This window comes from Osmerus eperlanus, chromosome 13 (assembly GCF_963692335.1).
Source record: "Osmerus eperlanus chromosome 13, fOsmEpe2.1, whole genome shotgun sequence".
Lineage (NCBI taxonomy): Eukaryota > Metazoa > Chordata > Actinopteri > Osmeriformes > Osmeridae > Osmerus > Osmerus eperlanus.
The window spans coordinates 13191182-13263270 of NC_085030.1; the positions used below are offsets into that span (position 1 = coordinate 13191182).

The 72089-nt window shown below is 39.5% G+C and overlaps 3 protein-coding genes across 7 annotated transcripts in view; 2 read left to right on the forward strand and 1 right to left on the reverse strand.

Annotated features, from left to right (window-relative positions):
* Positions 1-386: 386 nt before the first annotated feature.
* g3bp1 (GTPase activating protein (SH3 domain) binding protein 1) lies at positions 387-7010 on the forward strand. Of its 2 annotated transcripts, XM_062475846.1 has the most exons (13): positions 387-674; positions 2096-2212; positions 2473-2554; positions 2646-2819; positions 3612-3702; positions 3875-3968; positions 4096-4318; positions 4453-4554; positions 4723-4840; positions 5557-5682; positions 5978-6087; positions 6217-6346; positions 6566-7010. In XM_062475846.1, exons 2-13 carry the CDS (start codon positions 2118-2120, stop codon positions 6595-6597), a joined length of 1377 nt encoding a protein of 458 aa, XP_062331830.1. In that variant the 5' UTR covers positions 387-674; positions 2096-2117; the 3' UTR covers positions 6598-7010. The 2 variants fall into 2 exon arrangements, with proteins under 2 accessions (XP_062331830.1, XP_062331829.1); XM_062475845.1 differs by having other exon boundaries at positions 6217-7010.
* A 5688-nt stretch (positions 7011-12698) lies between these two features.
* On the reverse strand, positions 12699-46397 carry glra1 (glycine receptor, alpha 1). Of its 4 annotated transcripts, none has more exons than XM_062476272.1 (11): positions 46053-46397; positions 40390-40514; positions 39534-39554; positions 34934-34972; positions 28813-28880; positions 25794-26017; positions 25297-25379; positions 25022-25159; positions 22815-23029; positions 20521-20667; positions 12699-13703 (listed from the first exon to the last, which is right to left on the reverse strand). In XM_062476272.1, the coding sequence occupies exons 1-11, from the start codon at positions 46088-46090 to the stop codon at positions 13416-13418; spliced, it is 1386 nt and encodes a 461-aa protein (XP_062332256.1). In that variant the 5' UTR covers positions 46091-46397; the 3' UTR covers positions 12699-13415. The 4 variants fall into 4 exon arrangements, with proteins under 4 accessions (XP_062332256.1, XP_062332254.1, XP_062332255.1 ...); XM_062476270.1 differs by having other exon boundaries at positions 45500-46397; XM_062476271.1 differs by lacking the exon at positions 39534-39554 and having other exon boundaries at positions 45500-46397.
* Positions 46398-68982: 22585 nt separating this feature from the next.
* The window catches only part of slc25a48 (solute carrier family 25 member 48), a 5486-nt gene continuing 2379 nt past the window's right edge, over positions 68983-72089 (forward strand). Inside the window, exons 1-5 of the mRNA XM_062476547.1 lie at positions 68983-69294; positions 69958-70001; positions 70096-70167; positions 70508-70760; positions 70957-71238. Coding sequence (XP_062332531.1) covers positions 69177-69294; positions 69958-70001; positions 70096-70167; positions 70508-70760; positions 70957-71238 — 769 coding nt within the window. The 5' untranslated portion in view covers positions 68983-69176. The remainder of the gene's footprint in view (positions 69295-69957; positions 70002-70095; positions 70168-70507; positions 70761-70956; positions 71239-72089) is intronic.

The window sequence follows — 72089 nt, forward strand, 5'->3', positions numbered from 1 at the left end:
ATAAACTAATATATAAACAACCTTCCGATCAAGACTTATTAGCACTAGCTAGCTGTTACAGACTCTGAAAACAGGGACTGACTAGCGATTGAGCAAAACAACTTACTATACTATATTTTATTCTGATTCTGATTTAAAGCGTGTAAGTGCAAATTAACTAACCAACATCATATATAAATCAGATTCTTTTTTTATTTTATTTTTTATATAAATCACATTCAGCTCAACCAAGAAACAAGAGAAAACGTAATGATTTCGTGCACGCGCAAGGAAGGGTGAACAGGGGAACTGTATTCTCCGTAACACTGGAACCGCATTCGGTGCGTTATCTAGCTTGCTATGCACAAGGGCCTACCAGAGCATCTCTGGGCCTACTCTGCAACTGGTTGTATAGACGCTCCAGGTACATGCATAGTCTACAACTATTGGCTGTTGCCTGACATTTTCAAATTGGACACATTTCATTGGTGAAATCTACAATCGCTTCTGTAAAAGCATTGGCGTTCTCCTATTCATGTTCGGTTGTAGTTTTGTATCTAAAACCGGTAAGAAACCAAGGTAACACGTTTTAAGCCACTAGCAAACCTTCTTTCTAGCTAGACAGCTAGTCTAGCAACCTCCTGGTCGCCGCGGGAGGATATTCTGTAAATTACCACTTCAACTATTGACTCTTGGTAAGATCACTTATTTATCGCTCATCTTGTCTTGCATTGTAAAATACTAAAAGTGCTACTGACTGCCTACGGTATCTAGCAGGATAGGCCGTAATGTAGCGTAGCTTTCCATCTAGCCAAGATTTCGCACAGTTGGCTAATTCGGCTTGTCTAATCTTTTTAATTGATGTATTTGTCATCCCTTTATTCTATCCTTGTTTCCTAAATATCTTGTGTTACCGACTGACACGGCTAACGATGCTACCTATGTACTACTTGACCCATATGTGTGTGTATATATAATATATATATTATATATATAAGATTTTTTTATTAGTTAACAATCAGAAAAGGCTACATCAAGTTAACCAAGTCGCGCTGTTGACTAGATTATTCTAGTTGTATCAATAGCAAATATTAGAGCCGGGCAATTGGCTAATCCTCGAGACGGGCTAACAATTCAGTGCAGTGGAGTTGTCGTGCGACACGTGCTTTGTAATGTGCCTGACCATGTTAGCCTAGCTAGCCTATATTGTTCAGCTTTCGTGCTAGGGCCAACGTTAGTCTCACGTTAATTGCATCTAAAATACTTTCATAACCAGTGGAAAGTTAAATTGATAACTTGAGCTGGTTCTTCAACACAGCCGTCGTGTCAGTCAACACGTTAGATAACAGATTAGTGTTAGCTAGCAAGCTACCTGGATTGGGTATGTCGTGCGGGTGTGTACTTCGCTAACTAGCAAGGCAGCTAGAAGAACATCCTAGCACGGCCATTGATTGACCTCTGCAAGTCTTCCTAACTTCACTGCTGTACGCGTGATTTATTTTGCCCCTGCAAGCAAACGTCCATAACTTGCTAGGTTGCAAGGGCTTGACATGGAAGGCGTTCTCTCCCCTTATGACAAAATAGTATACACGTTCTCTTGTCCCATTCCGGCGTAAATTGAACGTTCTAAATCAAATTCACTGTCACATAACCACTCCATGTTTACAATAAGGTAATGTACTGTTACGTGATGTACATCACACCTGAGAGGGTACCCTGATGTACTGTAAAGAACGATTTAACTTAAATGGGCCTAATGAATTGGTAACAATCAATAGTAATATCAGCTTCGATGTACATGTTAGGGCCCAAAAGTTACGTTTTTCGATATTCTTGTGAAGAAAAGACTTCAAACAACAATGCTATGGCACACTCAGAATGTGTATTCAATGTGTGAAATATTGTATATTGACTGTTTTGGTTTTGGAGAAGCTATTGCATTATATAATGTTTGTGTATTAGAGAGTTAAGCAGCAAGCTAAGCTATCTGTAGTCCCCTGACCCGCTCCCCAAGAGGACCATGGCTGTCTTCCATACATGGGTGCAGCTCGCAGTCCTAATTTGTTGGGTCAGTATCTGTTACACTTGTATGACCAAACCCATTTCATCTCTTCAGATTCATCCAGCTGACCAAAGAAATGGTGATGGAGAAGCCAAGTGCCCAGCTCGTCGGGCGGGAGTTTGTCCGACAGTATTACACACTTCTTAACCAGGCTCCTGACTATCTGCACAGGTAATCGTCACATGAACCACTGTCATTTCTTGATGCAATGCAGATCTAGGTACTGGTTCCACAACACTATACAGAAATTATTTAATAGTACCCGAGTTCCAATACTTTTTTGGTTCTTTTTTTGTTTGGTGCAAGCAAAACATCAATTTATGAATAAAACATCCAAACTAGTAAAGCTGACCAAGATGACTTGGTCTTGTCTCGATGTCTGTTGGCAAAGTTGATACTCACCATTGTATTGTGATGCTAATACTTGTCAGGTTCTATGGCAAGAACTCGTCCTATGTGCATGGAGGCGTAGACGGAAATGGAAAACCATTCGAGGCTGTGTACGGTCAGTCTGTAAGTATCAGAAACTCCAGTGTTCCTTATACATTGTCAGTTACCTATATCTCTGCTTAACATTGACGTGTGTTTTATTTGTAATCACCAGGAGATTCATAAGAAGGTATTGGCCCTAAGCTTCCGTGACTGCCACACCAAGATCCGGCACGTGGATGCCCACTCCACCCTGAACGAGGGTGTGGTGGTCCAGGTCATGGGGGAGCTGTCCAACAACAGGCAGCCTATGCGCAAGTTCATGCAGACTTTTGTGCTTGCCCCTGAGGTAAGCTGCTTGGGCAGAATTACCTCTTTAAACAATAAAATCGTCTTAGATATTCATCCCTATCTTCTACCTTTTTTAGTGGAAGGCTCTTGCATTAGGTACTTGTGATCAAGTACCTAACCTCCCCCTTTTTGAAGTTACCTAATGTTACTTACTTTGAGCTTGAAACGCTCTGAGGGTTTCAGGTCTTCAGGGGGTTTGCGTTACAAAATATGCTCGTTCGTACGGGGGGGTGGTGGTATATTGGTTATATGCATCCATACGAACCCAGAAGGTCAGCTGGATGGTGTTGCCGTTGTCTATGAGCCAGAAAAGAACACTCATTAGCAGCTTTGTTCTTCGTCTTACCTCATTTCCCCTGGTATTGCCTCTGGGCTTCCTTCTTTGGGCCGTAATCACCAATTGTCTGCTGCTGGGGAGCTTGTTGGAGGCTAATTGGTGATTGTGCCCCTGCTTGGGAGGGTATGAAGGGGGTTCTCTCCATGGTGCTTCTGAGTGTGTGCAGGTCTCCTTCTGTAATGGATGCCGGAGGCGTTGTCTCTGTTACTGATCTGGTGTGCCCCGTGGCTATATCGTTTATTTTTGAAAATGATAAGTATGTATGCTGGTAATACTGCTATGCAGTAAAGCTGCACTTGGAATATATTTCCTTGTTTTTTTTCTGTCGCTAGAGAGTAATGTTCAACCAATTTCGGTTGTCTATCTGCAGGCTGATATCAGTTGGCCTCTACTGTGGTGACACTTGTCGTGAGCATAAGTCTGCTTTACCTTGCAATGTATCATGTTTTCTAGGGAACTGTTGCAAACAAGTTCTACGTTCACAATGATGTGTTCCGCTATCAAGATGAGGTTTTTGGAGACTCGGACTCGGACGCTCCTGAAGGTGAGTTGTTAAATGCTCTGAATTTGGTGTATTGCTTATCTACTGTTTTATGAACAAATGGAGTGAAACCATTTTGGTTTATCCACATTGTAGAGATGCAGAAATATTGGGAGTTTTCAGAGGTGCTATAACATGGTACTAAATCTTTTGTGTTTGTGCTCATTTTAATCAGAGTCCGAGGATGAGGTTGAGGACATAGATGAAAGAGTACCATCACCTGATGTGGTTGAAGACCAGACCGATGGTTTCTATGAACAGACACCCTGGTACACAAACGTCATATTGGATGCCTGAATTGTTTCATCTGTGTTATGATTGACTAATACAAATAAAGCGTTGCTTCTGGAAATGGCATGCATTTCCAGTGAGTTGATGAGGTGTGTGCCGTTGCAGCTCAGAGCCAGCTGTGCCAGTGGAGCAGGAAGAGGAGGAGGAAGCTGCTGTGACCCCAGAGCCTGAGTGTGAGAAGGAGCTGGAGGTGAAGGTGGCTGTGGAGGCAGAACAGGAGCTAAGCCTGGAGCCAGAGCCCCTCACAGAACCTGAGCTGGCTGAGAAATGTCTTGCTGCCTCCGACTCAGCAGCTGACCTCGCGCCCTCTGTGGTAGAGGAGAACAGGGTAAGCTTCTGGAGTGTTTTATTTCTTTATTTTTTCCAAGATGTTTTATTTGCAGTAGGAATGTTTTATTTTTATGAAATCAATTTTTATTGATGTGTTCCGAGTACCTTAATCGACAAATGTTCCTCTTGCAGCCATTCTCATGGGCGTCGGTCACCAGTAAAAACCTTCCTCCCAGTGGGGCAGTCCACGTGTCAGGAATCCCCCCTCACGTTGTCAAAGTTGCATCAGCACCAGTATGTCCCTTTTTTGTTGTTGTTCAGTGATAAAAAAAAAATACATGTTGCTTATATTTGAGAAGAATTCAATCACTATACATTTTTCATGTGCCCTACATGGCCTAACTTTGTTAACTAACCTCAAGCATTCAGCGCTAGTGACACTCATTAATTCTGCTGTTGTAGCCGAGGGTAGAGGTGAAGGCGGAAGCCCAAGCATCGACGCAGAGAACACAGAGAGACCAACGACCCCGAGATCCACGTCCCAGCGGACCCACTCCCTTAAACAGGGGACCCAGACCAGGTACAGCACCACACACACACACCCCAGTATGGTTTCACTCAACTGTTAGACCTGGAGCTGGATAGGTGAGATTCGCCAAGAGCTCGACAGAGCGCGTCACACACACACAACTGCGACCTGACTCTCGCAAGCCCACAGTACACAGAGGTGTTAAGACACAGATATGGATCCCACGCGCCTCACACTGGGATTAAACATGTGTAATTATATGTGCTTATCAGAGACTGTTCCATGTTCCTGCCATCTTTGTAAATACCGTATCTCTATCCAGAGCTTAAGTCTCTTGTCTGTTTCACACTGGTGCGCACACATTTTTATGTGGCCTACCAGACTCTCATTACCTTCAGTTTGATATGAACAACTCGTTTGCTGATCAAAACCATCTGCCTCTACAAAGATTAGAATTAATAAAACGTTGCACTTCATTTGCCTTTGTGTTATCTTGCGTTTATGCAAATAGAAAATCACTGCAGCATCTCATAATAATGGTTTTATTTATCTCATCATGGAACAGAACCACAAACTATACCAATCAGCTTTCAATGACACATCCTGTCCTGTCCTGTTTATCTTCTAACGAGCGCTGACCTTAACAAGGTCTTTAGTTGGGTACTCCAGAATTTTCCGTTTGACGCAGTACTATGTCAAAAGGTGTCTGATGCTCCACTGTAGATCCGAATGTAATTAAAAGTAAATAAACGATCTCTACCCTCAAGTGCGGGAAGGCGAGCATTCACCTACTGAGGTCCGTCGTGCGATCAGATATCCAGACAGCCACCAGCTCTTCGTTGGAAACGTCCCTCACGATGTGGACAAGATGGAGCTTAAGGAGTTCTTTGAGCGTAAGTCTCAATTTGAATATCTGCTACTGTGTATTAGTCAATGTATCCATGCAAAGTAGGCCTCTTGGGGATCTTTGCATTAGGCTTACCTTAAATGTTAAGCTTAGTGTTACCAAAAATACACTTGTGATTCAGATATGCCATTAACAAGTCACCTAGCCAATATGTACTGTTGTACTGCCCTCTGTTGGTTGGCCATGTCATGGTTGCAGCATAATTGGACGTACAAACGGCAACATGGACATTCCCCAACTGTTAAAAGATTTCTCATCAGACCTTTTGTTTTCTCTTCCAGAGTACGGTACTGTGCTTGAGTTGAGGATAAACAGTGGAGGAAAGCTTCCCAACTTTGGATTTGTGGTCTTCGACGATTCTGAGCCAGTTCAGAAGATCTTAAGCAATAGGGTAACGTTGACTTGATTTCATGTTAAATACGTTTTTCCTTCTACTGTGATGCTGTTTTACATTTGAGCTCTGTTTTCTGTCAAAAGAATATCCCGTTTCTGATGTTGTTTTACCCGCATGTCTCCTTAGCCTATAAAGTTCAGAGGGGACGTGCGTCTGAATGTGGAGGAGAAGAAAACTCGCTCGGCACGAGAAGGGGATCGGCGTGACATCCGACCCAGGGGTCCGAGTGGCCCGGGGGGGCCACGCGAGAGAATAGGTGGGCCCAGGGGACCTGCTAACAGAGGGGGAATGGCACAGAAACCCAGCTTTGGCTCTGGACGTGGGAGTGGGCCCAGCGAAGGGCGTTATCCGGGGTCACGCCAGTGAAGCCTACCGCGTCACCCCTGCCACTCCTGCTGAAGCCATGGCGGTTCCTGATTTGACCTGTTACTCAAGATGACTTCTCTTCTTGTTGTCTTTCCATGTCCTGCTTTAGTTTCCTGTCCCATCCAGAATTCTAGAATGTGACTCCCCTCTCTCGGCCTGTCCCCCTCCTACCAAAAAACAACATGATCTGGACTTTATCTTCTCTCCTGTCTACGTTATTTATCCTGAACTTGAAGATGGACAAGCAGCAAAAGGTAAAAAAACGACTTGAATTGGGGGGAAAACCCCAAGGTTTGGTTCTCACGTTCTCTCCCTGTTTCGTATTGGAACGTGTTATTACTGCTTGGGCAATCCTGTGTATTGCAGCCTCCATCTATAAGGTCAAATGCAAGTAAGGTTTTATTTGAAAAAGGCTACTAGCTATGTTAAATCATGATTGTGAATGAATGGTTTTATTGAGCATGTATGAAATCCTGTATGCCTTCTAATGCACTTGAACAGTGTAAGAAGCCAATCAACTGATACAAAACAAAAAATAAACATGATATACTGTTTCGAAATTCCCGTCCTATCTTTTTTGATCAAGCTAATGTTCATGGACCGTGCACACCAAGTGAAAGAATTGCATTAATGTCTTGAAACCACTTTAATTTTGGCTAGTCTTCCTGAAATATTGCACTTTTCAAGCGGAGTGTATATATTGTGTACAATTGTTAAAATTTCAAACCTATTTTGTTTTGCCAACTTGTAGGTGGGCAGGGCTTTAGAGTTGTAAAAAAACAAACATCCATATCTGTACAATTTATCTATTGAGGATATTTATTTACTGCTAACACACATTTGATGTCTTGTCATCAATCAATGCAAACGGAAAAACATATTTTATTTTATACCGTTTAGTGATGGAACTGAACACGGGCCACATTTTTGCCATAAGTGTTGCAGTTCAGAATTGATGGGTATGTGGTTGAAACACTTTATTGAACATATTTTAATGTATTTTATCTGACAACGATCTAATGGTTCACAAGTGCTTTTGGTGTAAACATGACCAAGTCTACTGCTGATTACATCTGTAATATCTTAGAGGGTACACTTAGCTATCCATTACGAGGCCTGGGAAAAAGGAAAACCAGGTTACAATATGCAAAGTACCCGGAGAGTTCTAAATCTGTTATGGACACGATCTATAACCCAGTAATGGAGAGGGAAGTGTGGAGTACCATGTTTGTCTCTCGTTTCCATGATGTTGTCTGTTGTGCTTGCACCATGTTTTGTTGCTACAGTATTATGGCCATGTGACTACAGTGACGTGTGGTCCATGCCATGCGTGCTCCATGCTGTGCTCTGGGGCCACATTGGATGTGTCATCTATGCCATGGGAGGGTGTTGCTTTGATTATTGCTGTCGTGTGCAACATGTGCTGAAGTGATGCATTCTTGTGCATCTGCTTTTTGTTGGAGTAGTAAAGTAAAAACCTAGACCAAGCCATGAATTCAATAATTAAATCCATGCCTAAATCTATGAATAATACTTAACCCTCAGGATAGTTTTGAAATTAGTGAGGTAAAAATGCATTTTTTCAAAATAAAGGACCAGGCTTAATGGAGTTAAATATATTGACAATAGAGACAAAATTATGCATCTTTAGTTTCCCAATAGTATTTCAAAAATATATCTTTACCACCATTCACCATGATTAAGTCTGCCAGTAGATGGCCTGACACATTCACCACCGGGACTTGAGCAGGGACTTGATGTGGGCCAACACATTATTTTACACACCCACACACCACGACTCGTATGGATGCTTTCATAAAGCTGTCAAACCCCCTCGGAGCTGTCGTAGCCTGCAACCCCGCTGCTGCTCACCTTGAACACATGACGCACTGCAAAGCAATCAGCCTGCCACATACTAAGACGTGCGTCGAAAGGACACGTTTGCACCTGTGTGCTTCGGTTCATTTGTGCATGCCTGCCTGTGCGTATGCAAGAATTAGAAAGTCAATGCATGTCTACGTGTACTTGAACGAATGCACGTTTCACAATTGCCTATATTTTCCCTCGAAACTCATCATTATTACACTATAAAATGTGGCTGCGTAGCACTGATTTTCTTTAGCAACCATGAGAGGGAAAAGCTCATATTTCTACTTTCTCTACATGGAGAAACACATTTCTGTCAGACCCTTCATGTTTCAGTGGGTTCAAGCCTCCAGGGTGATTTTCAGTGTCAGCTGTAATGTAGTTCCAGTCCCAGTGTGGAGCGACTGAAGGGAGATCCAGAGGACCGGGTGGTCTGGAGATGGGGGAAGGGCAGCTTGTTATGCATTACTTTATCCAAGGCAGAGAATGATTGCGCTGCAGTCCTTTGTGGGTCATGGTAATTTCTCCACATCTGAAAGCGTCATATGTAGGAAAAAAAACATTGATTGTGACTTACGAGTACTTTCTGATGATTCCATGAAGTTTAGCAGTGCATTTACTACACACATTGGCCAGGTTTCCCAGATTCGTTAAGAGCTTCTTAACGAATCTGGGAAACCCGGCCATTATCAGTGAGAGTACTTTCTTTCAATTCCAAGGAAGACAATTAGTTTAATTTATTCAATGATATTACACTGTTGATTGTGTTATTTACTATGTACAAACTCGTGAGAGTTGACCAATAGGAATCTTGGTTCCATAATATGTCTTTACTACAATGTACAAAAAGGCAGCATGTTGTTGGGTTGTGGGTGTGAGTTAGGGTGTAAGTACATGTGTGCTTGTGCATGAATGTTAGTTATCTTAAGTACAACAATTGGTAATATGCTGTATAGTTGCAAAGTGTTAACATGTTACTGTCTATGGATTACAGCCAGCTCGATCTATTGATAGGCTGGAGAGTAGTTTGACCCATAAACTCTGCTAGTTGGAAAGAGAATGAATACAACCTAGTGAAGTGATTTGTTTGCATTTTTAATAATTTTTGAAAGATTACACAAATCCTTGGGTTGAGTAACATAAATCAATAGTCCAACTCCAACAACCTTGACAATGTTCAAAAACAGGTAAGAGATTTTGTTCAGAAAACCTTTAATTGTAATTTGAATTAGTATTATGACATATTTCAATAAATATTTAGTTATATACATACACAGCAGAAATTGTACATTCTTTTTTCTTCAAATTGCCAAAGATTTTGTACAAGCCAAAAATATCTGCCTTAGTATTAATACTCATGCAAAACATTTTGTTTTCTCTTTAATTAAAAATGAAAAAGATTTAACTGAACGTTTCTGCTTTGAAGTGCACTCTTGGATATCATGATATTGTAATAAGCAAATTAACATGTGCACTTTGTGCCAATACACAATTTAAGCAAGTAAGCTAAAATTAAGGCCATTCCAACTAGTGCAAAAATAAAATAAACAAGCATCCCCTTTTGAGTACATCTGTTCAAGAATGTTTTCTTTTCAAATTCTTTTTAATATTTGCTCAATTCAATTGTTGTCAATACTAACCCTTGTGATATGATAATACAATGAACTTAAAACAGTGATATCAATCCTTAAATCAGAACATGCTACTTGATACCTGAACATTGCACTCCCACACTGTAAACCCATACTGCAATATGGACCTTTCTGTAATGTTTGATACAGTGAGCAGACCTACATAAGCCTACACTCCATGACTACAGTATACATGTGTTAATAGCATGACGGTTGTATTATTACATGATATGCTTAGTATCGTTGGCTTCATATTCAACACAACGTATATGGCACAAGACAATATGATTTTATTGAATGGTCATTATGGCTGAATTGTCCAGACTTGCATTCAATATAATATAGTTTCATGGCAAAATATATGTATTAACAAATGTACAAATATATGTTTTAACAATTGAATATTGCACATATGTCAAAACATTGGCCAATCAATTGCTTTGCCAATATCTTAAAATAGCCAGTAGGTTACAGACTAATAATTTAACCACATTCTTGCAAACAACTTTAATAATGCATTGTTATGGGGGGCAAATCATTATAATTGAATTTTTTTTGAGAAGCCTAATGCAAAAGCATAGCCCTTCAAGTCGTTCATGCAGCCAGTATAGGCTGTAAACACATTAAGATACCTGAATCTGGTCAGTGCCTGACTCAACTGCAAGAAAGCCAAATCTGAATAACAGATATTGATACCCAACTGTACAAGTTACTGTCACATTTTTCTTACCTTCATGTGAAAATTGTTATTCTTGTGCAAGTTACCAAGCCCCTAATATTGTAGGGAACTATTGATAAACATACATTTCTACAAGAAAATGACTCATACTTAACTCAGAATGCAGTATAACACTTTGTATAATTGTTAAGATAAAAATAGATAAAGAAACAGGATGTGACTCATATAAAATTATAGCATTTAGTTAGCTACCACACACAGAAGTAAATGTATACAATTCATCCCAATAGGAAGTAACGGAGTGAACTTAGACATGGGTCCCTATAAATAAACAATATTTTTTATAATTTGCATACATGTATTTGATACAAAAATGCTTACTTTCTCCTGTCATATGCAATGACAAGCCAGGAAGGCAATGATAATTGTTTAACGAAATGCTACTTTGGTTTTAGTATAAAACCAAAATTTGGCAAATGACTGAACTCAGCAACATCCGTTCGTTGTCATCGTCCGTTCAGTTTAGTCAGCTCAGTGCCGACATGTCGTAGTACAGATTCTCAGATGAAAATGCTCAGAACACATACGTGTAAGCTACAGTACTTCAGCCTTGTACCATTTGGTAAAGAATGTTTAAAGACTCCGTAAAGTCATTTGAGAGATTCAATAATGATTCTGTTATTTTGAAGTTGCTACGGTAATCACAAAAGTAAAAGATAATAATTCCATTGTTATTTCAATAACTATCACTTTTTATGCACTTCCCCAGACTTTTATTATTAAGGCTGGATCAGCAGACATTGTGGTGACCTCATCTCAACTATCAGTGTAAGTTCCACCAATTAAACAAGTAAACTCTGTTCTTTTCTTTCTCCGAAACCTTATGCAAATGACCACACCTAAGCAATCAGTATGTGTCCCCCTGCTCCAGAAGCAAGGAGGTTTGAACCTGTCAATCAAATCCATACATTTGCATATAGATTAACCTCCTCTCCCATATAATTGTCAGAAGTTTAGGCAAACTCACAAAAAGACGAAATGTTTATATCTTTGTGGATTTTGACATTGTTAAAAACATTGTTGTGCATGAAAATGTCCAATAGTTAGCAACATCTTTACAGGGAGGAATGACGCAAGTTCAGAGCAATGCATTACTGTATCTTAGGCCTACATGGGTCCGCCACTGAAAATCTTCTCTGCGATTTCTGAAATGAAACCTCTGATAATGACACGACTTGAAAATGAATGAACTTTTGACATTGTAAAGCTAAAAAAATAATTGCATATATTACTCATTGCATAGAGAAGCCTGACGAAAAGCAATGCATTTCACTTCCATACAGTAAGTCAAACTACAAAATACTCCTTTTTGTTCTATGTATGCTTATTAAATTGTACATTACACAATAAGACCATTACTTGCTCCGGTTGCTTAAAGTCTTTAACAGAATACCTAGCCAATAGAAATAATACTTTATATGTTGAACTACATTAATGCATGTTAAATGTAATCATGGGATCAAAAAGATACACAAGGTTTTGACTTCAATTACATTTAAGTATTTGACATTAGCGCAGCCTCCATCTTGTCATGCTATGAGGTGGGATCTTGTGTGCTTTACTGGGATGTCTGCAGGCCACCCAAGCTCAGGTCTTAGCTCATAATCAATATAACTTTTGGCAAGTTTGTTAAAGGAAGCAACGTAAAAAAAAACAATGGTTACAGGCATTTGATATGTAAATCAGTGATCACATTTACGGGAGATTGGGAGACCTTCTTTGACTCCATAGCAGACAGAAAAAGGAAAAACCGAAATGTTTGCTACTTAGCTCTCTCTGGTCTTCTCAGTGGTTCATGAAGAAAGCAGTGGAATAACCTTCCAAGTCTTATCAATTATCAATGACAATTAAGAACCAACACCATAGAAAAGAAACACATGAACAAATAAATGGAATTTCTGTACAATGACTGAATGTGTACATGGAAAACGTCCCAGAGAGCTGGAGCTGCTCAATGTATATTAGCAGCATGATGTTTACTTGGCACAGAAATAAATATTTAAAAAAAGTATGCAATAATTTAATAAAGTAAGTAAGCACATATAGCGTAACACATGGACGACAGCTTGTATAAAACAATATATTTTTGATCTCCTCTCATTGAGTTTTAATCATGTAATCGATAGCGGCATCAATCACATGAAATCTCAGTTTATATTTGTTGACGGTTCAAGGAAAGCATTGACAAGTGCTTGCAATACACGTTGAAGCAAATTTAGATATATAGGACGGAAGGTCCTTGCATCACTTAATCTATGGAAGCACCAAACAGCCTTAGGTCCTTTAAAATCTCTTTACTTTTTTTCATTTATGATATAGAATATATTACAGCACGCTGCCCCAGCTTCTTCATATAATGCAGTTGCAAAAACACATCTTTACAAGACCCTCTTCTCTTCTTTTTAAAATTTCTGTTATTCAATCATAAAGTTCTTGAATGTATCTGTAAAGGTCTTGAGTATTTACGTTTTCATTTTTCTATTTTTGTAGATATATTGCCACATTCATATACCATGCATTTTACTGCATTGCTATTGCACTGGTCTGGATTATTCTGGAAAAGGCTTGGAACTGAAAAAGAGGAAAATAAGATATTGATAAATACCTCTGCCAGGGAATCGCCCCCAAAAGCCAGTGAGGATTGATCAGGAAGGAGTGTAGTTGGGGAGAGAGATTGGCATTATTGAACTTGGTTTTTTTCTCCATCTCTTCTCTCTTCATTCTTACTGCTTGTGGACATCTTCACTGCGTATGATCTTGTATACGATCCAGTAGAAAATGTTAAAAAGGAGGAAAACTAGAGGGAAGGCCACACGGGAGACTGTGTCGATCCTCTTGGCTCGGCCGATGAAGAGCTTTCGCATCTCATCAACAGTTTTCTCTGGGGGGTTGGTGGAGGTGGGTGCATTGTTGTTGTTGCCCTTGATGGCCATGCCATCCTTGGACTGCAGGCAGGCGGGACCCATGCCATAGGCCGTAAAGCTGAATCGACCCTCTCCAGCCTCATCCTCCTGCAACAAAGTCCAATACTCGTTTGGTTAGAAATCAAAAAAAGTGATTACACACATATTATCTCCCTTGTCCACATCGTGGCTTTGTCTTTAATAATCAATCCATTTGACGATAGATCTATAGATAGGGATGGATGGATGGATAGATAGAGGCACGTAGATAGATGGATGGATAGGTAGATACTGCATGTTATTGTTTAGTCAATTCTACGACTGTTAAAGGTAAGTATGTTACTAGTTGGAGGCAACGGGGGACGGGTTGTTTCCATCCTTATTCTATAAGTATAACTTATTTTAGAGTTCTCTTCCCCTGGAACAGATTTCATGTTCCAAATGAGGGGGGCTGTCGCTGTCTTGGTGTGTGGGGTTGCATCAAATTCCCCTTTTTTGCTCTGTTAAATTGCTGCACCAGTCCACACTTGACCGGTGGGGATCTCATTCTATTATGACTGTAACTGTTAGCTGCTCCTGGCATTCTCTAATCCCTGCTCTCCTCTCTCTGTCCCCCCCCACACACATCCCTTGTGGTGTGGGGGGTTTGAGTTGTCAGCACCTGCCTGGTCAGCCAACGCTGGACCTGGTCGCGAGTCTCCCGGTCCTGTCCTACATCTATAAAGTTGAATAATGGATTTTGGTGTTTTAAAAACCCATCGACACTGTATGACTATGTTTAGCCTGTGTTCTGCTCCTCTCTCCCACCAACCGTCTCTGGAGGAGGGGATCCCTCTCTGAATTGCTCCTCCCAAGGTTTCTTCCATTTTTTTTCTCCTGTTGAGAGTTTTTTGGGAGTTTTTCCTTGTCTTCCTTGAGGGTTTAGGTTGGTTGAGGGGCCGTTCTATGGGCATATGTGAAGCCCTCTGTGACATGCTTGCGTGTAAAAAGGGCTATACAAATAAATTTGATTTGACTGCACTTTTTTCAGCATTCAAAGACCTCAAGTTGACCCCTAGAGATCACCCAAGGTCAAAGTCAGGCATTATCAATCCAGTAATTTTAAGCACTGTGAATATGGAGCGGACAGAATAGTTGTATTGGTATTGCTATCACTCAAGGTTATGGGTGTGCAGTGTTTTAACCTTAGCCTGTTACTGGAAAATGTGAAGGATGTCAATAGCATTGCCTCATGCACGTCAATGCAACACCAGCACTTCGCTTCTCAAGGAGCCATTTTTAGACACCACGTCCTCTTTCTGTCCTTGCATCCATGCCACCCCGTTTATTACTGTTCATGCCTGTTGGGGGTGAATGGAGCAAAACACACTGCCTCAAAGAAGATAAAAAGAGCATCATTGTGTTGGTAAATATGTGTGTCATTTAGGCGTGGCCATCCATGCGAAGTCTGTGCATTTTGCGTGGTCCCACTGTTTTTCCCTGGCCTGGGTAACACACAATGCAGCATGCGTTGACCTCTACCTCGTCCTTCAGTGGCGACGTCTCCGCCATTTGTAAGTATTACAGATGCTCCACTTTATTCCCCCTGCCATATGATTAATGTTGCTGGTGGAGGGACGTGACGTGAAGCTGTAAGGAGGGACGAGGCTGTGGCGCGGTGCAGAGTTCTGCATGCGTCACGCCCTCTTCAGCCCAGCCTGATTCATTACCTCACCCCCTAATTAAAAATCCCCCCCATTAATGCAATAAGGTAAGCTTTAGCTGGCTCCTACACTGTGAATAGGAGTGGGGAGGGAGATAAATAGTGAGAAATGAAGCTATGCCCTTTGGGTTTGTACTGGGGGAAGCAATTTATGACTGCACATCAGGATGCAGCACACTCCTCCCTGTTCCAGCATTTGCAATTCAGAGAGAGGGGTGTGTGGCGTGACGGAGAGGGAGAAGGGGAGAGAAAGAGGGAATGGAGGAGGACGAGAGAGCAATGAGATGCAGTAGGAAAAGAGAAAGAGAGAAATGACAACCTCTTGGCTCCTTCATCCATCACAATATTGATTCATGATTGATGTATTTATATCTCTCACGATGCAGACATGATTAATGGCTGAGATTAAAGTGAACCTTAAAACCAACTAGTTAGAGCCTCAATCTAATATTTATTCACAACCATTGCTTTAGCAAATGTGTAATGTAGCTTAGCATTGCATTCTTTGTGAATAATGTCTGTATAATATCTCTACATTTCCCATGTAGCTTATTTTTTGTAATTTTTACTATGCACACTTCTGCAATAGAAAGCATGAACACACATCTACTGTAAGTTGTTACGGTGTATTAACTCTTATTTTTCTTGTTATGTAGCCCAAACCCTAAGCATAATCAGTCAAGGGGAATGCTTAAGTTTTACTCTCATTGCAGTCCACATACTATTATGATGCAGACACATCAAGATTGTGTTAGGCGTGGTGACGCCAGATTGATTAGATTCAGTTTAATTCCTGGTGCCACTGGGTTTGTAACAGAATGGTCTGAGAAAGATCCTCCCAGCATGCAACTCTTTTCACAGTGCTACTATTGTTTGTTTGACTAAGCCTGACTTTAACCTAATGCCACAAGTTGAATACTTAACTGCTTAACCCCAATAACTTATGCGTTGTGTAAAATATGAAATGTTCTTGCTTGGTAAAAGTACATGTGTAGCAACTAAAGCTCTGCTTTTTCATTAGCAAACAATATCAATAAACGGCTTAGTAGATGAAGTAGGTTTATTAAGTTTAATATCCTGCGCTATTTTAAAGCACAGGCATAATATCATGTTCCATTACCATCTTGTAAAATTAATTCACTAATATATATATCCTTAAAAATTTCTAGTCGCAATTTCAGAATTCCTTTTGGAAACCATGATATTTTTTGGATTAATGTGCAGTGGACCAGGTGAACATCCGATGAGTGAAATCCAAACTGAATTTGTAACCCTGTACCCAGGTTCCTGATGCTACAGTACATGGTTGCATAAAGGGAGCCTGTCCAACTGCCACTCTCTCATCAAGCCACTGACCTGAAACCATTATGCACAAATGATGTAGCTCCCGCTCTCTTTAAAACCCGTTAAGGAGTAGCGTCACACATATGTGATTCTGAACATTCCAACCGACTATTTTCCGATAGACAAAAACTATATGACAAACGCTATAGTATGGCTTCAAAATTTACAATTAGGAGGCTAACAAGTAACACTAGCAGGTAGTAGCATTGCTACGAGTATTATGCTAGGTTGCTAGGTAACGGAAGCTAACTAAAACTAGCTAGCTTCCGTTTTGGAAAAATAACTCACTCCTTAACCCTTGTGCTGCCTTCGGGTCACATGACCCAAAGGTTCATAACGAACCATCGTTGTGTTTACCCAATTTTACCCAAAACAAAAACAAATACAAATAATTTTCTTTTAACCTTCGCAATGTGGGGGGTCTGAGACAGCCCAACGGTTAAAAGAAAATGATTCACTTTGTTTTTGTATGCGGTAAAGTTGTCGCAATATGACGGTGGGTCACAATGACTGATGGGTCAGAATGACCCGAAGATAACACAAGGGTTAAAAGGTTAAATGAGTTCAAACAGTTGATCTTATTTAATTACACAATGAGCGAACATGACACCTTCATAAGACAAAGCTAGTGTATATCTACTATGATATACAGTAAACAATGTGACAGTTTCACAACCACGTACCATGTTAAATAAAGTGTATTATTATTTGATATACATTACAAGCTTGATTTTATAGTACTGGTTTAAATTCCAGAGGACAGAATCAGATTAAGGTTAAAACATATACACAAAGTATGAAACAACTGTCTTTTAAAGTAGAAAACAATTAATCCTTTAATAAACCTCTGTCCTGTAAGGCAGTATGGAGGTAAGCTCCATGAATCACCATATACTTATTTGCGTTGCTAATCCTCACTCTTATCCCTCCATGTTTACAAAACGCTTCGACAGCCCCAGATCAAAGCACCACGAACAGGAGCAGACGATCCCTAGTGAAAGATTCCCCTTGAGCACTGACCATCGCTAATGAGCTGATTATCCTCCATCAGTCATCAACTTCCCACTGAATAAGCCACTGTCATTGTTAAGCAGCGTAACAGTGTCTGTAGTTGAGGGCTCACTTCCCTCTTCACCTACTTTCTGTTACATCTATGAATGATATGCCAGGGCACAGTGGCATCAAAAGACAATCTCTTACACTTCCTCTCCTCGTTCTGTAGCTGTTTTTTTATAATGTTTTGCTATAGAAGACTCTGGCTTTTAGTAGTTGTAGCCTTGAGGGCAACACTACCCACCCATGCAATGCTAAACAAAATGGCTTTCTCAAACTGTGAAATCAAATATGGGTAATAGGGGTGTAAAATATTGAGCCCATTTTTTTTTTTATTAGGCACCTGTTATTTATCTAAAAAGATCTAGGCCTTGTGCCTGTACTTCTTAGACAACAAAAGAATAACATGGTTATAGTCTGTTTATTTATTGTTGGAAAACTGAATGGCCAGGGCACGCGTATGAAAACGGCATTCTTTATTACTTTTTTCTTATCTGCAAGGGCTTCACTTCTTTTTAATATCAAGCAATTTTTTTGTAAGAAATCGGTTCCTGCAGGCCAATTTATCCTTTAAAGATGAATGGCGAGGGTCGAAGTTACCATCTCTTATCAGCAGGGGGAGGTGTAATTCCCTTATATTAGTATTGCAGTGTCTTCATAAAAAAATATATATATATATTTTAGAGACAAAATAAAAAAGATTTCGGTCACACAGGCAACACCCTCAAGACAATCTGTGCCATTAATCGATCCTAGACGGTTACAGAAATCAGCATAACTGTTGCAAGTACATCTCTTTCAATCCCTAAGCTGCTTGCACGTTCCTTGCCTGCAGTTGTCCTGCCTTTGAGGGAAATTAGGTACGAGAGGGCCTAAATAGCCTGCACCAGAACTGCCTTTGCCTTGTTTTATTGTGTGGAGCCTGAATGTGACAGTTTCCTCTGCAGTCCGGTCCACCTGAGTGATAGGCTTTACAAGCCATAATGGAAGAGCAGGCTTAGGCACTGAAATAGCCTCTAAGGGCCATAACGGTGGTGACCATACTACAATTAATGGCCATTAAAATATGTGATGCGAAGACCAGATCCTTGTAGTTTGTATAGTGCTTCTGTGGGAAAATCTGCACTGATATCCTATAGTAGAATTGATTTATGTACACATAGGGTATGCATGCATGCATGAATATATGTATGTATGGATATATCTATGTCTATCGCTTTGGATAAGAGCATCTGCTAAATGACTAAATGATCTATGTATGTATGTATGTATATTTAACAAACCTACAACATAACCCTAACCCAAATCTGCATTCTCCATGGTCACTACAAGAAAAACTATGAATACAGTGATTCACCTGATATGATATCAGCAGAAATCCTCATGAACTCAGAGATTTCAGAGATTTAGTAAAGGATCTGGGTCACACTTGGCAGTTATAGGATTTTCTATGCTTCTTTCTCCTCATGAAGAACAGGGAGGGTTAACAGAACGATGAGCTGTGAGGTAGCTGTTTGCTGTGATCTACCTTGGAGCCCTGGGTTATTAATCTACCCTCACCTATTACATACATCCCAGTGGGATTGGGGATTACAACAAAAGGATTTAGGATTTATTTTTTGAGCTTTTTTACTCTTTTCAGTGACTGACTGAATTCACATACCCTGAAGTGGTTTGAGAATAGCTGAGCGAGCAACACAAGCACACACAACCTCACATGCAAACACACATACACACACTAAGGAGTTTAAGCAATGTTTGTGTAGGGCATGTGATGTTTTCTTTTTTTCTTCGACTTTATTAATTCATCCGTTGCCTAAGCTTCAGACTCAGCGAAGCAATTTTCTTATATTCCCCACGACTGACAGGTTTACATCTTATTCGATACCCAGGGTGGAGACTAATAAAGGAACACTGCACAGATAAAATTGATTGATTAACTGTTAAAAAGAAAAAGCAAACCATCTGAAGTCTAGATCTTATTGTCCTCTGGTATATGCAATGATCAATGCAGACCATGCACCCTCAGATCTGAGGGATTGTTGAAGTCGTCCATATGTGATAAATCCACCAAATTAGACAGTTTTATTTCATTTTCATTATGTACTGTAAAGGGAATGTGCTTGGGACCAAAGGTTTCCAAGTTAGATTGCAGCAAAGTGCTACCTTTTCTGTTTCACCTTTACTGTGTGCATTCCAGAATGGTCCCTGCGGCACTCCAGAATCAGTTTAAAGAGTTCCGTCAAATAAGGGGGTAGAACTTAAGCATTCACATGGTTCATGAAGGATAAAGTAACTGTATTAACTTACTAGATATATATAAGTGGTGTTTATCTGAACAGTCCTCCCATTTATGCAAATCGACTAATTCTACCATGCAGACATTATCTCAAGACATGACTAGCTATACATTGGATCAAATTTTCATCTTGGTCAAAATAGTGATAATAGGTACAGAACCAAAACTTAATTTAAGTGATCCAAATTGTATTGAAGCTACAGGAGTCCAAATAATTTTATAAATAATAGTATGTGTAGTATATTATATATGTTCTTTACAAAACATATCATTTTATCCTTTAACCCAAATCAATTGAATTATGTATTATCTGACGCAAAATAGCATCGCCTAGAAAGTTAATACAAGCTTATGTATCTGATAGCCAGTCTGCCTGATCACATTTCCAAAACTTCCATTACTTTCAGTACTCCCAGACAATGAAATAATCCCTTGTGCATTTGTAGTGGTAAATACAAGGTGTGCAGGTGTGAATGCGTGCAAGATGGTAGAAGGGATAAGAAGATAAGGGTGAAAATGAGATTCACCTTCATGTGCCGTCTCCTCCTCCTGAATCGCAGCAGCTCCTTGTGTTGGCGAGCAATGAAGTTGACAGCAGCGTATTCCAACAGGGCGGAGAACACAAACAGCAGGCACACAGCCATCCAGATGTCAATGGCTTTCACATAAGAGACCTGTTGGTAAACACACATACTCAAGATTAGCTTTTCACGTCGGACGGACAAACCCACAAAAAGTAATTACTTTGATACATCATCTTCATTTTGTATCCCACCTTTGAACATCTCCAGAATCGTCAATCCAGTCTAAAAACAGTACACTGGATGGTCAGTTCACTTGCCATGCAGTTTCTCACTCAGGCAGAAAGAACATAGAACCCAAAAGGGAATGGGTGGGTCAGATGAGGCTAAACAAAGCTAGGGCTGGCTGTCTGCTTGGCTGAGGATCACTGTTTCTGACAGACCAGTGGTCCTGGATTCTATCTTAGGTTGTGTTACAAACTGCACGGGTCACAAGAGATTGTTCAAATAATAAAAAATCTGCCACGTGGGACAAGAAAGGGTGGCAGTTGGTGTGGTGTGACAGGAATTGTATGGTTTTATGGCAATAAAAAACAAGCAGATGGTATATTTATTTCTTAAATTTGATTTACCCTTTATTTGTGTAGGTTATCTCGTTGATAACAAAAACTATATTTTGCAAGGGAGCCCTGTGTACAAAAATGTCCAATAATATATATACACAAAACAAGTAAATAATAAAATAAAGTGCCATACAGAAATGTTGGGATGGACCACTCAGCCAGACAGATTTACAAGAGGTGGGCCTACATGAATGTCCATGTCAGTGCCATCTATAACTCATCAAGTTGCTACAGAAACTCTGTTCTCTGCCTTTGCTATGACACTCCAAATTGAGCTGTATCCTGTTTTCTTTGATGATCATTGAGATGGTTCTAGAACTGGATTGTAGTTAATATGAAAAAACCACAGAGGAAAAACTCTGTAGACCTCTAAAAAGTGCGGCATGGCATCGATGTGGTGAGGGTTTAAAAACACAACAACATTGAAAGTTCTCCGAACCACCAACACTCCTCCTAAAGATGGCTAACTAAGTAACTAGGCATAAAAAGGCTTCTGTCAGTGAGGTAACTAAGAACAAAATGGCCATTCTAAGAGCTTCAGTTCCTCTGCAGAGATGGGAGAACCAGCCACAAGGACAACCCTCTCTGCAGTACTCCATCAATCAGGCGTTTATGGCCGTGGCTAGACAGAGGCCACTCCTGAGTAAAAGGCACATGACAGCCAGCCTGAAGATTACCAAACGGCACATATAGCACTCTGAGACCATGAGTAAAAAGATTTTCCAGTCATACATGACGCGATTCTAAAATTAGTACTCACTGCTGGAATGTGTGGAATGCACACATCGATACATGTCTATTTTTAAATATGTTGTCTATGCAGATACTGTCGCATTTTTCTCCATCTTTTTTTCTTTCTTTCTTGTTTCCTCTGATAGACCCTGCCACAGTGACACTGGCACAGGGAGGAAGAGAAGCAAAGAAAGGATGCACCTTTGCTCAGCTGTGGTGTGTGATCATTATTGTGACAGCTGAACTGCACAGAAATCACGGTTCACTTGTTCAATTTTCAGAGCACATGAATCACCTAATGTCAACAAACAAAATGGGGAGGATAGTTTCCCAGAACATCATTATACAATTCTACTACCTCATGCTAGACTCTTTTACTCTGAAAATCCCTCTAGCTAAAATTTTTCTTTTCTTTTTTAAATAAAAGGTAGATTTCCTTTGATATACTGAGTTTGGCCATTTTAAGGACAGTGAGTGTGGTCTGTGTCTCATGCTGAATAATCCGTTATGTAACATGGTGACATGTGCTTCAGAAAAAAGCTCAAATTAAATTAGTTCATCTCTGCATTATACATATAGATAGATATCTAAGACATTCAATATTTTACTCTGATGAAGTTTGGAAACTAGTATTGAATACCTCATATCATAGTGTTTGTTGAAAATGCATACTTTTTTTATCCATACAATTTTCTATGGCAAATTTAATATTTCTTGTGTAGTGAAATCCACAAGGCTTTCTGACTGCATAGAACAGCAGGAACAAAAAACAAAAGTATCACAAAGTCAAAGTATAATCATGCTCAGCAAATGTGTACCATCGTGTACAGTATAAAACAGCGTATCAAGGCATGTTCAGGTGTTTAATGGAGACCACTGGAGCGCCAGGTATTGTTCATTCATAGAAAAGTGTGTGAATGGTTGTTTCAGGTGTGCCTTTCCTACCTTAGGCAGAGAAGCTCTGGAACCTGAACTCTGGGTTGTCATGGTGAGCACAGTGGTGATGCCCAGGCCCACCCTTGCAGGTGCAGCATCCATGTTGATCCAGAAGGAGACCCAGGATAGGATGACGATGAGCAGACTAGGAATGTACATCTGGATCAAGTAGTATCCCATCTGCCGCTCCAGATGAAAACGGACCTCGATGCAGGTGAACTTGCCTGGGATGGAGAAAAGGGGATCGTAGATAAGAAAACTAAACGACATACAAACCCTTTCTTGTAACTGTGTCTCCAATCTAGGGATTTTTTTAGATTGGTAGTTTTGGTCTTGTTTCCCAGGGGATCTGGCTGACACTAATGTATGCTGAGTTATACCAGAATCGCTATGCTAAAGATCCATTTAATCAGTAAAGATAAATTCTACAGTTGTATTTGCCAAGACTTTCCATTTAATTAGAGTTGTTGTTTCTGATGTAAAGGGAGGCTGCAACTTAATTAAAACATATTTATTCTTCTGATACATTCCATGTTTTCCATCAGAAAGGAGTCATCCAGCAGGATCTTTCTCACAGTTTGTCCTGCGAGTGTGTGAAAAGTTTGTGTGTGTGTTGTGTGTATGGTGCGTGTGTTATATTTCTAGACATAAATGAAAAGACATTGGCAATCTAGTCGTGCCAAACTGCAATGCACCAGCACAATAAATGCTCTAGCAATGTCTGGGTTTGTATCTCTCTACGAGAGGAGGGTGTTTGGGGATAATAGACAACAAAAACTATAAAATTATTGAAAGTAAAGCCAGTCCAGGAATATATCTTCAATTTACAAGAAATACCAGTTCAATCTGAGGAAATTGAGACTAATTATATAACGTATTTGATACTTGATTGGGGGGCAGCAGAGCACGTATACTTAGGCCTGAACGGTGGTTGATTGCGGAGTAGTAGAGCGCGCATACACAAGCCAGAATGGTCATAGAATAATGGGCTACAGAGGGGGAGGGAGACAGCGAGAGAGAGGAAGGTGGGGGGGAGTCAGATAGAAAGAGAGCCCTATTGAGAGAGCAAAAGAGAGGGGGTGGGGAATATAGAGGGGCTGAACTGTCCTTGAAGACATTGTCTCCAAGAAGGGAAAGGAGATGGAAGAGCGGGGATGGCAGGAGAGAGAGGAGACCCTAAGGGGATTTCACTTGTGTTCACCAACACAGGGGAAGGGAAAAGAAAAAGAAATAGGATAAGAAATTAAGAGGCAGACATTTCTTTTCGAAAAAGAGGGAGAGAGAGAAATAAAGAGAAGGGATCGGAGGCAGCATAGTCAAGAACGGCTCTCTGGCCACATGCTTAGATGGGCTCCAGTCGTCTGTGCAAGGTTTGAACCTGACCACTGTTCAGGGTGTGCATGTGTGTACGCGTGTTCAGGGCGGGCATGTGGACGTGTGTGTTCATGGGGGTTCATCACGCCCATCTGGCAGCTGTAGTCAGCCGTGTCAAGGCTGCTAGACTGGGGAGGGAGCCTTACACACACAGACACTATGCATCTTTCCACCTGTCTACTGGAAGTGTCTCCCTGCTTTTGAATGATGGCACAGTCTCTCAAATAATCAGGGAGATGGAGTGCCACAACATTTAGTCTGAAGAGAAGCGGCACAAGAAAAGAATTGAACGTCGGCTCAACAAACCCACTAACTCAATCCAGTACAATAAATGAACCTACTGTATTCCACACTCTTTTGTGTTCACCTTCCCACGTTTTGCAGTTGAAACTACATACGTTTCCACACTGTTTCTTTTTTTCCGTTTCATCTGGAGTGTGATGATTTCAGACTGGCTGGCTTGACTGGACAGATGGTGTACAGCTAAATGAAAAAGACCATGAGGGACAAATGGAGCATAGCCACTGTCCTTCCTCTACTGCTTTTTCCATCCTCCATTCTCTCAATATTCAAGGGTTGCATGTTATTAAAATGCCCTCCGTAAAGCCACTTCTTTGCTGGTAACCATCAATAACAGCCAAATTAGTGACCCGGCATATCTGCCATGTATTTTAAATGAAAATTACGTGGATGGCGAAAGAAAGATGGCGAGAGTTAGAGAAAGGGATAAAAAGAGAAAGAATAGTGGGAGCACAGTGGAACGATGGACAGACACATAAATCATTTGACGGAAAAAACAAACGTCATAAGCAAAAGAGATAGAAACGAGTGCTAAAACCAACCTGTGTTGTAGTGCTTTGTGCAGTACCGCAGGTCTTTCTCCTCTTTCAGTAAGAACTGAGGCAGCGTAAGCCCGTCAGCCACCTGCACGGCTCCCTTCTCATCCCACTCAAATATCAGGTCATTCATTGTATATCCGACTGAAAAGAAGGTAGATGGGATTAAAATAAGACCGCTCACATACTTTCATGTATGTGATAAACAACCTGAGAGACATCCATAAATCCATAATCGCCACAGAATACGAAATAAATCGTTCTTCTGGATGTGTACTTACAGCTCTCCAGCTGCATAATACAGGTCTGTACATCCATTGGGAAATTCTTCAGGTCCATAGGACAGGCAAGGATCAGTGTTATCCTGTGACAAATACAAATAACCGTGACCCGTTATAATAAGACAGCTAGTGGACTAAACAATAACATGATATAATAATAAGATAACATCACACCATATTGCTAAAACTTCTATTTTGCTTCAGAAACATGCAGTGGGATACATGTTGTTGCTTAGCAATATGAGGGTTTAGTTTAAATGAATTACAATGGATATTTCCCAATGCAACCACAAAAGTTCAAAGTTGCCACACAGTCGAACTCCAAATAAATGACCTACATCTTGAGATACTGTCACTGAACGGCTTCACTCCCATTTTCGAATTGAGCCCCACCACACTGCAACAATATCTCACTACATTCCAACCCTTATCCTGTGTTCATCCACACATCCAATCAGAAAATACAAAGAAAAAGGCAACATCAGGAAATAGGATACCTTATACTATACAGAACATTGCCATTTTTAGAAATCCGAAGCAACTTGTTGTCGGTGGTGACCTCGTGGAAGTTGGCTCCTTTCTCGTTGGCAAAGAACAGATCAGGTTTCCAGATGGAGTCCAACATGGAGGGGTCCAGATCCAGGCTGTCATCAGGGTACTCACTATAGGCCAGGCGCGGATCATTCCACTGTTGCCTCAGGAAGATGTTCACTCTGTAATCCTGGGGGAGAGAATCGATCAAAACAAGTCAAGTGTTTGACTTTGTTTCGGCGGATTTTAACTGTGAACCCAAAATCTGACATGAATAAATTATAAACCATCAACATTTCAAATAATGGATTTTTTGGTTAAATGTGTTTGCTGAATACAGAGGCAGCAATGGTGGTGAACTAGCAGCTGCTAGGCACAGCTTCGATCAGGTACAAATTGCATGTATTGTAGGGGGGAGCCAGACGGCTGAGCTGTTAGGGAATCGGGCTATTAAGCAGAAGGTTGCCGGTTTGATTCCCAGCCGTGCAAAATGACGTTGTGTCCTTGGGCAAGGCACTTAACCCTACTTGCCTCGGGGGGTGACAATGTAAATGTAGAATGGCAAAAGGCAAAAGGCAACTGGTATCACATCTCCAGTGCTAACCAACTCTGCCCTTAAGCAAATAACTGAAATCCTAGATTTTCAAGGGTCAACGCATAGCATCTGACCCTGCACTACCGCTTGCATTGTAATGCCTTTACCACCCCACTGTTGGTCCTGCTGTAAAGCGTGTGTAGTAAATACGCTTTTATCTGTTTAGTTTATGCTGTGCGTGCCCCTTTCAAGACTCTGGGCCTAACTAGTCCTGACCAGAAGCGGTTTGTCCCCACAGCCTGTGCCACATTCCTGCTGTTCTCAGTCAACCATCCATCTGGAGACACTGGTTCACGTTTAAGGGTGCTTAGACCTTTCCAAAATACAGATAGATCCCCTACATAATTTGTGATGTTGTGATGGTACTAATAAGATGTTGTGATGGTACTAATATGAACTAAGTTCATATTTCCACTGTCTGTTTACCTAAATACATTCACAGTTGCTCTGGAGAAGAAACAGAAACTTTGCTAATCTTTATTTTATCAGATGACTAGGACAAATCTGTCTGTCTTCCAAATAGTTCCTCAACAAATTGTACAACCATTGCGTGGTTAAATGTAGCACATTCAAGAAAAGGGAGTTCCAACCCAAAATAGACACACAGAGACCAACACCTTAAATAAAACCAAGTGTTTTTTTCTCTCAACTTCAACTGTGTACTGCATTTTAATATCTTCATACAGTTTTTTGTAAAAACAAAAAAAACTTTAAGTATAACCCTATACTGGAATGTTATAGGAAGATTTCATATACTGTATTTAACAACTTCATAGGACCTTTAATGAGGAAGATATGAACAGTCATCAGTCTGGTGCTTCAGAATATAAATGTCCCTCTGTAAAAATGAAAATAGAGCTACAGCAGTGGCATTTAGCCACAAGATTCCACATTAATTGTCAATTATTCTACAATACAGATCCACAGTTCTGTTATTCCTTAATGGTCATTAAACTGTTGGAGCAGCAATGCATCATAGAATAACATATCAGGCCTGCCAGAGTGCAGCAGGTGACATTTAGAATGGCAATCAGCCACAATATTAGATGGACATTTTTTGAGCAATCAGGCAAACCCACAAGATGAACTGTTTATAACTACATTATTTCGGGGAATCAAATTCAAGACCACTCGTACTGTATGTAATGTCTGTCCTTCTGTTTTTATATTTATCTTATCATAGCATAAAATGTTCCCTTGTCAACTGGTCGCAGCATCTTAAAGACCAATGAATAATCAGTTCAAAGTAAAAATGATTAAAAGATTATTATCTTATAAGTTGTAACTACAGTATGATTCATTCACTGCATATTTATTAACACACTTACCCTGTGTAAAAAGAGAAAGTTTAGGCATGCAACAGATACAATTATATTCATCAGTGTAACCCAAGGTGCACTAATACCAATATGTCAAGAGTGTAATTAATATTGACTAGGTGCACTCTCTCTAATATCCACACGCATCAGATCCAAGCCCATGGCACACTACAGAGTTCTCTACCCATGTTTTTTTCAGCAAGAATGTGACATTTGCACGGTATCTTGCATACGTTTCGTATGTGTTCGGTAGAACGTTTGACCAAGGCCTAACTCTTCTTACGGTTTATTTTCTCTACTCTTTATCCTTACAGTAGAAACAGAAGAGTCTTGACAACTAATTAGATAGCCAATGGCCAGTCTCCTGAGGATGATACTTTTAAAGCAGAGTAAACAATTAGGACAGAAAGGGGACCAGGGGACCACGGGGACAGGAGCCGGTCCCTCACAGAGAAGCCCAGTCTCTTGGATCATTATGGCATGAGCCATTGTTCCTCCGACCGCAGCCTTTTAAAGCACTAAAGATTTATTGATGTCTTTCTCTACTTCTTTCCTCCTCCTTTCCTTTCTATGTTTCACCAATTGGCCTTCACAGAATAGGGAGTGAGACCGCTGCGGAATGCGAATCAATTCCACTGGCACTGGAGGAGGAAAAGAGTGGAAAATCTAGCATTTGTTCTGCATGAGCAAGTTCTGCAGCTCACAGCAGTTTAAAGGCTAGCCTCACATGGGGATCTGGCGTGTAGAAGAGGACAGACGTGAGCATATTGTTGGTATTTTTTTCCTGCCCTAAACTTTAAACCATTTCAACATTATCTTGGCATAAGCGAGACATTTGCGAGACATTTGATAGCACATTGAATTTAGGTTTTGAATGAACCCAGTGAACCACTGAAAGTGTATATACTCAACATTTGTGGTTCAATTCTGGTTTTCTTTTCTTTTTTTTTGCAGACAACAAATTAGGGACATCATAATTTCAAAGATGTTTTTTTTCTGCAAATAATTATTAATAATTTAGCCATACTGGTATCTAACAGCATACACAAATTAAAAATACAAATAACTTACCATTGTTGTTTCAGCAATAGATCCAAAACTGTTAATAAAAATGTTGCAAGTTACGTTTACAGGTGGACCTGTGAATGAAAAGGCAAAAAAAGATATATATTTTTTTAGTATTTTCACACAAAATGTGTATAGGTCCTGCGCATGTCTAGATAGAACTTTAAAGCCGGTACACAATCTATAAAAAGTTATTTTCTAAATAACATCATAAGAGACATATCCAAGGTTTTTTTCAAAGAACAGTGTCAAGGTTAGAACAAATTGCATTATTTTGCATTGAATGTACATTTAAGTCCAAACTACCTGGTTGTACGAACACAAATAAGATTACCCTTTTAAAAATATGGACGTGAGGTCTGGAAGGTCAGGACGTGTATAACATACAATATTATCCGACTTAACATTGGAAACTGTCCTAACCATACTGGGCACCAGTTGAAATGGGCACTAGGATAACCCTATTTTACATAGAAAATGTTTTAGATGAAGAAAGAACTATAAATATATCAATCTATCAATAGTAAAAGCATACATATTAAGTAAATGCATTTGTGTCACTGGTGCAATACACAAGAAAATGAACTATAAGAACACTATTGATATGTTTTTGTGACAGTTCTATTGCAAGCAAAAATAGTTGTATCCTTAAATTAAGAAGAAATTCTAACATAAAAACTATATTGAAAACAACTGAAACGATAAACACTGTTCACAATTAAAAAACTGTTAATCCGTTGCAATTTTTTGTGAACTACAGAAAGCTGTTGCAAGTATCCTCAATTTATTTAATATTCTACAGAAATACGGTATATTCTATCTGTCCATGTAGCTGTAGTTCATGTCATACATTGTGTTGTCATTCAAGGTCATAAGTTGCCTGTTTAAACACAAACAGTCCCATGTTTAATGTTCTGTCCTTCTAATTCAGATAGCTCGAGGCAATAATGAACAGAGGGCTCTGGATTATTCTGATGGACAATTACTCCTCCTGTCAAAGTCTCACAGTTGCTGGAGGCACGGGAGAGGAAGATCATCTGAGATTCAGATGAAATACACACACGCACGCACACACACACAAACACACAGACAAACACACACACACACACACACACACACACACACACACACACACACTGACACCTAGTTAGTTAACCCATGAAGTAAGAAAGCCTCATTGTGGTAGTGGTGCACTGTGGAAAAAACAAACAATTTAGAATCCCCTTGAGTTGAATGTGACATACTGAAAAGCTTAAAAATAAATCCATAGCAATAGTTTGCACGCAAATAGGGTAAAGAAGAATAAATAACTGAATCCACGTCACATTAATCAGGTCCGTTACAGTTTGGCCTTCATAGCATGAACACATAACAATGGTCAGGAGTGACAAATACTTCAATCATCATGAAATGGAAAACATATCGCAAATGTTTTCTGTGAATGGTTTCCAGCAGAGCTGGTTTATACTGTTCTACTTAAGGCCCTGCCATGCTGTGGTCTCTCTTCACTGCAGAGGAAGTGGATGTAATCATTTGTCTTCTCCTGACATTCCTTGCAGTTTGTGACGTAAAGCTTGGGTAAATCTAATGTCCTGCTCCTTGTGTCCTCCTCCACACTTCAGTTCCTAGCCCTCCAATGAAGGAAGATGGAGACAAAAACAGAGACGGAAAGAGGAAGAGAGAGAGACAGAGAGAAAGAGAGAGAGGAATTGAGGGGGAGAAAGAGAGGGAGAGAGAGAGAAGAAGAGACAAGAGCGATGAGGGGGGCTGAAAACGGCAGTTAATTAACTGTCAAGCAAGGCAGGGTGACTCATACTGTAGCCCAGAATTATTTCCTTTACTGTGTTTGTGCCAAACAGTCTGAGCCCTGCAAAGAAGGCAGCCAGTATGTGTGTTTGTGTAGGTGTGTACGTGTGTGAATGTGTGGTAAGCTCTGCAACAACTTTGTCTCCACAGAGTTGTCTGCCCATCAGAACCTTGTTTCTTTACCCAACCTTCTCGCTCATTAAAAAACAAGTGACAACAGCCATAAACTGTGATAAAACGCCCCCACCCCCTGACTCGGTTAGACCACAACATAAGTTACTAGTGTGTCCCCTGTGGGCACCTATCCGCAGTCGGAATCCCAATACGACTTATCAGCAGTATATTTTCCAATTTACAGTTTGCACCCACCTTGGTGACACCTTTCATTATTTGTTTACTCTAATTGCCGACTGACCACAAACTGATCCTGAAGAAATTAGTCCCGTCTCCTGTAACAGTGTGACATCAGATCTGGTCATGAATTTATATACTAGTTAATCAATCAGCTGAAAGGAGAGAGAATTACATTCAGACAGAATGATGAAACCAATAAGTCAGGAGTGTCTTAGACAGTCTCTCTGGTCAGAGAGGTGCACACATATCAAGAAAAAAATAAGAATGTTCAAAAGATAGAAAAAAGATAGTAAAACTGTGTTTCCTATGTCACAAGGTTAAACAGTTAAGTCTGCCCTGATAGTAGTTTAAGTGAAATCATGTAATGTACGTTTTTAAAAATGCACTAGCAAAGTCTAGGAGTCAAAATGGGAACTATACTGGACCACCACTTCCCAATCGTGCAGTCTTCAGCAAAACAAAGGCTATTAAATATTTATATTGCTTAGTCTGTATCCTAGAAGATGTCTGCAAAGCAATTCAAATTTTTATTGATGTAATTCATATACTACACATTATGAAAAGAGCTGAAGCAGAACCCATTTTGTTCAGAGAATAGGCAGAGCAGATCAGAAAGATGTGTATATAGAAAGAAAGATAAAGATAACTTACATTTTAAATGTGTGTTTTATTTATGAAGAACTTTCAAAAAAAAAGATAGAAGAGCTGTAGGTTGTTTTAATAATGTCCAAAATCTGAATCAACAGGAGAGTGATTCAAGATGCAAGATGAAATTCCAGATTCCATGAAATCCTTGCAATATGTTGTGTAAACATTCTTTGCTCATATCACTTATAAAAAAAGGAGATGTAGATTGTTATGTATCATCACATTAAGAATCTTGGATTTAAGACACTGTATGACACACATACAGTAATTCTTGCATATTTATGTGGTGGTTAGGCTACATGAGATTTTTATTTTAACAGCGTTTTACTGCAAAAGAAACAATTTCGTTTGCGTTTTAATTGGACTGCAACTTGAGAAATAGAGGTTTCTCTAAGGTAGATATGTTCTCATCCATCATGTTTTCACAGAGGGAACTTGGGAGAAACATTATTTCCCCAAACACTTAGTGGGTGAAAAATACCAATATTACACTTTCTTTTCTCCTGTGCACTACTGTAATGCCAGAGGGAATCTAGGATTAATTAGACGGTGAAATGTATTCAAATTCAGGGTTGGGAAAAAGGGGTGGATGGGTGGAGAGATGGAGGGAAAAACGATAACGATTTGGGCATGTGTGTATATGTTCATATGTGTACTGTATGTTTCTGTGTTTTTTGTGTCTGTCTGTGTTTTTGTGTGTACTGTATGCTTTTGTGTGTGTGCATTACCAACAGGTGTTATATCTGCCTTGCTATGGTACTGCTACTGTAGATTCTTAGAACCAGTGAGTTTGTTTTGTCGCATGCCTATAATTAATGACAGCCAACTAAATCACCACACAGCTTTCTTGAGCCGGAGGCGAGCAGTGAGTGATGGGAAGACATGGCAGCCTAGGAAGGGTGTGAGTCCAGAATGACATAAATCGACTTCAGGTCCGTGGTGTAGGTACAGCAAATAAAGAATAGTTTACTGAATTACCAATGCATCGATGGTATGTCTATCCTCAAATTGATCGATCCACAATTTCGCATTAGAAGTCTGTTGTTATGCCCGACCTTTTGTGTCGTTGTTTTGTATGATCATGAGAGGAATGATGTATGTCATGAGAAGGGGGATGGGCTTTCCTGATATGTTGAGTCGTACAGTATCAGTCATCTGGCGGAGTAATCAACTGAGTAGACTCTACTCAGGCGCAGTAGAGGGAAATAAAATGAGGCTGCGGTTGACTGCTAGCTCGATCAATCCAGCTACTATTGAGCTCTTCTAATGATTTCATATCGATGCCACATAAAAACCATAACCTGACCACTCAAACGCAGATCTATGCAACAATAATTCTCCACAACATCCATTTGTCCAAATGTTTATGTAAAACACAGTACATATCTAGAATAAATTTGATGAAGCATCCCTCTAAAGGCCTATTGGACACAACCTTTGTCGAGACAGAATTGTAATCTCTGATCAGAGTCATAAGTAGTGTTATTTGTTCTAATATATTTCCTTTTTTATAAATTAATTGCTGTATGTGATTGAGAAATTGAGTATTCAGACCCGTTTACTTTTTTCACATTGTGGTGTGTCATAGACTTAACATTCAAAGGAAAATGAATAAATAATAATTCTAAGAAAAAAACTATACGTAAAAAAAAAAAAAGATTGATCTAAACGTATGTTTTTTCATGAACCAAAACAAGTCAGTAATCAGACCCCTTGCTATGTTACTCTAAATAAAATGTATTTAGGTTTTGCTCCTCCATGAGATTGGAGTTAAGTTATGGTATTTTTTGTTATACTACTGGCAAAAAACAGCTATCGCTTATCATCTGATCTGCAAATCCCTGGGATGTACGTGTATTATGTGTACACTAATGGTAAAAATATTTGAATCTCTAACTTGAAAGGATTCCAATACTGTCTGAAGACACTGTATTCAATAGAGATAGAAGTACAGCACTACATAAACACAACCAGACAGTAGTGTAGTGTAGAGGTAACATCCACTTATTATATTGCCTTGCATTAATCAACAGAAAACCTCAGTGAAGACAGTTCATGTGTTATGTGATATGAACACCCTCTAATAAACAATGCTGGTGCTCTAATCAAAATCCACTAGTGGGCCAGTCAAGTGCTGATACGTCAAGCATAGACCTGCAAATCTGCTGAACCAGCTCCCTTGCCTTCTACACGCTGAAGTTCCCTTAATATGGCTAAACAAAAGTAGCTTAGCTCAGTGTATTACACACAGGATGATTACAGTGCTTCATTTAGGGGCAAGGATATACTGCGGATTTCAAACCAATGTGTTTGGGGTCAATAACCAGCTTGACAAGAAAATAAGGTTCAAGTATCCTTTCAAGCGTGTTGAGTGTGCAGCTATTCAGAGCAACAACATCTTCCTCTTGGTTGGTCTTTACCAATAGAGTAGATCAAAATCAAAGGTCCATGTCTGGAGCAAGTCAACCTCTTTGTTGACACACGCATGCGCACACACACATATACACACACTCTATTTATGGAAATACAACTGCCAACTGGACAACTGTATTCACAGAAGAGTATAAAGAAAATCTCAGGATACAACTTAATTGTATCTTTACACTGTACAATCAGCGCTCGTAGTAATAGATTACAGAATTCCGTTTAAATTATACAGCTGTTAAATTGAGGTATGGAACTGGAGAAACAGATTTCAATTCTGAGAGAAATTAATGCAGTCCATGATTTGGTTCAAGTTTAAAAGTTTAAACCAGTCTAACTACAGTAGTGAAGTTACGCAACACCGTACACAACGGTTTGACAAGTTACAAAAATCCTTGTCCTGCACAGTATACAATCTATCTTATTAGAAATAAGGTCAGTTAATAATAGGGTGCTTCAGGAACACATAAAGCAGTCAGTGGAATTACAGTAATTATAATCACTTCAACAGGATAATATACTATCTCATGTGTTTGAGAATCAGACAATATAACATTTGCATCTCTACGTAACTGTACAAATGTAAGTGGTAAAATCACCTCTTCACAGTGAGATTTACCTTATACTTTAAACAAAACAATAAAAACACTTTGTCAAGGGAAATGTCAACATAAAATATACATTAAAGTATATTAAATGTGACATTGGAGAAAGGTTTTGGTCTACTTGCTCTGTGGCCAGCTGTTTACCAACCTCCAAGTGGAAACCATAGGGACATATACATTGCACAGTAATTATGTAATTTTGAGTTCAAGCATGAGCTTTTAATATCTTTATTATCAGAACCTGCCGGACGAAGCATACTGTATCCCCAGGATGATAAAAAAGAAAGTACCTTTCTTGTGTGTAGCTTCTGATTTGGTGCCTTGTGGGTCTAATGAAAAAAAGATTAGGATTAACACATCATATTCTAACAGCAGAGAACTACTACAGAACATGTTGTTTTACCTCATGAAGGCAAACAACAATGAAAACATTAACACGGCTTATTTATCTTAATATCACACTGGTGCCAACACTTCAGCAAAGTGAGTGTGTGGCGGGCAGGGGAAGACTGGAGGGGCCAACATACTGAAGGCAAGAGCAGGAAGGGGGGATGCACTGGTTTGTAATCAATCAATGCCATAGCGGGCAGGAGAGGAAAGGCAATGCACGGAGATGAGAGGAGTGGGGGATAGGGTGCAATGCAGTTCTCTTCACAAGAGGCAAAGGTGGGTTAGCAAAATGCACTAAAGAGATGCAATACATCGGAGAGAACAGGGGGAAAATGCAAAGACTACATGTCAAACCGGCTTCGCTTAGTTTGATTTGCCTCATTTGGTCCTAAATTGCACATTTATAATTTTGCAAACTGGTCTGTGGTTTAATTGTTCTTTAAAAATAGATTCAAATGGTATGTGTGTAGTGAATTAGATCTCTGTCTGCATTTCTATGTCTGTGTAGAACCACCTTCCTCTGGGCTACATAATTAGGCTTTAGGAAATACATTTTGCCTTCCAAACCATTTTATCTACCCACATAGTGAACCAACTTCAGGAAGTCAGTAATGTAAAAAGACTGAGTTTGAGAAAAGTCACAGTTTCACACTGAACTTGTTGGAAAAACTGTTTTCATACCTAGCCCCTGAAAAATATAAATTGTATAAAAGATTCACAAAATAAGCTAAGTTACTGTCTCAGACCTATGCTGTTTAATTAAATAATTAATCTAAAAATCCTTTACATTTTTGCATATTCATTCACATTTGTTTTCCTATACTGCTTATCCAGATCAAACATCTGTAATATGATCTCTTTATCAGATCAAATATAGCCAACTTCATTATAATAACTTAATTTGGCTACATGTATTTACTTATTTATTAATTTACTTCAAATGGAAATTAACAGTCCAAAAACACGACTGGGCAACTGATTTTCTGAGCTTGACAACTGACACTGTGTAAAGTACTAGCCTATAGAAGTTTGGCTGCAACATTACAATCTGTGTCGTCAGAGGAGAAAATATCTATTAAGATACATGGAAAGCATTCAGCATGACCATTAACTGTAACAGACAGGTAGCAAAACTATATAATCTCACTGTATCCATACAAGAGACATTTCCTTCCTTTGCTACACACAGCAATTCCTCTGTGTCAAATTAAACTTCATGCTAATCCTTCGGGCTAGGAATCTGTTTGAAATCTGAAAACCTGCACAGAACATCAGACTGGCACTTCGATTGTTTCCTTTGTTAGAGGCTATATTCCCATAAATGGTTTAGTACTACTACTGTGTAAAATCAATTCTCCGTGCGTCATATATGTATAGCAAGAATCTGTCGACTATATAATCGTGTGACAATCTACAATAGAATTTTAAATGTACTTTCAGGCCTAACACATATGCACAAAAGGAGCTCCCAAATTAAATGTGTACTTAGAAAACGGTCACAGTAAACTATTCTTATAACCAACATATTTGGTTCACAGGATAGGTTTGTCTACACTCAATACATTTTAAATCTAATAAGTCACCACACAAACATGTTTAGTTTACTTTATGGTTCTACATCATTTCTGGAACATTCGATTAGCTAAGCTTAAGGATGTATTTTTGACCGTTATTTAATATCATCCCATTTTCTACCTCTCCTATCCAAGATACTGGATGGAGAAAAGATCAAGGGCGAACCACCATCCTGTTCATAACAAGAATGCCTAATGTAAAAATGAGAGCACAGTTTGACTTTAGAATGGTGTGGGTGATATTCAGCTCAGTGTCATTTCAAAGATGTGGACATAGCCTTATACTTTTGGCTGACTTTTATGCTATCCATTTAATATTCTGCTTTGTCCTTGTGGTCCAGGAGCCGCTTGACATAATCAATATTTTGACATAACTCAGAGCTAAGTCACCTTTCCTGCAACATAAATATTCTGTGTGTTCAGTGCCTCACATCCAAATATCTGATAACAAATGATTCCAGTAAAAACACACAGTGGAGTTCAACGTGCTAAATCTAGTTAAACACTTAAAAACGTCTTAAATTGAGATGGACTTTCTGTGTTTCTGTCTGCGGGATCTGTCAAATTCAGCAAATCCATCCAGATGGTTCACATCTGCATTTGTAGATGAGCCCTGCACCCCACCTCCACCCACTCACCCTGCTCCCATGAATCCTATTAAAGTGCCGTTAAACAAGTGCTGATAATACCAAATGAACGTCAAGCTCCACCAGCTAATAATGATTCACCTCTAAAGGCTAACATTGATAAGAAAGATGCAGAGAAAGACAGAGGGAGAGAGAGAGGATACTGTGCGCAGTAACAGATATGTCATACTAAGAAGAGGTAATACAGGAGAAGCCAAACAGTAAATATACGGCAGCAAACTGTATATTTACACATGTACATTAGGTATTGTTAAAAAAAGACAGTTCAAAAATAAGAGTCTCATTCGCTCAAAAGCACATTGACAGTTGTTTCATTAAGGTTTACACTGATCATCACTGTAATTCAGACTGGCAAGTGACTTTCAAGAAGAGCAAGTGACTGAGGCAGCGACAGAGCACAACAGCGCAGGCGGTGGTAGCGGTGGCTCTAACTAGCAATGTATTTTTGGTAGAATCTGCACCACTTCATGATTGTTGGGCCGGCTGCTTTTCAGTGTGACTGATGAGGAGGGACAAGGTTATAGCGGAGAGCCGAGTCACAGCTGCAGTCTGCACCATTCATCACTATAGGCCATAGATTAGAGGCCTGCTGCAACTATCCTGCCTGTCCCTCTACAGGGAAAGGGAGCTGGCTGGCTACCCGCTCTTCAAGCTCTGTGACCACGGAATTCCAATTTGTTTCACATATCACTGTGATCTGTAAACAAGCCCTGCATACAAAGGAGGTGCTGGAGTGTTGGGATGGGGGGGGGATGAGGGTAAGGCATAGTAATGATTCTGTCTACCTTAACCTTCACCATTGTTTGAAGAGAGACCAAAAATTAAGCACAATGAATATACGTAAAAGAAAATAAATTTGTGGATCTTACATGGGATGTCCAAAATGGATCGGATTGTTTTCTTTTCGAACCAATAGAGAAATTAGCTGAATCAATTCAAAGGATTTCCCACAGCCAGCCCCAGTCATGATCAGTGTAATTCCCTATCATGCCGGCACATTCGTAGCTTCAGGCACTTTTCATCTCTTCTCTTTCCTGTTTCCCCACTGTTGCTGTGTCATTAAATTAGCAGGGTTGGTGGTAATTTGATGAGGTGTGCTTCCCAGCAAGAGCTCAAAACTACAAAACATTCTATTCTAACATTCCATATTTTCTGAAGGTTATACGGAACACTCCAGTTCTTAACATTCCGTTGTAACACTTCCATCACTCCAATGGGATTTCAATTAGATCTATCACTCCATGTTCTAATATTTGTTCTAATATTCAGTAACTTGTAGAGCTACACCCAACTGTATTACAGTCTGAAATCTAGTGAAGCTGAAAATATTTTGTATAGATTGTAATGCAAATTTTCTGTATGTATGTAATTGCCAGCAGAGGACAAACTGTGTGAATGAGTGAACGTCATGTTCCTACATCATGTTGGCCTGACAGGCATGACAAACACCTGCATTTCTGACTCTTGGTAGACACTTGGGATATCTTAGTATGAAACATTATGTAAACCTAACTTAATGAATATTTAACATATACTTCCCATTGGGGAATTCTAGGTTTATGCTACTCAACAAATGTCAAGCATTTAGCAAACAAAAATAGTATCTGCATTAGGACATACAACATGTGATGAATTGTAATGGTCAACGACACCAGTCCTTAAGCCAGGGAGGTTTGGAAGCAGCAAATTCCAATTCAACTTTGAGTTTGAGTTAACAGCATAGTGCATAAATTTAATCAAGACATCGCATTTTCAACAGTATGAATATTAAAGATCACATAGTATAAGAGAAGTATGTTGTGGCCTTCCTTATAAACTGAGATGCTATTGTAAATCATGAGCAGGCACCAAACTCAAATGATGCCTTGAAGCACAAAACAAGGCTTTAAACAGCACAACAAATCGACTTATTTTGTTAACAGCATAGTGAGGAGATGTTTTAAATGCATTAGTGAGTGATGTGTTTCAATTCTTACAAGTTTAATAATGCATACTCAAAAACAGGCCTGCATACACTGAGATATCATACTGTACTAATGGAGATAAGAGATAATAGTTTATAGCTAGCAAGCTACAAACTTAAAGCTCACCACAGCAAGTCGATGTGGACTATTTCATATTTACTTAAATAATTGCTTTTTAAAAGCCTATCAAATGTATTTTTTTATCAGTAACCATTTAAAGACTAAGATAATCTCAGTGTATAACATGAAAATGGATAGTTTGTACAAGTCAAGCACAAAGAATAGAATCATTCAACTCTAGAATTAATATTGTACCATATTTTCCCATGTGCAAAACTGAAAGGGGAAGCAACAAACAACCTTCCATGGTCATACATTGGGTACGAAACAGTTATGCAATACAATATTCCTTTTCATAAACCGATATTCTGTACTAAAAGAAGGATATTTTCGACCACCTTTTAAAAATTCCTAGACTGATCTGCCACAATGTGAGACCATCGAGAAACTACTGTCATCTCTTAGCTGTGTTACTGACCTGGTACAGCAGTAATTGAATAAGGAACCTCTGACATGTATCTTTATGGGAACTTCCATTCAGGGACAGGTTACTTACAGTATATCAATATTAGGACACAGTAAGGAACATACACCAGGTGATTTGACCTTGTCCACCAACATACTCTCAAGATATTGAGCCTGTATTAGTGGGGAGGTATGGGGAGTTTACAGGAATGTAGCCAACTTGTACCATGATAATTCATTATTCAAATAAAAGAATATCATGATGAACATATAATGGTAGCACATACATTCTGTAAATATAAGAGTATAAGGGTGTAAGAGGGAGGTATTTCCTAACATCTAAGGTGTGCCTAAGAATGGGCAAATTTACCTTTGTTCCATACTGTATTGGATGAACAAAACACATCAACACATTTATAACAACTGACAGCATTTAAGTAGTTGAAGCACAAAGATAGGAAACATAAAACATGAATATAAACCAAATCTAAACATTTACCAAACTGCAATCTCTTTATGAACCTGCTACGAAGACAATAAAGACAATGTCAATGTAACGTAATCTTTTTTTTTACAAAGACTTTTTGAGGTCTATGTTTGGCTACATTTCTGTGTTATCCGATTTTGGGTTGGTGACAACGCCTACCTTTAAAATTCGGTCTGATTCTGGCATCATAACCCGAAACCTTCCCCATGAGTTTGTCGAGGAACTCCGAGGGGGGCATTGGGGAGGCCGCTTTCCTCGCTGCTGCTTCTTTCGATGCTGCCAAGCTGGAAAGGAGAGAGAGAGGAAACCAATTGGGAGATGGGCGCTCAGACTGAAAAATGATATAGTGTAATACATGTGGAAATACAAACATTAAAACACTGCTGGCATTAAAAGTATTGTCGCAAAATGAAAAAGAAAAAAATACAATGGAGATATTACAAAGATTATGTGCAATTTTGCTTTAAGTATGTAAGTAAGTAAGTAAGCAAACCTATATGGTTCTACAACTATTCTATATATTATTATATAATATATAAATTATTATGATATACTAAAATAAACCATTACCTAATTTCTTGCATGCATTAGCTTCCTTGGGCACCTGTCAGCCATCATCCAGCCCTTGGTATCTTAGCTGCTATCCCTCCTACAAGTCGATACTACAAACACTGCATTTCAATGTATCTCTATGGTATTTCAGCTGTTGAGCAGACTCTTAATTACTCTGGAACATTATGGAATACTTAGTTGACTAAAATACAGCAAGTCATCAAGAGTGCTTTGGTAAACTGGCAACAAATCATTGAAATGCTGCTAATGAGATTTGTGTAGGTCTGTCCTCATTATAGCATTTGTTTCCCAATGGCTGATTTTCCCAATAGGAGCAATACATATTATCCATATTTTTAGCAAATTTAAGTAGCAGGGGTATGAATGCTTGGTATGATGCTTTCAGATTCAGGCAATAGCCACAATGCCCTAATGCACCTCCTAAGTCATGGAGGTTTTGTAAAAAGGAACTTTGTCTGTTTGTCTGTTTAAGGAGCTGTGGGAAGTTTGGGATGCAATGCTCCAAGCTCCCATATTTGCCACTAACAAGGTGGCACTGGAGCAAACATGGGATCTCCCAAAAATTAGTAAACATCTAACGAAAAACATTTGTCGTCTTTGTTAAAAACCTTGCTAAACCCCTCAAGGTTAGGCATCCTAATTGTCATTCTTATAGACTAAAGAATATTAGTAATAATGTAAATATAACTTAATACCAACAAAATCTAAATCAAAATACACCATATAAACAAAACACCAATACCAAAATAAACCAATACAAAAACAATATACCAATACCAAGTAAACTGATTAATGGTTTTCTATCGCCATTTCTTAATTACTAAAATTACTATCTATACTCTCTATGATCAGGAAATACAGTAACCAAACGTTATTCCTCCTAACTCATTTAGTATTCACAGAGCGACATGCTCACAAATTGGCCCTTATCAGATGTAAACACGGAGGGGCTGATCACATCATCTGGGGAGTAGATTAGGGTGGGTAACTACTTTGCATGGCCCCCATACTGTTACCAGCAGGCCACGGTCACCCAGGCTGTCAGGTCACTGGCCAAGCTGTGCAGTCACATGGGCAAAGTCACCCCAGAGGCTGCTGTCTGCTACTGGAACCAGCTATGATTCCCCTTCAGAACAAATTCTAAAGGTTCTCATTTTACTTTCAAATTGATTCGACAGGAAAAACTAACTTTAAAGATATAAAAAAATATCCCCTTTCGAAACGAAGTTGGAATTTCCGTTGACTTGACTCAACCTATATCTCAGTTTGAAATCCCCATTTTCCAAGAATTTTGGGCATGGGACAGACAATACTATAAGCTTAAACCATACCAAATGTGTTTCAATTGACTTCAGAACAAATACTTCCCATGAACTGGCAGTGCAATTAGATTAGTCTCAGTGAGATTATGAGTGTGTTCTCTATACAATGACAATTATACTGTAGCATGGATTTACACAGGGGGCTGAATTAGTTTGACAGTGTGAAATTCTGTGACACAGTCATTCTCCTTACATAATTTGGCCATTGTCAAAGAAATCTATAAATCACACCATCAAATTGAAAACCACAATGTAACCAAACTACACAGAAAATGCTTTAACTGTAGCATCTTAACCATTACAGATTTCCATTGGACTCCTCCTAAGCAACACGCACTTGAGATTTCATGATCAAAGTTAGATTTGCTTTCTTTGGAATTTTCATTCATCTGATCAATGCTGGTCATGGCTACCAGGGAGCATGGTGACTACTGCTGACATGGCAAGAAAAAAGGCTGAGTCTAATGCCAAATAAACTGTATGCAAACAAGCCTGAGACACAGAATACTTTAATGTGAAGCTCCAATCATTAGCCCTAAGTGTACCTCATTATGTTCTTCAAGCCTCTAAAGACCAGAATCCTAATTGATCTCATCCCTGCATTTTGTAACAGCATGAAAACCAAAGCCCTTCCCTGGCACACACTCTATGTTCCAAAACTCTGCCACTTCTGATTTAATGGAATGGCCTACACCACTCTTACCCATGGGCATTATGAAGTGTTTTTTTTCTTATTTATTGATTTAATTATGTTCAATAACCTGTCAGAGTTGTCATGTGCAAGAGTGTCAAATAACAAAACATTGACATTGTCACATTTCTCACATTGTCATTAGAGTGTCAAGTGTTACGTACATATTGTAGAGCAATATTGTTTGAAATGTTAGCCAAAGACAACTTCTTGGTGAAATTCCTTCATCTGACTGCTAAACTGGCACTGTTTCAGAAAGAAATGTGGGACGGACTATTTCTGAGTGGCAGTAAATCAGACACACAATTACACTTTCTCTATGATTGATTAACATGAGAGGTCATTGATATTAAGTTCTGTTATTTATAGTGCAATCTGTCTTTACAATGTTGATCAATAATGTATTGTCATACATAAAACTTCGAAAAAGGACCTGCCTAAAAATCTACGAGCTATTGTATTGTTTTTACTATGCTGGTGTACTGGATATTATTACTTATTTTTATATACACACATTATACATACAGTATATACATATATATCCATATTGTACATGTATATACATGTTTTTTGATATATACCACTATGACATTGCTAAAGCATTTTTATTAGGTGGGTGCGAACAGCAACTGAACAATGAGAAAACAGCATTACTCATAGATATAGGTTTCTATCCATCTGCAGGAAATACAGACCAATTTCATGCAACAATAACAAGTAATTTGGTGAAGCATGCTGTGCTGTGCTGTGATATGCACTGACTGTATAGTATATAAGTCATTGTGCTGCTTTTGAAGGCCAGTTCAAGGTTATCCTTTGTGAGCTACTGGACAGGTGATGCTAGAGGGAAAATTTAATAATACTATTTAAGGTATAATGAACTATAGATTACCAATGCATGGTTATAAAGTCTGGAAACCTTTGCACTAAAGTCCGTTTATGGAAATAAATGCAATGAATCTGAGCCTATATGCATTGAATTTAGAGCAGCTATGAAATCAAAGGCAACAATATCTTGATAATTGCCATGCATGCAAAGATAAATATGTAATGTAAACCATTCCATACACACTGATTAATCCAATTTCAGTTGTATACTTCTATAAAATGTAATATGTACCAAGATGGCCACAGTAAACAAAAAAAGATAGCTAACTGTGGAAAGCCTACTCTGAAACACAGACAACATGCCTTTACTTGCTGCACAATCGTGAGAGGAGATGTATTCACTTTCACAATAGTATAAATCTGTGAATACTCCCTCCCCAGGCAACTTCGATGACAATATTTCTGCACACAAATAATTCAGTTTATGACTCCTGCTAGTGGATTGGACAAACATGTTTGCTGTATGATGTATGTGATCTTCTCTGCTATGCTATACACAGCTTCCCAGTACGTCACATTGGTATTCATGCATTCCTCCCTATTATGCCTTTTCTGATGTGAATAGGGCCATCTTGCCACTTACTTTAAAGAGTCCATATTCACCTGATCAGTTGTATCTTAAAATCTTAAAAAGGTTGACTAAGAAGCTTGTTTTAGGCTTTTGAATGTGATCCAATAATCCTAGATTACAGTAGCTTCACAGTTCTTCACAAACTATATTTAACTACAAAAATGCTAAAACACTATGAACAGTAAACATAAAACATTATTCACCAACTGTGAATAATGTGTATTCATCCACTTGCCCAGGCATTGTACCATATTTTCCCAGTAATCAATGTTTGGTAATAAGTCCAGCATTTGAAATGAGGTGTGGGGTCTGGTTTGAGACAGGGAAAGAGATATCAATTAAGAGGAACAGCAGAGTTCAGCACAGGGAGCTGAGATGGCAATATCCTGATTCTAGTTCATTAACTAAACAGGGTGCTCAGAATGCAAAAACAATCCGCAGCACTTGAAATTCAACAGACAAAAGAACAAAACGTAAAACTCAAATAGATATGATGTACCATCATAAACACATACAGACTACAGGCCTCTACAGAATGTGATACATAATGACAGACAATATATTCTTGGAAAGGAAAACCTGAGAAACATTTTAGAATGAATCAAAAACCAGGCATAAACATGCCAAAGATTTATAATAATATATAATAGTCAGCATTTACAATCTAAATGCATTAGTCACATAACCTTAATTCAACTAGAACAGGAATTACATCATTCAATGTATTGGGGGGAATCAACATGCTACTGGAATCACACATCTAAATAATACTGTAGGTTCTGAGAGATATCCAAGTGTTCATGTAGATACATTTTTGGGAACAGCTCTTAAGCATCTACCTTTGTTTATATACGTGTTATATGTGACTGTGTGAGAAAGGAAGAGAATGTTTATTCACTTTCATTTGGCATGCCTGTTGACAAATGTCTCACCAGCGGAGGTATTTAACAGATAATGACCACTAGTGTTCGCTCTAAGCTCTTTAGCGCACCTGCATTCAGTTCGGTTTACAAAAATCTATAGTAGGCTATGTGGAGGAATGAGCATAAAATGAAATTATTTGATATGCGTGTGACAAAACCGAATCTGGTTATGGCTGTCTTTGTAGACTATAGCTGGAGCAAATCAGTTAAGAGGCAAGACTGTGTTCATACATGGGCTACACAGGGAAATCAATACAAAATCAAACTATTACACTGTTAAATCCATTAGAATAATGCTTACCTGAAAAATACTATTGTTTCCCACAAATAGATCCCCATGGCATTTATTCGGTACATTTTTGACGGTTTCATTTGGGTCATCTACAGCAATTAGCTCCAATAATAGAATTCCCAATCCTTTAATGTTTTTAGAGCTCCAATTGTGCAATTTTCGGTAGCTTTTTCAGTTAAGAGTCCCAAGTAAACCACAAGAATCTCATAACCGCACCGGCCATGAAATCGTTTTCCTTCGTCTGTCTTTACTGCTTCACAACACCAAAATTTTGAGTACTTTTTAGTGCCACGGATAGCGACGAAAGCAGCTGCAGAATTACGCCGAGGATAATGTAGTCTAGAGGATATCGTTAGCCAGCTCGATGTATAATTCCAGTGTCTATGCTATGCGTTCCGTACAGATTTCATGTTTTCAGTCACTGGGAATATTAACACGCTCCTTCAACAGATATTTTAACATGTGGGCTGAGTCTCAAAGTCCATGTCTCAGGAAATTTTAATTACGAGTATATCCCTAAAACAGCGTAATTCCACAGTTGTTGCACAAAATACATACATACGTAAGTGTTTTTTTCTTCACGCTTTCTCTTATATGCATCCCAAAAACCCAAAAGGTGTTGCTGTCAAGCCACACGTAGTTGAAGGTACCGCGGCGGAGCCGACTGTTGTGGTTCTGCAGGTGATCTTCGCTGTGTAGTTAACTCCCAGGGGTGAGTTGTTACTGCTGCATAGTGCTAGTTCCATTGTCTGGGCAAGTTCAGGAAGCACAACTCCCGTTTGGATGTATCTAAGTTAAATTATCCGTGATAATGGCAAAATTCTTGAAATTTGGAAGTGTAGCTGTTCCGTTGAAGTCAAGTGCATTCATCTACAGTCGGTTCTCACTGCATCTCTTGCTGCAGTCATTTGCCAAACTCAAAAACGCAGCTCACCTTAGAACACACGCCCACATGCCGATGTCATTGGTCTGCATTTTGGCCCAACGAGTATTATGACTCCTCTTTGGATTGGAGCAAGGTGGTGTCACTTTGAGTGTCCCGCGTGAATGTGATGAGAATATAGTAGGACTATCTGTTAATGATTCATTGTTTCTTTTTTCCTGTTGTATCTGTCTGCAACTTCCTAAAATAAAATGTATAGATAGGTTTATTGCAGCAGATATGACTTTGCTACATGTCATTCAATTGTTTTACCTTTTTGTGTAAATCTTTTTGGGCACGTGCATGAGTGCACTAATATAAAATACTCCATCCGCCACGTTTGTTTTGATATAAACCCAAACGTTATTTGAAGTGTTATTATTATTTTTTCATTCTCGATAAGAGTTGCTTGAGAAGCAACATCCAAAGGGAAGCTTTCCAAATATTTCTAGTAGGCGCTGTGCGAATTGTATTTAGTTTGCAACGCCAAGCAATTTCAACTTCTGTTTCGAAGGCTATCAAAGATCACACAGAACGAGACAAGGAGGTTGAGATAAAAGCTGTGGAAATGAACAGAATGTCAATGTTGTCCGTTTGTTCGCTCTGGACATTGCATGAGGGAGGTGATGGATCACAGATTGCCTGATGAGCAGACCATGTGACGCTACAGTGCTGTGTGTCAGAGTGGCCAGCGGTCAAGTAGGCCTGCATACAGTAAGACTTGGGACACCTGGACAACAGGCTGGAATAAGCCAGAAAACACAGAAGCCCTATACAAGAAGGGACAGACAACTTTACTTCTCAGGATGCTCAGAAGGTGGCAGATGTTGTACAGTGTCTGTCTGTTGTTGCCAGTCCCATCTTCTAAGTGGTATTGTGCTGTGGATGCAGTTTGAAAGCAGAAGATGCAAACAGGTTGGAGAAGCTGACCCGGGGGTTAGCTCTGTCCTCTGTGTCAGTTTGGACAGGTGGGAGAAGCGGCGGACAGAAGGATGTTCAACGCAACATTCTTTTCACCGTGGACAATATCTCTCATCTTCTACATGACGTCCTGGTCAGGCAGAGGAACACCTTCCGTAACAGACTGATCATATCAAGGTGCTCAACAGAGCCATTCCGGAGCTCTATGCTATCAGCCGCTATCAGATGTTAAATGAATTTCCTGACTGTCTGGAAACTATGGACCCGAGCCAGCTAGGAGGATGCTTCTAGAGTGTCACTACAACATACTTGACTCACACTACAGTGTTGCTCTCCTTAGGCATGTTTGCACTTACTAGGCACGCTAAGGTCAATTTGCTGTACTGTATACTGTACTGTAGATTTATATTGTTTATTTAGTTCAATATAGTTCAGTATATTTTGGCATTTGTATCTTTACTGACTTGTTTGGATGATGTTGCATCTGCTGCTGTAACAGTAAAACTTCCCCATGGAATCAATAAGGGAAATTACAGAGTAACCCAAACACAATAACACAGTATCCCAAGCACAGCCAAGCACATTTAATATTATACATTATGCCATACACATTCAATAATACTACTCTGACCACAAATACTATTAGCAGGATATCCCATTACTCAGTTTTCACTGATAGTAACTTGGTAAATAATGCAATAAATGTTTAGTGTTTAATATAGGCCATGCCATTAGATGGCTTACATTGATGCGTGGACAGTATTGTAGACTACAGCGACAAAATTACTTTAGACAAAGCAATATGCTTTGCAGATAACCAAGGACTAGTTGTTAAGTAATGGTCTGTAATCTACAGAATACAGTGCAACATGCAAATGTCCCAAATGTAGTAAAACGTCACTAACTGTACAAATGAACACCAACACCAACCATCTTAAAGCCTGATTTCAGCAACCATATACCAAGTAAAATGTGCAAAGGTACCTTGCTTCTGGCGCAAGCGTATCAGGACTGAGGTAGGGACCAGCAGTACCATTCATCAGGCTTGCTAAATTAAGGAGATTACTAAATGTGGTCCCTTGTGTGAAAATGTAGAAATGTTGCTTTTAATGTGATTGCTAGAGGCAGCAGTGCCATAACTCAAGGTTAAGGTTGGTTTCAGACGAGGGCATTTACAATGTGAGAATGTCAATCATGCATCAAGGAGAACTATGAGCTACTCTCTGGCACATTTTGTGAAAATATAACACTGTGAGCCTACTTGAGCCATTTGTAGTGAACAATGCCTGCTGGGTTACAATAGGATGAAAAATAATTTAAACAATTAATTGCACTGTGTTTTTCACAAATGGGACAATATAATTTTTCAGTTTTATCATAAAAGACACACTTACAATCTATCTTCAGACACAGTTAACAACATATAGTTATGTTGCCATTGACAGATGCCTGTAAAAACATGACATGCCCAAATGCAAAATTACAACTGTATTGTTTTCTTGAAAAACAATTTGTGGTCTCACGTGGTTTGGGCCAGGAAGGAAATCTTAAAACATAAAGGTATGGACAATCCTGTGCTTCAAACATGGTGGCAACAGTTTGAGAAAGGCCCCTTCCTGTTTCTGAATGATAATGCTCCTGTGCACAAAATGAGGTTCATACATAAATGGTTTATTGAGTTTGGAGTTTGGAGGAACTCGACTGGCCTGCCCTGCATAGCACCATGACCTCTGACCCCATCCAGCACCTTTGGGAAGAATTCTAACGCCATCTGCGAGCCAGTACTAATCGACTAACATTAGTGCCTGACCTCACAAATGCTCTTGTGGCTGAATAGAAGCAAGTCCTGCAAGAATGAAGGCGGTAATAGTGCAAAATGGGGACCAACTTTATTTTATTGCTCATGATATGATGATCATGTAGCCCATGATTGGAATGAGAGATTCTACAAGCAGCTGTGCATATATACTGAGCATATATACTGAGCAGGTGTCCACATACCTACCTTGGACATATATGTAACTCTTATATGTATCTAATCAGTGGGGCTACCGTACATAAATCGATACAATATCTTGTGCATTTTCTGTGTGTGCATGTGGGTGTGTGAGAGAAAGAGAGAGGCCGTTTATGTGTGTATTAATGCTGGTCTTTGCCCTCAAACTATGTTTTGTGTGCACAATCACAAATGTTTGGGTTGGGGAAAGTGATTATTGCCAAAACCAAACAAACAAGTTTGAGTTAATTGAACCATATGAATTTAATTACAAACACAATGAAAGTTTTATGATGTTAGAGCCAGCAACTGTACGGGAGCCCACAAGAATCTATTCCCTTAGTGAAGGATAATACCTTGTCTTCAGCCAGAAGATGACCTCTAATTTGAACTACAGCACAGAGACTGGCCATGCATTATGCATAAGGGTAGTCAGCTTGTATTACTGGTCAGAGGAAGATACAATTACATTCCCCGTGTTAGTGTGGTAAAAAAGTTAAAGGATTATAGTAGAGATGTACAGGTATATGTATCCCACAAAACTGGATGTTAGAGACTGATCTGTAAAAATACTTTGGTTGTTTTGGATTTGGCTTTAAAACATACAGTATAATAGTTTTCATATGATCAGACTTCGGAGTTGTTTTATTAATTATAAATGTTGTTATTTTTATGTATTTCATTTGAAAAGTGTCTACTTCCTCAGAGCTTTAGAGATACCTTGCACAGAATGTACACGTGAGATAAACCAGTGTAGACAGTATGCTGCTGGGGATGGAGATGAAACTACTTCTTTATAAATATTTAAACAATACAATACAAATACAATGTAATGTGCAATACACACAGCAACACAATAAAGGAAAAACTGGAATGGTCCACAGATATTACAGAATTTCATGCCAGGCCTCTTTAATGTTGCAGTGGTATATTTCAAACATTTTGAGCAGCAGCAATACATGTTACATTAGCATTTTGGTTGCTTATCACTGTACACAACAACAAGCATGGCAATTTTGATATGTGTGCAGCACCTCTGTCGAGTGCTCTACGCATTACAATTTCCATAAGCAGTGGAGGTAGATCACAGAAATTGATCTCCGTCGTGTTGAATGCCACAGCTCATCTTGTGAGCGATGCATTTAGACTCTTGACTGCTGGAATCAGTTAGACATGCAATCCTGCTGACCTAAGTAATAAGATTTGCAATGACATGGCCTCTGTATATAACTCTTAGAAACAGTGAACCTGTCCGTTGAACTGTGCTGAATTTCACCCTCCATTCAAATGAGATGCAGCCACTCATGGTCAAATCTCTCATTATGTAACGATGACTTGGAGGTCCACATGAACTAACACTGGGCAAGCTGGTGAATTATTTGACACAACCAGATCCCAATTTTTTTTGCAGACATGTATTTCTCATTCTTTGCTGTTTGCAATTATTTTCATTATCTCCAGGAATGCTCCACACTGCTTGTAAATTGATTGGATGAAAAACACAACCGAAAAGGTCTGTCTCACAGTACTGTCTCACTGTGCTGTACAGTACGCATAGATTCCCACAAACCTCTTCCCACCCTGCAGCCATATTAAGCATGACACCACAAAGATTGATAAGTCTAACCAAGCAAGGATAAAAGGACACGCTGGAACAGTGAATAGCGATCCTGTCATTATCTAGCATGGCAGGGTCGTAATTGGCAGGGTCAGCTGCAGCTGACATGTGCTTGTCCTGCTAAATGCTATCAAACTGATCTCGATAGCCCTAGAGAGAGCCTGCTGCCAGGAGTAACCTGAGGTCTGACGGGCAGAAGCCTGATGGTGAATCATTAACTTCCATTACACACCTACTGTATGTATTATCTAGCCTCCGCTTGGAAGCAGACCGCGCTGATTCATTTCAGTGAGGAAGGGTTAAACGAGGTGCAGTGTAAAGGCCAGGACACAGCAAAGGGATGGTGAAGAATAGCTTACCACAGTCATCAGTCAGTCAAACTTTCTTTTGCAGACCAGAAGACTTTTTTTTGACTGCACACAAGCGAATACAGCAAATATAGCTTATTGCATGCCGGAAACAAATTAGCAAGGTTCAAAAGAAATTGTGCTGATATAAAAGTACACAGAATACATTACAAATCATTGACTATTATGCAGAAAAGGTTTTATCCAGATCTGGCCAAACACAGAAGATATGGCCCTGGGACCTTTTGGCCTCAGAAGTTAACCGACATGTCTCAGTCTGCTGGCTAGCTGGTTGCCACCATAAAGATAAATGCATAAAGAGTGATGCTCCCTACCATGGTCTGTTCCTATAATGGTGACTGGCTATGTCTCTATTTCACGAATATGGCAGTGGCAAATTACCAACCTCACAACAACGCTTTAGAACCGGCTGTGATGTCAGTGATGCCTTCCAAGATAATGGGAATTCATGCCAATGCAATACGGCATATTGTTGACCGTTTTGAGATCTTGCTCAACTATATTATGGGCGTATTATTGCATTGTATACAATGTATATATTTTTGGCCATATACTGTAGCCTGCTAGTATATTATTATATTGTTCTATGGAGGCCAAAGCCCAGCTGGATTCCCACAGGGCAATTTGAACAGATGTAGCAAGCAGAAAGAGGAAGAGAGCAGCAAAAGCTGTGTCCTGCACATTTCTCCTCACAAATTCATACAGCACTTGATGAGTCATCAAGCAATCAGTGAGTCACATATCACATACAAATGTGCATTTTCTCATGATTAATAACTTCTTTCATGATTCTTTCTGTGTTTAGTGTGGGTCTCTCTGAACAAAAATAGCATACCACACCATACTATGCAACACCCAATAAAACACACCTTAGTTCACTGCACTCTTAACCCTGTCTACCTACGACACACAGGGCTTCACATTTTTTTGCCTCCCTCATGCCCAGTTTGATCAGGGTGATGTCTCCGCGTGGGGGACGAGAGGCTCTTTGCTAATTAGAGTGAGTGCTTTGTTGTGAATTCCTCTGCTGCTCAGTGTGATGGGGCCTTGCTGGCTCTGACACTCCCATCAATAGCAGCTTGAGGCTGATAGATTCTCTCCCTGCAAACTACACCGCCTCGCTCATTATAAATTCTGCACTGCTTGTGTGTTGTTTGGGGGCACATACGAACTAGCCGCAATGCAACGTCCGTTGACAAACAATGGACTGGTCATGTAAACATCCTGATAATATCTAGAATAATACAAATGTAGGGGTGTGGCTTACTTTGGCCACGCCCCCATGTGATGTGGCTAAAGTAGTGTTGCGTTTTTATATTTTGTATTGACATTTCTCAAAAATGTATGGACTGAGAGCTAGCTAACCAACAATTGATCCCTTTACACTAGCTATATTGCAAATGTAACCCTAACGGCTAATTAGTTAAACCATTCAATTCAAAGGTAGGTACAGATTTGAAGTAGGTTAGGTTAGCAAAGTACTTAGTTAACTATCCTGCTAACTTCAATGAAAGATGAATCGAGAATTAATTATTGACAGAAACACAACAAACAATTTTCGGAAAAGCATAGATTTGTTGTCATTTTTGTAAAACAAATTAATGGTCAAGTAAGTATCCAACAATTTTTATTTTGTCTATTCATTCAAATGTGTTAGATATTTAGTCATTTAGCAGACGCTCTTATCCAAAGCGACTTACAGTAAGTACAGGGACATTCCCCCTGAGGCAAGTAGGGTGAAGTGCCTTGCCCAAGGTCATTTTTCACGGCCGGGAATCGAACCAGCAACCTTCTGATTACTAGCCCGATTCCCTAACCGCTCAGCCACCTGACTCCCTGTTAGGCCTAATAGTGACACATTAGGCTGTTGAAAAGTTTTTTTTGATTGAACCTATCACTACTATACAGAAGATGATGCCAAAATTAAACTAATTACATGGGTTTTATTGGGACTATCGGACACCTCCACCCTTCTAGGAGGCGTGGCATTGTTAAGCCACACCCCTCTGTGAGTATCTATGGACCAATGGTGACACCCACAGGAGTAGAATCGGGATTTAAAACTCATTTGGGAGGAAAGAAAAAAAACTGAAAAACTGGACTCACAAACAAAAACAGATTTTGAAAACTTTTAAGCATACTTTTAGCTCAAATTAATCCTGTCCTATTGTCTGATCCAAAAGTATGTTATACATCTCAACACATTTTATGAAGTTGATTTTAAGGCTATGTAGACTTTGATCAGTCTTTTTTTTCTCTAGTTTTCAAGCAACAGTCCATGTGAACTGATTTGTAAGATAATGGGTTTTATGACATTTATGATAAGGGGAGGGGGAGCTATCTGTAAAAATGCATTATTGATCAGATACATAGCTATCAAAATGTAAAAGCATAGCAGCGTAAATTAATGTATCATGGATGCAGTGTGCATAACGGTGAACACATGCTGAGAGGAGGAGTGGTAAATCACTTAGACGATGCATTCACAGACTGTTCAGCTTATGGGGTCTGCTCGATAACCTTGAAGTGATGATTTGGTCTGGTTTACAAATAATGTTTTGCATAATTCAAATATATGATTCATTGGCCTAAGCAATGCACAGACAGAACGTACAGTTTATATGGCTCTTTTGGCTGACGACCAGACCATTCACACCATAGGTGGCTCGTAATCATATTAGCACATCTTTGGGTACCAAAGTGACACAGTGAGAGCATTTTAGCAAGGTGTTTCAATAACAATAAGCTGTGAAGCTGTGTATAACTTTGCCTCTGACACTGTGTCCTTGTTATACTGTTTTTTGATGAGTGTGGTGGGTGACATACTCGTCATTTTTATGCCACATGACATAATAACGGTATGCTAGTGTACAGGTGTTTTGAAACATCTGCTCTCTGATTTGTCAGACACACAATCTATGGGCCTGAACAGACCAAACCATCGAACCCCTCTCCACTTTTGATTTGGTTTCCTGAATGATAATAAAGAGCCATGGCCAGTTTGACAACATGGGGGCTCAAACTGACTTCTTGTCTGTAAGAATTCTTTAAAAATCCATTGCAGGGTAAACAGCATGGCCTCTGAACTGAGATGAAAACATTGTTGTCTTTTCAATAGTAAATTATGGTAACAGTTCCAAACCATTCTAGATGGCACATTGCAAAATTGAGTTTCTGCAGAGACAACCCCAATGTCAATCCAGCAGCCAAGTAATTTCCCATTCCCCCATTAAAGCTATGAAATCAATATGTAATTTACTGGCGATAAAGTAGAGCTTAGTCCTGCTCTTCTTGTTAAGACCCCAGCATGCCGTGTAACCTTTCTGATTGGATCTGGTGAGTGTTTTGCTGATTATGAGAAAACCATTGGATTTGTTCATGAGTAAAATAGTACACAGGAAAAAACTACACAGGCACAAAAGTATTTTGGTTGAAGTATGTAGTATAATCTAGCTCTCTACTGTGTTAAAGTTGTTGTCATTTTTGAGTGATTCATTAATACATTTTAGCAAGAAAATCTAAGACATTTCAAGAACTGTGGTTTGATCGTCTAAGCAGGTCACTGGACTTAAGATTTTTAGGGTGAGATAAGGTGAGTTGAGGTTCCACAAATGAAAGTAGTTGTATTTTCCACCAAACTTCTATTCTCTTCCCAGTCCATGATCTTAAGCAATCAGCATGTCTCTCCCTCTCTGTCTATCAAACGTGAACATTTGCAGAACATATTGCTTTTAAGTATATGTATGATTTGTTGTTTGTGTACAATGTTTGTTTATGATGAAGATGACCCTCAGCTGGGATTTCGTATCAATATTTCACATGTTTAGGAACAATTTGCCTTTTAGATGTTGCTGCCAAAATGGCAGCTCATGTGATTGATCATCTTGTCATGAGGAGGATTGCTATGCCACGTTACATTACTATAACAGCACAGCAAATTAATCATCCTGTCAAAACCTCTGACATGTAATTTCTTGGTGTACATTAAAAAAGCAAATATGTACTAAGGAATGCCAGGAATTTAAGTAACATTTACTGCTCACAGTTGTTTTATTATTAAATAAGAAAGAAATCCTATTTACGGCAATGCCCTAAAAATCAATGGCTGCTACAGTATACTGCCACAGTATATTGTAACATAAGAATGCATACAGCATGTTTCAACAATACCCTATAGCCACCCCATGATACTAGTACCATACACCATAACTATATAAACTGTATGGGTTGGGGTTAGGGTTAGATATACAACATTTTTGATACAAGATGTATAATAATTACAAAAAATGTAACTCCACTTGAGCATAGCCACCAATCATTTCAGAGGTTTAACAATACCACCCAGCTGTACATGTCCTACAGATCTTTACATTTCTGCACCAGCTCAGCCGAAGGGTGTACAGTGCCCCTTTATATAGGGCAGAAGCCCTCTGCTCCGTCTCACTAAAAGTCCAGCGAGACTCATGCAGGGTTACAAAGCGTCATGCAAGGCACAAAGATAGAGTATATGGCTCAGTTCTAGTCATAGAACAGGAGTTTTATTCCCAGAAACGATTACTCTGTGTTGTGGAGGAATAGGGGGGCGCAGATCTAGTGGTTTGGGGCCACATGATATCCAAGGACTTCATGATGTGTTCATGATGCCCAAATGTTCTCCTGGCTGAAGGACATATTCCTGTATATAATACAGATCAGCACTGGCGGTGGCTGAAACCTTTAAACCAGAAAAAAAACAATACAAGCTCTGAATTCTGATAGTTGGAGTTCTCAACACACTGGTCACATCCATCCAGCACCTGGAGGCCAGAAGATAACATAATCACACCGGCCTGTGTTCCATCTCTCCAGACTGTCACAACTCCCCACACTGATCCTTAAGACCCGTTAGAACAGATTGGACGAGGGAGCCAGTAGACACATGAAACAGGGACGACCATGCCTCCTCCACATTCATAAAGGGCAATACTGCCATACCTCAATCTTAACATGTAATGAAACGTAATTATTACAATCATGTGATGATTGTGAACATTCAGAATCATATTTCCAAACTGTCCCTGCTCTCTAGCTTCCCTGTCTTTCCTTTCCTTTGTGTCCTTCCTCCCTTCTGCCATTCCTCATTCGAATTCCCTCTTCTCTCTTTACCCCACTACCCCACTTCTCCACCCCCTGACCCTCCCCCAACCCTCAATCTCTCTTGTCCCTGCTCTCTATCTTCCCTCTCTCCTCAATGACAAAGCATCTGGCTTCAGCCAGGCATTTTTAATGGCTTCATTACTGGATCGGGAATGCAGCCGTTCCACAAGCTTTGATTGGATGGTTGCTCTCCTGCCTATAAACCAACCACAGGCTGGTGTTACCCATATCTCAGGCTGCAGACCATTCATTGTAATCGAGAAGGGCAGGCGAAAGTAGAAAAGTGATTTTTCATTAGAGCCATGGCTGTGGTGCAGATCATTGAGGCCCAGTATGAAACTACATGGATTTAGAGTGGGGTGTTATTGTGTGTGTGTGTGTGTGTGTGTGTGTGTGTGTGTGTGTGTGTGTGTGTGTGTGTGTGTGTGTGTGTGTGTGTGTGTGTGTGTGTGTGTGTGTGTGTGTTCAAGAGAGAGTAAGAAATAGGCAGAGGCAGGAAAAGAGAAATATTCTGCTGTGATATCACTAATTTTCTCATTTAGTTTGGTGCTCACCCATTCAAGCTTACAATGTCCTCTGCTTTGACTGTACATCTACTCTCAGGGCATACATCTAAAGGCAACTAGCAACGTGGGTGTACAATATCCTTCACTGCATTGACAGGCTGTGTATTGGGTAAACTAATAAGGTCAGGATCATCCCTCTCAGCACCAAAAAAGGGTTATTGAAGATTAATTTGTTAAGTATCAATACTGTAGAAGACCATATTAAGTGGAGAGACAAACAGAGAGGAGAAAGCAAAGCCTTGAGTAATGAATGAGTAAGCAATTACCTCAGGCCTACACAATTTGTCCAAAGTCAGCAGCAACGTCTCAGTGCTAATCAAAACCTATAATGGGTTACAGAGCTTCAAAAGACTGTTGAGATTCTACTGTTGGCTTTGTCCTTCAATTCCAAAGACAAATACACATCTGTTGGAAGGCTATGGATGAAGGAGTTTTTTTTCTTTTTCGTTCTTTACCAGAAATTTCATAATTGTTTTATTTTATTACTCTATCTATCTGAGAACTGAGAAGGAAAGGCACAACAAAACACTAACTCAGAGTTCGAGAATGATTTATCTTTTTTCACTGTGCTCTACTTTCCCCCTCAAGACTCTCCCTCTCTCTACTTCAGTGCGATAAATATAGTGACAAAACCCACAAATATTTGGTTGCCAACACAGATGCTCCTATAAACCTTTTGGTTTATTAAAGCACATCAACACAAACAGGATTTGTTGTGCAATGTCCTTGAATCATGTGCCTTTGCCATAACAGCCATCTACCATAACTTTACATTTACATTTAGCAGACGCTCTTATCCAGAGCGACTTACAGTAAGTACAGGGACATTCCCCCGAGGCAAGTAGGGTGAAGTGCCTTGCCCAAGGACACAACATCGTTTGACACGGCCGGGAATCGAACCAGCGACCTTCTGATTACAAGCCCGACTCCCTCACTGCTCAGCCACCTGACTCCCAACTTCCCACATAACTTGGCTGTGATTGGAAACATGCAGCAGACCTGCTTGAGACCATGCACCAGACATGCACGCACTGGCACGTGTTGCATCAAGGCTTAGATTGCTCGATCGGTCGTTTTTCTCGGCTCGGTGTTGGTCGTGACACCTCGTTTGGGAACCACTGCTGTAAGGTTTTCATTCCCTACAGCTCAACAGTAGGTGGAGTCAGGTGGCTAAGCGGTGAGGGAATCGGGCTAGTAATCCGAAGGTTGCCAGTTTGATACCTGGTCATGCCAACTGACGTTGTGTCCTTGGGCAAGGCACTTCACCCTACTTGCCACGGGGGAATGTCCCTGTACTTACTGTAAGTCGCTCTGGATAAGAGCGTCTGCTAAGTGACTAAATGTAACAGTAGTGAGATAATGCATTTTGTTCAATTGGAATGTTTTAACTATAGTAAGTCAGGCCTGTGTAAGGCCACAAACACTGAGCTCAAACAACAACCTTTAATTTCACAGTCGGAGAGATAAATTGTTCCATTAATCAGTGGCAAACCTAGCAAGTGCCTGTACAGCCTTAATTGTCAATGCTACTCTGCTAGTTTGGCTCATGGAGCAGGTCGCGGGCTGGAATTTTGAAGTTTGAGATCAAATTTAGAAAGGTTGAAAACATCTTAAAAAAAAAAAAGGTTTAGACAAAAACAGTTTAAAAAAGGTTTCCAAACTTTGGGCCTCAGGGGGATGCAAGCACATCTGTTGCAGGTCTTCTTAACTTCCTGTGGGATGTGGCAGTTGATGTTCCCAAGAAGCACTGCATCACATGCATTTAACATGCCCTCTGCAGAGTCAGGACTGAACACAGCTTTGAAAGGTTGTGACCCTCCCCTCTCTCTTTATTCTTTCCTTGAATTTTTATAATTTTGTTTTCTTTCATGAAAATCTTTTTGACATTCAGCATTTGAAGTTCACTTAACTTTTGAATGTACTGCAAATGTAAACATGATTTGGCATCAACCTAATTTAATTTCATAGTCTGAAATGATTCTGTAAACAAATCTAATTGGAATCAGAACTGAGGTATCAAGAACTGGAATCAGAATCCAGCCCACATCCCTACACAGTGGGAACACAAGGAACTAGAAACAAAATATGCTAGGCCTTTACTTCGGTCACTCTCTGTCACCAAACCTGTCACAGGGGGTTTTCCACAATGCCTTTGCTCTAACGAAAAAGAAAAACACAAAACGATATTGAAAAATGACTAAGAATATAATGAACTAACCAATGAGTCACTTCTTGTTGGTTTTTGTTACTGTCAACTGTCAGATTATAAGATCCGAAAGCTTTGTCACCGTCTTGAAGAACTAATGGGCAAGTGTCACAATGAAACATCACTGAAATGCCATATCCTACGTTCGGCTCATAATTAGTGTTTGCACAATGTTGTCTACAGAAGACATAGCTAAGCGTTAAATGTAGATATATAGACAACTTGGTTTAGGGACAAAGAAAAAGACATTCTTGAAGGGATTCAAAATGAAATGTCACAACTAATTCCATCGGAAGAATCCAGCTGAATCCACAGCCGCTGGCTTGAATCATGCAGATTTGCCATGGCAGGAGCTGTGGATTGGACTGTGACTATAAATAAGATGGCACAGTTGTAGCCCCTAGTCGTGTGAATGGGGCTGGGTGGCAGACCACTGTTTCATAGGGCAAGGGCAGGAGGTGGGGGAGAGGAACTCCCCCATGACTCAATGCGAAAAACATTCTCTCCAGTGTCATGGTCCAGCTCTAACACACCGAAGATGAGTCGTGTTGACTCCATGGCAGGTCTACATTTTTTTGCAGGGGCTTGGGTTTGTTTTTAAAGGTGGGAGGTTGTGGGGCGTGACAGTGTGATGTGTTCAGTCCCCAATCATGTACGGTACTATGACTGTCATATGAAAAGTATAGTAACATCATACTGGTTGTTTTTCAAATTAAAATATTTTCTTGCATGGCAAATTACAAAATGTACCTGTTATGCATGAATCAGGACTGATTTCTGAAGGAGCAATTGTGCTAAGAAGTTATACACACATTCAGAAGAGGTTCACATTACTAGGTTTTATCAGTTGTGTCCACATTAATTTTGTTCGACATGATGAACAGTGGTTCACAAACAAGTCTTAACCTTGGTCTCAGAATCTAGTTCCAATCACCTCCCAAAACGACCTTGTTTGGAGACATTAAGGATTGAGGGAAAGTCTATGTGCTGCTTTTTATTTGCCGTTTGGCCCACATGTTTCTCTGTTGAACAATGGCCGCTGAGATGCAACGTCCTCCTCAGAAAGTATACACCTAAGCTGGATGGGGGAAAGAGGCTACAACGTCCTCCTCAGAAAGTATACACCTAAGCTGGATGGGGGAAAGAGGCTACAACGTCCTCCTCAGAAAGTATACACCTAAGCTGGATGGGGGAAAGAGGCTACAACGTCCCGCTCTTTTTCTCAGGGTGCTTTCCCCCCCTTTCTATATTCTCAGGCTGTGTTGCTAAGGCAACGTGAGTACATCGTTAGAAATGGAGCGCCCTCTATGGCACCGGACTCCACCAAAACATCTGTAACCCTCCTTTCAGCTTACCTACTGTGTCACCATGTGGTGTACTCCTCCACAGCCTCATAAAAACACAGTGGGTTCTCCCGAAGGGAAATGACCATTGTTTGATGAGACCATTATGCACAAACGATTTTGACTGGCAAGCATATTGCCACCTAATGTCTGCTCAGAGAAGGCTGACTGTATTATCATTCGTGACCCATCGTGCACACAAATATGTAATACATACTAAAGTCATTTTTTTCATAAAGATGCATGCCCGATATTGTAAGGTCCGTTCACTTGAGATGGGTAGACTTGATTCCGGTCGTTAAGAAGCATCGCCTGCTTAGTGTGGAGGGTTGGGGCTCCTGGAGCAGTAATGGCAGAGGGTGAGGGAGGAGAAGGTGCGATGGTTATTATGGTTTGAAAAAGGGATATAATACAGAGCATTACCATGCAACGGCAGTAAACAGATGGCTGGTCTTCGTGAACGGAGAGGCATTGTTATTCTACTCCTGCGTGGAGACTAGCTAAAGGAATGAGACATGTGTGAGAGAAAGAGGCACAGAGTAGTAAGGGGACAAAAGGAGTGCACTTATTTGACGGAAAATGGGGATGATGGCCGTGAGGTTTGCAATGTCGTCCTATAAAAGGTCAATGCCATATCAGTGGCCGCTAACCTTCAGAACTCCAGCTTTATCTATACCATGGCTTTGCAGAAAACCTCTGGTACTAGACATAAATCTCTGTCTGTATTATAGCTCTGCCAATAGCTCAGCCATGCTGGCTGCACACACTTTTTATAGTAGGGAGTTGATGTATATTCCACTGGGATGGTGGCAGGGAGGGGTGGGGTGGTGACAGAATGGGGTTGAGGAATGAAGGAGCAGCTTCATTATGATATCACAGACTCACCACAGCATTGTAGGTGGAGCGATCCAAACTTCTGCTGGTTTAGTAGTGAGGAAAGATAGGGAGTGGTAGACTGGAAACAGAGGAAGACATTGATATTAAGAACGGAAGTAAGGAAAGAGTTTGTCACAATGAATTCCTGTAAGTATGTGTATAAATGTCTTCAAACGTCAATCTCAATTTAAGTTCTTCTTATCTTGCAAGAGGATAGAACAGCGCACTGTAATATTATATAGTCTTGATTTGAGTGCAATTTCTGTGAACTTATGTAAGTAAATTCTCTGTGGCTATTGGAAACTGTTTTTGTGTTTTGGGGATCGATCATTGCAGCTGTTTGGTGCTGTAGCTGGTTAAGATATGTGCTTTACCTAAGATAGGGTCAGTTGTGCACAGTGAGACTTCCCAAGATTGTCGGTTGGGAGCAATATTGATGAGTGACACATTGACACCTGTGGCACCCAAACGTACATTTGACTTCACTGACCACGGGGCCAACTCCAAACTCCCATCATGTCAGCCAGGGTCATAAAGCAACGACAGTGGCTCCCAGCTTTAGGAACAAGGGCCTCAAGGCTAGTCCTGGGGATGTAGAGATGATAGCAGCTACACAAAGTATCCCGCCAGAAGCAGAGTGATCTGGGGAAGTTCCACATTCTGGATGTCTGTCGCATCATCTTAGAGATCTGCTGGGGTTTTAAAGTGGCTGTGAGAAGGGGGTGATGGGGTTGCGGGGGGGGGGGGGGGCATGCACATTCTTGTGACTGTTGGATTAACAAAAGGTATGGTGTGTTCTACTGCGATATGGGGTCTGTGATTTTTAATTAGTATGTGGCATGATGATTTGGTAGGAGACTGCATTGTGGGGTAATCAAAGTTATGTACTGGAAAATGTTATCCCGGTTATGGGCCCTGGGGGGGGGGGGGGCTTTATAGATGGGGGTGCACCTCATAAGCCTTCTAACTGTGTAAGAACATCCATTGATAATGCCCAATGCAGCCGGATTGTTCAACTTAATAGTGTTTCGATTATTTTTTATAGTTAGGTTTGTGTAGATCTTTTACTTTAGATATTTAAGAATTTAAAAAAAAGTTTTTTGCTTAATATTTAGTACATTTTAGTTGGTTATATAACTTTGACTTTTCCTTCTTGTTTCCAGATTTTCACATAAGTAGGCTGAATATCAACACAATTAGCTGACTGTAATTAAGCTTAGTAGGAGCTGAGCCCTGTTCCACCCAGGGATCATGGTCAGTGAAAGTTCTTGTGACATGTAATTATAGTGTTTAAATGCTTACATAGAGGGATCCTAGATCTATCGTCCTAGATTGACAAAAAGTCCCAAACCCAAGGACCTTCGACAAATACATCTAAAATTAAATTTAACAAAGTAGGAAACTGGGTACTGTTTAAATATTTTTTAATCCATGTAAACTTTCAAAAGTTCCAGTAAACCTGCCGCAAATAGGCTATGCATCTTATATACATTTAGTCATTTAGCAGACGCTCTTATCCTAAGTGACTTACAGTAAGTACAGGGACATTCCCCCTGAGGCAGTAGGGTGTAGTAGGGTGAAGTGCCTTGCCCAAGGACACAACGTAATTTTGTACGGCCGGAATTGAACCGGAAACCTTCTGATTAATAGCCAGATTCCCTAACCGCTCAGCCATCTGACCCCCCCTTATATGCAACTATACTGGTTAAAGAAGAATATTTCTGTAAATGTCAACTAACAGAGTCCCTGGCAGCTTTGACAAGCTGAACTTCTTGAGATGACATTAATTGGATGGAAAGGAAGAGAATTCCATGCCTGCATCTCGACATATGATGATGCATCTACTTCAAGAATCTGTGTGTGTGTGTGTGTCTGTGTGTGTGTGTGTCTGTGTGTGTGTGTGTGGGGTGTGTGTGTGTGTGTGTGTATGTGTGTGTGTGTGGGGGTCCTCTTCGAACTCCTTCGAAAACCGACTCAATCACCACACGAGTGAAAGACAGAAAACATCCCCACATGGACCCAATACCAACTAGTCCTTTCTTAGTTAGATATAACTCAAAATAATATAGGATGTTACAGTTCTACGCAAAATCAATTGCTGCTTAACCTGGGTTACATGTTAGTAAACTACATAAACAACAACAAAAATAAGGGCTTATAGTCACACTGATGTTTGTTCCTTCATTCATCTGCATGTCCCGCCAGCTTCAGTGTTTTCTAACTAAAGCCCATCACAACAAATTCTAAATGGTAACTATTTTTATCTTTTATAGGATCATCAATTATTTGCTTAAGATGCCAACTCTGGAGAAAAAAAATACGTATTTCTGTGCACCCTCTTTATAAAACTGTCTGCATAAAATATCTGAATGGAAATTATAGCAATGACACATTCATAAATGATTAATTAAACTTATATATTTGCATGTATTTGTATTGCTCGTGCACATACAAGCAAGTGCATGCATGGATGCTCACAAACAAATTGAAACACACACAAGTAACAGACAGAGACAACGGAAGGTGATCGGAAGTAAAGGATACGGGGACATCAGCCAAGTGTGATGGTAAAGCTCGTACTTCTCAGCTGAACACATTATTCTTTTGCTCCAGGGCTGAGCAGAATACTGAACATCCCACTGCAGCATAGCAGAACCAGCCCAGCTTGACAACACTATGACAAGTACAAACCCTTCTAGCATACCTGACTAGGATGAATAGTGGATTAGAAAAACAAACAAATCTGTATACATATAAACATATTTATTTCATCACATACAACATTGATGTTAGACTTTGGGTTTTCGAATAGTGATATACCAGAAGCATTATTTACTGAACAAATTACAGCTGACAGTGACATGTTAACATTGTGATATGTCTCAGTGTTTGCAGTGTAAGTTGTTCCACTGCACTTTGAGCTATGTATTACAACAGTCACAAATATCTTCTAATTGAAAAGAAATACATAGAAAAAACAGATAATAGAAACTCCAGAAACTATCATTGGCATCGAAAGTAACCTTTGCACAAACTCAGATTTGCAGAAACTAAGATTTTCAACTGGCTTGTGGAAGTAACTAACAGACTAGTAGTCTAAAGACCTATCCATACTCTCTGTTGCTAATAGCTACTGTAGTGAGTCTACTAAACTGTACCAGTTAAACTGTAATACCTTCTCTCCTCAAATCACTCAGATTATTCTATCTGATAACTATTGATGCATGCTAACTCAATAACATAATTTCTAATTGCAATTGGGCCCCTCCCATCATTGTGATGTGTGACATTTTGCATAATTAATTGGAAAGCTTTAATGGTAACATAATAGCTGAACTGCTACTGCAGCAAACCTGACACACACTATTAAAATGCAAATCAAGCAGTGTCCTATAAAACGGAGATCTATGCCATTGTAGACCAAAGGAGATGAACATTAAATCATGTTAAGACCATCCAAACTAGGCTCCACTGCTCCACACAGCACTACATCTCAGTATCTTGGATCATGTCCCTGTAACAGTGGTTGTTGGCTTAAGATAGTTTTATATTAGGTTGAGTCTTACTTTCCGTGTTTTCAGTGGTTACTAAATTTGTTTATAAAAGAGATATTTTGACATACAAAAATAACAGTACATTCATGAAATAATTTAGCTGTTTTACTGAAAGGATGAATCAGTAGATACAGTACATAAATGGATAATTGTGTAGATAGATGGGTTGTCCAGTAGAATGAATTTTCAGGGTCACTGCTGGGAGGCTGTAAATCACCAAAAGGATCCATTATGGATTTGCATAACAGTTGTCCTAAATTTGTTTTAACTGAGGGAGACAACGTCTGTTACTGAGTTGTAAGTCTGTTATTGATGTCTCAGTAAACAAGAAACAATCAAACATACCAACTATAGTGGGGAAAAAGCCAGAAGGGATTACAATCCTACTCAGAGTCCATTCAAATAAATCATCCTGTCGGGAAGGGTATTGTATTTTCAGTATCACACCCCATGTCCTAGTAGTTCACAGAGACCTACTAGTAAGGTGTTTGATGAACCCAAATGCCGTGCAGCTCTGGATCCTGCCTGGAGCACCTGAACACCTGAAGCACCCTAAACATCACTGGATGATGAACTGAATATCCAATTCAATTCCCTTTATTGATCCCAAAGGAAATTCCAGTATATAATTCTACAGATATCACTAGAATCCATGGCAACACTAAAACCCAAGAAAAATACAAAAGAAACTGGCCCCAAGGTACTCAGAGGACACCTGCAAAAATACCAATTGGAAACTGAAATGGAAATGGCTGGTATCTTAACGAGAAGTGTTGTGTCAGGCTTGGAAGGATATCCTGTTACATTATGAGCAGTGTACCTGTCTGATCTGATTAGAGATACTAACATACTGATTTGATACTGCTGCAAATCTTCCAAACAGCGTACACTGGGAACATTAACCAATTTTTCCACAGGTGACTTTTGGGTGGGGACCTCACCAATCCACAGTCACTGACCATTTTTATTTTGTCTTCCCTCAACATTGCTATGACTGTGCAAGTTGACTTTGTATTCATTCTCAATATGCAGTAACAAGCATAGATTGAATTTAAAACAAGACACAAAACAGACTTTTCCAACTTGTTTTCAGGGTTCAGAGAGCCCTTTCCTACCTGCGGCCAGGACCTCAGCATGCCCAAGTTCTAGTCACGGCACACGACTAGCAGCTCATTCTGTTTCATGACTGTCATTCCAAATTAGGACTCCTTTCTCTCAAATACGCAGCTGGAGGGTAAATGGCCGGCCTTGCTTTATATAAATACCTCATTCTTGTTTAGACCTTAGCCATGCACATCTAGCCAGTGCTGTATGACTCACACATCTGAAGGCACTACTCATAAGTCAAGGACAGTTTGAACCTTCAACAGAAAAGGAAGCTTGCACATTCAAATCTCTCACCTCATTTTCACAGACTTATTTGGGATTTAATGTTAATATAAGTAGAGTGAGGTTTTGGTATTGGTACTGTAGAGTGGGTCTCTCTAAGGGGTTGTGTACCCCAAACGTGTGGCGGATAAAAGCATTATTAACAATCACAAATCCTTTGGAGAACCCCTCTCCCAAGCAAGTATGTCTTAATTAGTGCCATTTTATTACTATGTAGTTACATAGTAGTTCACGTATGCTCAAAACAAATTGTTGCCATTTAGTTTTTACATTTGATATTTTATAAATATCAGAACCAGTTGATATTTTCTGTATTTTACTTGAGATGCCCTCTTGTTCTACACCTTAAATGATCAAATTGAACCAAAAGACAATAGGCTGATAATTTCAATTGCTTTTATTCTAAATATGAGGCTGTACTCCTTAGTTACAACTGTTAGATCAGCACTCAAAATGGGAAAATTGTCAAACATACAAAAAGGCTGCTAGTCCTGCTTTGGCCTAGCTTTTGCCCTAAAGAATCATGTGTTGTGTTAGACTAATCCATAGTGAGAGGGTAAAGGTCATTGGTAATTGAACTGTGACGTTGTACCAAACAAGATCCGTTTTATTCTGCCCCCTAGTGTAAAAAAGTAATAAATGTGTTTTCAAGGAGTGCCTTGATGGAACTGTAAGGCTATCACTAATCAAATGAAAATTGAAAACAAACTCCCAATGTCTATGTTAAAAAAGCAATACAGATTAGTACTAATTGTTTTTGTTTTTTCAGTGTAATTTCATTAGACTTCCACATATGGTGAGCATCAAACTTTTTAATTTATTAATTTAGCAGATAAGGACTAGTAAGTGTAGCAGATAATAAAGGACCAAAAGTTCTTACAGGACTTCAGTGGTTAGTGCCAAGGAACTGTCTGTATTTTGACCAGACATAGTGCAACAAAAACACAATTTAAACTACAATATTGCATAATTCTGCAGGTCCTCTGAGAGTTACATGCTTTGCCCTCTCAGTACGTTCTGTACTCTAAGCTTGACAAAGAGACCAGTGCAAACTGTCAGCTGTAATTTAACTGAAATTATAGCATTTTTTGTACATAGTGTTAACTATTAATAACAAACTAAATGCTTTAGCATTACCTTCAGATTGTTTTTCTAATAATTGAATGATGGAATAGATAATCAGAGTACAGTATACATTGCACAAAACATAATGTGAACACAAAACAAATTAGAAAAGTGTTACCATCACAAATGTAAATAAAGCAGTAGCGGAATCATGTTTTGATGAAATCAATTTGCAGAGATTTGCTGTAGTTCACAAGGTCTGTCTGTGGACAATTGTAATGCAGGTCAAGTTCCTTGAAAAAAAAATCGTTAGATCTCAAGGTACATCAAACAACCAACATCCAGCCAGGCAGAACTGGTTGGTGTGTTTTAGTTGACTCATAGCCTCCAGATAACTGGTTCCAGTGCTTGTGTCTGTAAATTGTTCCCTCATAATTTACATATTCACTTATTCTCTGACTCAAACAGACTTTCTCAATGCTTTACATCCTATTAGACAAACATCTATTCATGTTTTTTCATTATTTTTCTCATTCTGTATTTGCATTTAATATTCACTGATTCTCAGATACAGACCGTTTTTCCAGTGGATATATTTGTCATAATTTTATTCCTTAACCTTTTTACAGAATATTTGTATAGACATTGTTTATTATGTTTATTTAACTTTTTATTTACTGTCTGTCAACAACGATACCAGACACGCTTTCCTCACTGTCTTACCTGGGAATTGGACCCAGATCTCCCACCCAAGTCAGTTGCTTACCTTAATGTGTCACAATACCTAACAAGATCAATCTGTAAATGCGGAGTGCAAGTTTAAGATGTGCTATCATTAAAGACACTGTCAATGCACAGACACTGTAAATGTCATGATTCGGTAAAGTACATAGTTTAAACACTGAGCATGTGTGCTCACCTTATGTTTGGCTCCGTTTTTATTTGAGGTGTTCTGTCTTATTGGCCTAAATCATACAGGTGTATTGGGGTGGTCAGTGCAAATTGACAAAAACTATTATTAGGCTACATTACAGGCAGTGGGCTTGAGTTGGATGTAGGCCAACAGTTTATCTCAGCAAATGTTGAACAGTCTGTGGCCTAGGTTCCATCGTCTTACTACAAGGCTACACGTAAGGATTTATTAATATATATTTCAAGCAATGTCTTGAGTAAACGCAACTATCTTCACAGATAAATAATTTCGTGTTCACGAGTAAAAAAATATATAGCGTATTTGTACAGTAACATGCAAACGTATGCTGTTAGTATGTGTTGCGGGTAACTTTCAACTGAGTGTTGAAAGCATGTTACTTATCTTGCTGTTATCTTGGTTAGCCTACATAGGGTAATCTTAAGGGTGTGTTGCTTGTGAAAATTGCTTGTTTTGTATGAGACGCTCTTAAAATTGGACATACAGTAGCCTATGGAATGCCAAAAAATATTTGCTTGGGTAGCATTATTCCTCTCACTCCGTCATAGGCTACAAAACGCTCTGATTCTCATGAAAAGTTAACTCGTTCGGCAGAAAAAGGGTCAAACAGAAATCCGAGAATCTGATTGGTTCAAAACATTCAGATACGTCCGATTTTTTTTTAATGTAAGTAGCAAAACAACAAATAGTTTGCGAAGACACCGTAGTTTTTCTTCAATTCGTTTTGTGTAGCCTATCAAACTTGTAATAATCTTGGCTAAACGGTGCTGTCTATAAACTGCTGGTTTAAATGTTATGAGTAGAAACTCTTTAGACTCATCATTGAAGATCATGGAAAAACGGAGAGAGTTGGCCGCTGCATCGACAATGAATTGTTTTCACTTAGAAGATTTCATTGCCGGATGGATTGGCGGTGAGTGATTTAAAATTAGCATAAAGTTAATCCGCATCCTCAAGGTAGTTTGTTTTCACATAGGAAAGTTGAAAGAGATTCATAAATAATTCAGAGTCCATGTAAGCCTAGCTACGTTTTGGAGTTTATGTGTTCTACCTTATAGGCAACAGTAGACCTACTGTACATAATGTGCATTTGAATTGCGTCGTAGCCACCGAAATAAGGCCAATGGTGTAATAAACAAATTCAAATTTACCTAATTTGCACAATCATAGCGCAAAAACTACATATGTTAGGCCAGATTTTCATATCAAACAGACCTCTTTGTTATTTTAAATTGCACTCTTAAACTTAATTTAAAAAAAAGTATTTTCTAAATGTTAGTCTATATTCTGCTCTGTAGTAGGCAACAATGCATGTTGTTGGAAATGTTATGAAGACGGACAGTTGAACTATTGTTTCTGGAACGTTAGAAGAATATGTTCTATTTTCTGCTAGATAGTCTTAAATTGCGTTAATCGTTTTATGTTGAAAATAATCCAATGTTATCAACGACACTGCATATAGGCTACATTTTGTGTCAGAATACCAACAGGTTTTAAACTTGCCCTTACAATAGTAAATTACATAAACAAAGCAGTACTGCAAGAGAAAACTAATCCAATGTACTCATTTCTGTAGGGGCTTCCAGTGTTATTGTTGGCCACCCACTAGACACAGTAAAGGTACTCTATTTTCTCCTACATTTTGATCAATGACGTTTCAGTATCTTTAATAAGATGTAATCAGAAATAGTATATTTATTGTTGAATCCTACAGACTCGGTTGCAGGCTGGAAAAGGATACCAAAACACCCTCCATTGTGTTCTCACCATCTACAGAAAAGAAACAGTAAGGAAGTGCCACTGACTCTGAAACTTAGGTCCCAAATAACAAGGGATTGTCTGTCATGATGATTACATCAGGCTGGCTTGCATTAACAATAAAAGTCTTAGTTTACAATGTGCTGTGTTGTAGGCATGCGACATTGTAAAAAAAAAAAAGAACTGCCATGCCAAAGCATAAACAGGCCAAAGTAATATTTTAAGGTTTTGAACAGCTGTGAGACCTTTTCCTGAGACCCGAGGGAAACTCCATTTGATTTAATTTGGCTATAACTGTAATCAAAAGATAGTTTTTGAAACAGAGAGTTGGTGTATCGACTCTCATGATTGTTTTTGATTGGTTCCAGGTGTCTGGCTTCTTTAAGGGACTCTCCTTCCCATTGGCCAGCATCACAGTCTATAATTCTGTGGTGTTTGGCTTATTCAGCAACACACAGAGACTTATAAGCGAGATTCGCCATGGCGATAGCAGACACCCGTGTGGCATGCTGGACCTGCTACTAGCTAGCATGCTAACTGGGCTGGTTTCAGTGAGCCTGGGAGCACCGGTGGACTTGGTGAAGATCAGGCTGCAGATGCAGACACGGCCTGTTCTAGCAGGTAGACAGTGGTCATGCGCAGGCTCACATTTTATTGATTAGGAATAAACATTGACATGAACACATATTTTGCTGAACAGTAAGATACTACCTAATAACAAACAGGTGTGGTGTAGTTATTTTAGTCTAGCATAATACATGTGTGCTTGAGATGAGGTAATATACCTTTCACTTAATGTCTGTTACTCTGTATGCAGAGAACCTGAACCTTGCTGGTAACACGAGTAGTAATATACCTCTGAAATCTGTGGAGATTTCTGGTCGGCATGGCTACAGGGGTCCTCTCCACTGCATTAGCAGCATCCTCCAGTCGGAGGGGTTGCAGGGCCTCTACCGAGGGGCCGGGGCTATGGTCTTGAGGGACGTCCCCGGCTACACTCTCTACTTCCTCCCCTACACGTTGTTCTGTGATCTGCTGAATCCTGATGGCAAGTCCTCCCCTCGCTTTAGCTCCATATGGCTGGCTGGTGGACTAGCAGGTAAGCATGTTGTATTTATATGGATTATTCTTCTCCTTACTTAACATTGCAGAGATATTGAGGTAGTCCTAGGAGTCCAAATTTGTTTGGCCAGTTTTACTGGGTTAAACACTCCCTGGAAATAACCCCTGCTGTCTTGAGTAAACTAGAATTTGACACCATACATTACCAACTATGTTGTGCACTGAGACACATCCTCTGCAAAGTTACGTAATGCATGTCACACTGTAAATAACCTCCTTGACCTATAGGCCTAGTGCTATGAAACCTATGAAAAAAACAAATTGACTCTTTAGTCTCTTGATCTCTGTTATAAATGTTATAGATTCACCAAATGTAATAAGGAGCCTTGTTTTTTATTCTATGTCCTTTCTAAGTCAGTGTGGAGGCAGTTAGAATCATAGGTGACTATATTAATTTGTCTTATTTGATTTTAAATGTTTTCATTTAACAGAATCATTTATTCAAAAGTGCACACAACAGCGCACATAATCTGCAAAGGTTTGGGACCCCAACCCACAATACAATGTATGCACTGTGCACTGCAAGAGGGAACTTTACTTCTTTTAGCTGAGCTGGATTCCAACCCATGATAGAGATTGCACTCAGGAGTAATGCCTTATTACCTTCCTTGTATGACCAATTGTTACAGCAGATGTTCTTTTTAGTGGGAGGAAATACCTTCTGCATTAAATGCAGAACACAGATATTAATATCAAACTGACACAGTAATGCTAGTGATTGTGAAATGATCTTATCTTTAACAGAATTGCTGTAATAACCTAATGAAGGAGGGCAGAAGTCAACATTTAAGCATATTGCACAAGTGTACAATGATTTGAAAATTATTC

Bases quoted from the DNA above. Each gene is read 5' to 3' on its own strand.
- g3bp1 (XM_062475845.1), top strand. From the start codon at position 2,118: ATGGTGATGGAGAAGCCAAGTGCCCAGCTCGTCGGGCGGGAGTTTGTC. The intron at 3,969-4,095 runs GTACACAAACGT...GTGCCGTTGCAG, and splicing joins TTCTATGAACAGACACCCTG to CTCAGAGCCAGCTGTGCCAG. The intron at 4,841-5,556 runs GTACAGCACCAC...TCTACCCTCAAG, and splicing joins AAACAGGGGACCCAGACCAG to TGCGGGAAGGCGAGCATTCA.
- glra1 (XM_062476270.1), bottom strand. From the start codon at position 45,579: ATGACCCAAATGAAACCGTCAAAAATGTACCGAATAAATGCCATGGGG. The intron at 25,160-25,296 runs GTAAGTACACAT...CCTTCTTTTCAG, and splicing joins TATTATGCAGCTGGAGAGCT to TCGGATATACAATGAATGAC. The intron at 13,704-20,520 runs GTGAATCTCATT...ACTTTGTTGCAG, and splicing joins GGAGGAGACGGCACATGAAG to GAGGATGAGGCTGGAGAGGG.